The following is a 72,089-nucleotide window of genomic DNA, read 5'->3' as shown; positions in this document are numbered from 1 at the left end:
TAATATGTTTATAAATTGTTCTAAATACATTATAGGGTCATTGATGTATTGAAGTTGACCTATGCATGCTTTGGAGGCTAATTGTTGAAATAGTAAATACTTTCTTCAATGATATGGATTATCGTTTGGATTTTTAATTGCTAGAACATCAAATATCTTCCTGCAATTATTTGGATATAGTTTTGGAATGTAATTCACTAAATTATGATTTCTATATTGTAATTGGCATTGATATGGAGGATTATATGCATCGGTATGGGACGGTGGCATACTAGGGATGGTTTAGCTTCAAAACGCTAAGACCTAACTTAATAGATTAATGGAATGGATTGTAAGATATCGAATCCTAATTGTGACTAAGTTAGATCAGCTGTAACCAAGTTGGATGACTTCCTGGATTAACGGATGGTAGTTAAGTCATATCCACTGAATAAGTTGAGTGACTAACTAGTTGGTTTATTGTAGGTCAGTTTAATAAATAGTTAAACTGCTTACCCTGGATTTGGACGGACTTTATATATATATTTATGGTACCACGAGTTGAGCTTGAGTCTCAGACTCGTTGGTTAGGGTGCGTATATGCAGTGGATGCATAGCTGGTTATAATAGGTTGAGGTGTACCCTGTTAGGTTTAGGTACTCATGCCCACCTTTGGGTGCGTATTCGCATGTTGCCTTCTATTCAGGTTGAGACCCCTATTATAGACTAGTGAATGTCCCTTAGTGTGGATATATTTATACGTGTGGACTAGATAGATATTGTGAGGTGTCTACGGTGTATCTGCGTATCGGGTCACTGTATGGATTGCAGTTAGATTAGAACTTGCTCGTGGGTCTGACCCACTCTTTTATTATTCTTTTCAGGTACAGGACGATTCCAGCCTTAGAGCTTGATCGTGCTTGTCGAGGGCAGTCTCACTTTCATCGGATTACGTAGGACTTCCCCCGATGTTTCTAGTATTATCTATTTTCAGTTTCAGTTTCAGTTGAATTTTTAGTTAGGGGTCCATCAGTGGATTCCCAAGTTGTAACTTTGAAGTTTTGGAGGATTGGAGTTTTAAATTTTCAGTTACTTGGAGAATTTTACTATTATTATTTCTTTCAGTTTTATTCTATCTTTATTGGTTTTGTCATCTGTGTTCGTATTAAAATACTTTAATTGTTTGATATTCCCTCGGGTTTGGGCCTGGGCCTGATCAACCCGTGTCTCGGATCCGAGGGGTATCATAGTTGGTATCAGAGCACTCCAGGTTCAAGTGTCTCTAGGACGTTTCGTATTAAGACTTCTGCGTAGCATTTTTTATATAGAGCTTATGTTTAGGATTCGTTGAATTCTTTTACGGTTCGTTTAAACTTGTACTGATGTCTGTCTTTCTATGTTAATAGCATGGTTAACACTGGAAGAGGATAGAACATGAACAGTCGATAGAGGAGAGTGGCACGTAGACAGCAGGAACGTCTACAACGTCGGCAAATGGAAGAAGAGTAGCAAATGCCTGGGTTTCAGGAGGAGCAGGAGGAAGTTCAACAGACTTAGGGTCGGGATAGAGATCCAGAGATTCCTCCACACCTCAATGACCTTGTTGCTCGGGCTATAGAGGCTGGGGTAATAGCTGCACTCCGGAACCAACCACAGGTTCAGCAGGCACCTGTACCAGCACCAGTAGTTCAGACGGATTCTTGGGGAAAGGCTAGGAGCTCTTTCACAAAGGGGAGTCCACCTGTGTTCTCAGGCTCCATCGATGCGAGAGCAGCTCACCAATGGAAGCAGGACATTGAGCGTCATCTTCGTTTAGTTCAGTGCACGGAGGTTCAGAAGCAGATGCTTGCTACTTTCAAGTTAGTTGGGGATGCACTACAATGGTGGGAGTCAGTTACCACCCCAGAGGAGAGGATGACATTGACTTATGATGAGTTCAGTGCTCGCTTTGAGGATAAATATTTTCCCTATGCAGTCAGGGCAGCTATGAAGACCGAGTTTCTAAATCTGCAGCAGGGAAACATGACAGTGGCGGAGTATGAGTAGTAGTTCACACGCTTGCCTCTCTTTGCACCGGAGGAGGTGGATACAGGGGAGAAGAAGCGCAACAGTTTTGTCAAAGGACTGATGTGGTCTATCAAGAGAGCTATTACAGGTAGTCCAGCCTATACTACCTATGCTCAGGTGGTAGACGCCGCTCTACAACAGTATCAGTTGACTGTGGACATCAGACAGGCTCGTGGTGAGAAGCGAGGAGATAAAGACTCTACTAATCAGTCAGCTGAAAAGGGGAATGACAATGGTCACCGGCGGAATGACAAAGGCAAGTTCCAAGGGCAACAGCCTTGGAAGAAGCACAAGGGTGGTTCAGATGCTCATCGGAATGGGGCACCTATTCAGAGGCAACAGAATGGGGGACCACAGGCAGGACAGAGTCAGCCACAGACTAACCGACAGAGGAGGCCATTTGGTACTTTCCAGGGTAGTTGTTACACTTGTGAAGAGTATGGTCATACCACCAGGCAGTGTCCTAAAGCAGGACAGGGACAGGGACAGGGACAGTATGTGCAGCAGGGACAAAGGGCGCCAGTGCCTCTACCAGCTCCACAGGTTCCACGGATTCAGGGACAGACACATCTGGCTTTACCGGCACAGCCGTAAACTCAGGGACAGGCACCACAGCAGTTGTATTATGGTAAGGTGTATAACCCCAAGCCATAGGATGTTCAGGAACCTCAGACTATTGAGGGTAAGTTTCCTATTCATGGTTTACATGGACGTGTTTTATTTGATACGGGTGCTACACACTCATTTGTAGCTAGGACTTTTGTTGCTTTATCTGGGATGAGGACGAGGGTATGCACTAGACCTCAGGGTATTTCTACACCATTAGGTGATACAGCTATTATGCATGAGAGTGATGGGCTTGTGGCACTAGATATTGGCAGACTCAGATTTCTAGCCAATCTATTGGTCCTGGACATGCACACTTATGATGTGATACTTGGGATGGATTGGTTGTCTTACTACCATGCCCAAGTTGATTGTTTTGATAGATCTATTATTTTTACCATACCTGGTCAGGATATATATGTAGTAGCTATGCCAGATGCGGTAGCACCTATTTGTTCCATGTGGACGAGGAAAAGGATGAGGGGATTACTGTGTCATTGGATAACATACCAATTGTACAGGATTTCCCGGATGTATTTCAGGAGATTCCAGGGTTGCCACCTAGTCGCGAGATTGACTTTGTGATAGACTTAGCTCCAGGCACTGCACCTATTGCTAGGGCACCCTATAGGATGGCACCGGTAGAGATGAAAGAGCTGAGGGATCAGATTCAGCAGTTACTCAGCCAGGGTTTTATTCGTAGGAGTACATTACCTTGGGGAGCACCGGTTCTGTTTGTGAAGAAGAAGGATGGTTCACTTCGTTTATGTATAGATTACAGGGAGTTGAACAAGGTTACAATTCGTAACAAGTATCCTTTGCCCAGGATTGATGACTTGTTTGATCAGTTAAGGGGAGCCACATACTTCTCCAAGATTTATCTGCGTTCTGGGTATCATCAGCAGAGGATTAGGGAGCAGGATGTTCCTAAGACAGCGTTTCTCACGAGATATGGTTCTTATGAGTTTCGTGTTATGCCGTTTGGGACGACTAATGCACCTGCAGTGTTCATGGACTTAATGAATAGAGTCTTCCGGGCTTATTTGGATCAGTTTGTTATTGTCTTTATTGATGACATCTTGATCTATTCTCGGTCGGAGGACGATCATGCTAGACATCTTTGCATAGTCTTGCAGATGCTTCGTGAACACCAGTTATGTGCCAAGTTCAAGAAGTGTGAATTTTGGCAGCGGGAGGTGAAATTTCTGGGTTACGTGGTGTCAGAAAAGGGGATCGCAGTGGATCCGGCCAAGGTTTCAGCGGTGGTTGAGTGAGGACAGCCTACATCACCTACAGAGATTCGGAGTTTTCTCGGTCTGGCAGGATATTACAGGAGATTCATCCAGGGGTTCTCCAAGATAGCAGGACCACTCACTCATCTGACCAAGAAGGGTGTATAGTTCATGTGGGATGAACACTGTCAGCGAGCTTTTGATGAGCTGAAAAGGAAGCTGACTTCTGCACCAGTTCTGGCTACTCCGTAGAGCAGGATAGAGTATCTTGTTTACACGGATGCATCGTTGCAGGGTCTTGGATGTGTATTGATGCAGGATGAGCGACCGATTTCTTATAGATCTCGGAAACTTAAGCCTCATGAGCTTAATTATCCAACACATGATTTGGAATTGGCAGCAGTGGTCTTTGCCTTGCGTATTTGGAGGCATTATCTGTTGGGTGAGTCCTTCAGATTATTCAGTGATCACAAGAGTTTGCAGTACTTGTTCACTCAGCGGGAGCTGAATATGAGACAGTGCAGATGGTTGGAGTTTGTAAAAGACTATCATTTTTCTATACAGTACCATCCAGGGAAAGCGAATGTGGTGGCGGATGCACTCAGTCGCCGACCTGTTGGTAGTCTTTCTGCTCTATTCACTACTGAGTGGAATGCTTTGAAGAATATAGATGAGTTGTCAGACGCTTTTATGGCTTGCATGGTGGTTACACCTTCCATCATTCGCAAGGTTTTACAAGCACAACTCACTGATCAACAATGTGTCGACAAGGTCACAGAGATAGCTTCCGGAGAGGTTCCATTCTACTATGTTGGGGCTGATGGAGGTTTAAGGTACAAGGGACGATTAGTGGTACCTTTTGCTGATAATTTAAGGAAGGATGTGATGACTGAGACTCACCACTCTGAGTTCTCTGTTCATCCAGGAGGCGATAAGATGTATCAGGATATGAAACGGCAGTTTTGGTGGGCAGGTATGAAGAGGGACATTGCTCTTTTTGTTTCTCAGTGTAGTACTTGTCAGATGGTTAAGATTGATCATCAGAGGCCGCCAGGAGCTCTACAGTCACTACCAATTCCGGAGTGGAAATGGGAGAGCATATCTATGGATTTTGTGGAAGGGTTGCCAAATTCTTTTAAGGGGCATAATTCCATATGGGTCATTGTGGATAGGTTGACCAAGTCAGCTCATTTCTTGCCTATTTGCACTGACTACACTTCGGAGCAGTTGGCGAGGCTTTACATTTCAGAGATTGTGAAGCTACATGGCATTCCATTGTCTATTATATCGGACAGGGATTCGAGCTTTGTATCTGGAATTTGGAAGAGTTTTCAGCAGGCTTTAGGTACGGAGTTACACCTTAGTACTGCTTATCATCCTTAGACTGACGGACAGACTGAGAGGGTGAATCAGATTATGGAAGATATGCTTCGGTCGTGTGTTCTGGATTTCAAGGGCCACTGGGAGGACTATTTGCCACTTGTGGAGTTTGCTTATAACAATAATTTCCAGAAGACTATTGGGATGGCACCTTTTGAGGCGTTATACGGTCGACCGTGTCGATCACCTGTTTGTTGGATGGAGGTTGGGGAGAATCGATTCTTAGGTCCTGAGTTCATCAAGCATACCTCTGAAAAGATTGCTCTTATTCGAGATCGCATGCGTACTGGCCAAAGTAGGCAGAAGAGCTATGCTGATCGTCGCACTCGTGCTTTGGAGTTTCAGGTTGGGGATCAGGTTCTTCTCAAAGTATCTCCTATGAAGGGTGTTATGCGCTTTGGGAAGAAAGGGAAGTTGTCTCCGTGGTTTGTGGGTCCATTCATGATTATGGATCGAGTTGGAGCTGTTGCTTATCGGTTGGCACTGCCAGATAATTTGGACCGAGTACACAACGTATTCTATGTGTCTATGTTACAGAAATTTATGCGTGATGAGGATCGGTATCAGCATATTGATGTTGGGGAGATTGAGTTGCAGCCGGATTCAACTTATTTGGAGCCACCGTGTCGTATTGTCGACCGTCGGGATCAAATCCTTCGTAATAAGGTTATCCCATTAGTTCGTGTGCAGTGGAGTCATCACAATAAGGCTGAGTCTACTTGGGAACGGGAGGATGTCATTCGCTCGCAGTTTCCTGAAATACTGGAAGAAGGTAAGAGCGAATTCCGAGGACGGAATTCCTTTTGTTAGGGGGGAAGAATATAATACCCCTAATTTTAAAAAGGATATCCCGGGGATTTTAATTTAGTAGTTAATTGCATTTTATTTGATTATGTGTGATTAGTTAAATTAATTTGATTATTTACTTGTTTAAGTGTTTTAATTCGTAATTTGATTATTTAATTGTTTAAGTGTTTTAATTCGTAAATTGATTATTTAATTGTTTAAGTGTTTTAATTAGTAAATGGATTTAATTGTTTTAATTTACTTTAACTGCATTTTATTTGATTATGAGTGATTAGTTGAATTAATTTGATTGTTTAAGTGTTTAAGTGTTTTAATTAGTAAATTGATTTAATTGTTTTAATTTATTTGAGTTAATTGTTTTGATTTAATTTATTTAATTATAGTTAATTATTTAAGTGGTAAATTTATTTGTTTTGTTTACTTTGGTTTTCACGGGACTATATGGGACACATATAGTTATATTAGGGTTTCAGTTTATAGCCGGCAATGTATATATCATAGGTCGGTTTATGGGCCAAGGAGGGCCCTGTCTCTATTAAACATGGATTAGGGTTTGGGATTTGTACGCCTATATATATACATGCTTCTTGGTATGAAGGATTGGAAATAAAAAAGACTCTGCTCGCGTAACATACAAACAGAGAGATACAGAGTGAGGTTTTGAGAGAACAGATTTTGTTTGGTGTGGGATTCGACGGGGATTTCAGGGTTGGACCTAGGAGAAGGGAAGGGCAGAGGTATTAGGAGGCTAGACAGTGTTGCAGTGGTTACCGGAAGTTGGGAAGACGGCGACAAGTTTGGAGTCCAAAACTTCAGGCAAGTTCTTTTCTTCCTCCTTCTCGTTGGCCTGTGTTCTGTGCACCTAGATATACTCTAGGGTTCTAATGGATCAATAATTGAATTAAGCATGTTTTTATATGTCAATTTAACCTTATCTTTGCCTTGAATAAATTCGGTGATGGTTTTTTTAAAGTTCATTACAGTAGTTGTTTCCTAAGCAAGATTTGTCTGTGGAACTTGTAGTTTTTGTTTTTGATTTCAACTGTTGTAAACACTCCATGGGGAGTATACTGGACATAGTTAGGACCCTTGGGAATAGTCTAAAACTAAATAGAATGGGTGGGAAGCGGCCGACATTGAAGACGAAGGTCGCAGAAGTCACAGACGGACAGACGGCTCTCAGAGAGGGAGAGAGCCGACTCCATAGAGGAGGGAGCCGGCTCCCCCCTAGTGTAGAGCTGGCTCTAGGAGGTGTAGAGCCAGCTCTACCCAAGTAGAGCAGGCTCCAATAAAAATTGGAGCCGGCTCCATCTTTGTTCATAACCTGTTCTCGCTCAGTTTGCTTCCGGAAGGTGTTTAATGCACTGTTTGAAGCTGTTGTGTGTTGGAACTGTTTTAAAAAAAATATTGGGACTTGCCATAGTGATTAAGAAGTTAAATTTAGGTATTAATAGGTCTTTTAATTGATTAAAGTTTACCTCTAAATTAACGGAACAAACTGTATAAAATTTATGCACATTGTACACAATTAAGGGATGGAAGAAGACTTAATTGCTCAAGCTTATTTTTGAGCATTCCTGTGGGATCTAATATGTTTATAAATTGTTCTAAATACATTATAGGGTCATTGATGTATTGAAGTTGACCTATGCATGCTTTGGAGGCTAATTGTTGAAATAGTAAATACTTTCTGCAATGATATGGATTATCGTTTGGATTTTTAATTGCTAGAACGTCAAATATCTTCCTGCAATTATTTGGATAATGTTTTGGAATGTAATTCACTAAATTTTGATTTATATATTGTAATTGGCATTGATATGGAGGATTATATGCACCGGTATGGGACGGTGGCATACTAGGGATGGTTTAGCTTCAAAATGCTAAGACCTAACCTAATGGATTAATGGAATGGATTGTAAGATATCGAATCCTAATTGTGACTAAGTCAGATCAGCTGTAACCAAGTTGGATGACTTCTTGGATTAACGGATGGTAGTTAAGTCATATCCACTGAATAAGTTGAGTGACTAACTAGTTGGTTTATTGTAAGTCAGTTTAATAAATAGTTAAACTGCTTACCCTAGATTTTGATGGACTTTATATATATGTTTATGGTACCACGAGTTGAGCTTGAGTCTCAGACTCATTGGTTAGGGTGCGTATATGCAGTGGATGCGTAACTGGTTATAATAGGTTGAGGTGTACCCTGTTAGGTCTAGGTACTCATGCCCACCTTTGGGTGCGTATTCGTATGTTGCCTTCTATTCAGGTTAAGACCCCTATTATAGACTAGTGAATGTCCCTTAGTGTGGATATATTTATACGTGTGGACTAGATAGATATTGTGAGGTGTCTACGGTGTATCTGCGTATCGGGTCACTGTATGGATTACAGTTAGATTAGAACTTGCTCGTGGGTCTGACCCACTCCTTTATTATTCTTTTCAGGTACAGGACGGTTCTAGCCTTAGAGCTTGATCGTGCTTGTCGAGGACAGTCTCACTTTCATCGGATTACGTAGGACTTCCCCCGATGTTTCTAGTATTATCTATTTTCAGTTTCAGTTTCAGTTGAATTTTTAGTTAGGGGTCCATCAGTGGATTCCCAAGTTGTAACTTTGAAGTTTTGGAGGATTGGAGTTTTAAATTTTCAGTTACTTGGAGAATTTTACTATTATTATTTCTTTCAGTTTTATTCTATCTTTATTGGTTTTGTCATCTGTGTTCGTTTTAAAATACTTTAATTGTTTGATATTCCCTCGGGTTTGGGCCTGGGCCTGATCAACCCGTGTCTCGGATCCGAGGGGTATCACAAACAAGGAGTCCACAAGTCTTTCCCAAGACTGGCTAAAACACAAGTGGAATCCTAACGCCACAGAAAACAAACAACAATGTAATGGATAGTTCCAAATCTAACCATTAAGAGACACCAACAATAGAACTCAACTTGAGACACCGATGAGTTCGATAAGAACTCTACAGGATCCTATTGGAACCCTAAACATAACCCTAAGACTCCAATGATGAGGGAGAGTAATTAATTACACCAATACAATTAATTACACAAAAGCACTCACACCCCAACCTAAGCTCGTAAAAGATATCCAAGGCAAGACAAGAAGAATTCCAGGTCAACATACTTATCAAATCCCTAACCATCACCCTAAGAAGAAAAGACACGAGAACCCTGCCGTTGAGGCTCAAGAAAACAAACCTCCAAATCCCCAAGGAAGCACTCGAGTCAATCCGACTCATCGTCCAGAGATGCTAGAAACAAGACCCCAATGACGTCACCACGAAACCCTAAGAGATGATGCCCTAACATCAATCTCAACCAACCAAGTTGGGACAACCCGCAATGCCTAAACAAGACATAAAAATAATCAGCTACTAAGCAACATACCAACAAGTTATATACTTAAACAAGTAGTAAATAATCATCCTAAGGTTTTCAAGCCAATGCGTCATGTGATGAACCGAAGATTGACCCGATAACGGATCCAGATGTGGAAGCAAGAAAATAAGACAACGGTCTCCCAAGGCACAACACACCTCTAAGACACTTTGATGACCTTCCATGAGGTGGTGGAACTCAATGAGAACTGACGCGGAAGCAAAAGATCAAAAATATGACATATAAGTCCCCAGGGGCGAAATAGTCATTTTACATGGAAATGACGTCCCTAGAATGTATATTATTCCCGAGACACATCCATAACTTCCTGTGAAGTCACAGAACTCAAAAGAAAGTAACAAAAGCGAATTACAAGAAAACTGGACAAAAATAGTCCCAAGGGCAAAATGGTCATTTCTGAAAATATAAAATTGGGTGTTACCGAGCACACCACTGGGAAGACAGCGAAAAATTAATCAAGTTAGACTCAAGAATCACTTGATTTGGAGTCCGGATGGAAAAGAAAAGTCAAAACAAAGTTTTGATGTCGCCGCGGCCGTGAATAGTGTTTTGACAGCAATGAATAGTAACCTGGGCAAAATGCTGAAATTCATGTGCTGTTTTGAGGCACTAAAAAACGTTTTCTGAAAAAACACAAAGAAGAAACCCTCCTCAAAATAATTTTACCAACAGACCATGTCAAAAGAAAATTTTATTTTTGGCATGAAATCCCCAAAATGCCCTTACAACAGACTTTTTCAAATAATGTAAGTGCACACATGAAATCAGATTTGACACGGGGTTTTCGAGCCCGAGACGACATTTTCTGGAAACTTTTTGTGAAGAAACCCCCCCTAAAATCATGTTTTTTATGTGACCATGTCAAGACCGGAAATTATTTTTCAAAAAAAAATCCTGAAATGCCCCTAAATCAGTTTAGGCCAAGAGGTTAAAAACAAAAAGCTGCTACATGCTTTATTTTTTTTTTTGAAATTTGCCAGAACTAAGCAAAAACGAGGCCCTTAACGACATTTTCTGGAAAAACACGAAACAGAAACCCCTCCCGAAATCAAATTTTCTACTTGGCAAGGCGGGAGGAAATAAAAAAAACACTGTGAAATGGCCAAAATGCCCCTAGATCAGTCGAGGCTTAAAAATTCAAAGGTAAATCCATAGAGTACTCATTTTGTGAAATATGACTCTAGACTTGAAAATGATCATACACGCAAATGTAACTTACCTAATAGGATGTGTTACAATGGTCCACTGCTTAAAAATACCGCCAATGCAAAATTTGACCCCGCCCCCCCCCCCCCCCCCCCCCACGGCAAAAAAGGCAAAAATGAACTAAAAATGGGAAATTTTAAAACTAAAATCAACAAATGATTTCAAATTACCGTTTGGCCTTTGGTGACATTTCATACATGATTTATGAGACCCTATGAAAGAATAAAAATTGAATTCCCACACCCGATGCAACCATGGTGAGACAATGACTTAGCATTTTTTAATATTTTCATAATATTTCATGAAGTTAAAAGCCACCAAAATGAAACCGCTCTGAATCCGACAATACTTCGGGGTTTTGTCAAGGACAACACCGTGAGCATTAAACTCCGAGGAGGACCTACCAAAATCCTAACTTGACCTCAAATCCGAACTCAAAATTTGGCCAAAAATAGGTTCTAATAAGAGGGAAAGATGCATGTTGTCAAGACAAATACAAAACGCAAAGGCCCTATGACTTTATAACAAAGGGAAGGAGGTTTAATTAAGAGAAGAAGGGTGGCAGCCCCCTTTGGGCTGCCATGGATGCTTTTGGTCATGCATGAAGAGTGGGGAAGATAGCTTTTCAATTTTATAACCCCCTATTTATAGTAAAACCCTAAAAGGGCCCCGCCGAGTTCGGAAAAGTGAAATTTGAGCAGACACGCTCAAATGGAAAAACTTTGTGAATGAAAAAGATTCAAAATGAGAAAATATAAGCAAAGGAAGAAATGACGTCAAAAATTGAGTCCCGATCAGAGATATATGCCCCAAACAAGCTCGGCGGCAACCGAGGCCAGAAACCCTGAAACCGGAGAAAAACAACCAAAAGAGAATTCTATGAGTACACGACTTGAAGAAAAGTGAAAATGAACCCCGTACGAGAATCCAGGCTCAAAACGAGGCATTTTTGTAATAACTTTCATTAATTGCACAATGGCCCCTCTAAAAAGTGAAAACTACACTAATAACACAGAATGAAAATATCTTTCAAAAATATTTTCTTAAAAACCCCTGAAATAAAATATCTTCAAAAGATATTTATGAAAAACACTCCAAGAAAAGAAAAAGTTTCCAAAGAACTTTGCATCCATGCCCCTATAGACACCGGGAGCAACCAGAGTACTTTTCTACAAAAGTAAAGATACGTATTTCATGAAAACCACTCAATATAAAGGTACGTGAAGTCAAAAACCAACTCCAAGCATGAAAAGTGAGGTTGTGCCAAAAAGTGACAAACGGAGAAAAGACAAAATAGGGAAAAGGATGAAAAGTGAATAGTGTCCAAAAAGTGAAAATGCGGAAATGACTCGGTCTTTAAAGGAAGTTGTCCATCCATGGAAAAGATTCTCAAAAACCATTCCCGAGAACTCGAGACGACACTAAGTGACAAGAAACCGAACTCAGAAAAGAAATTTCAACGAAAAAAATTCATCCACAAAATTTTGAGGTAAAAGGAAAGGAAGGAAATAACCGGGTCATTACAGATCACCCTTCGACAAACCAATCTCTAAAACAGACTCTTACAACCCACGAACTGAATCACATTAGACAATCGATTACCCGGCATGGGCATGACTCCAGTCAATACTTACGCCACCCTAGACTTACAGAGTCCAACAAGTCCCCTTGACAATCATAACCAACTCGCTTCCTCGGACCGTACTAGAATACCCGAAATACACTTCTACAACCGATAGACTACACTCGTGACTCGAGTAGCCTCTATCACACCACCATTCATGTTGCAACAAGTACTCTAATATACCGGCAACCATCCTAAACTCAACCGCATACTCCTATACACGCATACACATATATATAATAACCGTACCTCATAATTGTCATCATATCATAATTAACATGGTTTTAATCATTTATACATTTTATCATCATGGCTATGTAACATACATTTTAGCAGTTAAACACGTAAGCATGTAAACACTTAACAAATAAGCATGCCTTTTAAAATCGTAAACACATAAGCAATTAAGCAAGTAAGCATGCTTCTCAGATAACAAACACTTTGACACATAAGCACATAAACAATGCAATCCACCTTCCACACAACCCTAGGTAGGCCTCTACCCATCGTCTTACTAGTTTTTGAACCATTGCACTGATATCAAATTTGTAACGACCCGAACCTGGTCCTAATCGTTTACTGGGTCCTTACCCGAACCTGAGGTCGTCCAAGGGCATTATGGTCAATTCCAAGGTCAATACATAATATACATGTCATCCCAAGGCTATACAAAAAAAAATGAGATTACTAATATAAAAAATGTTAAAACAGTTCACTAACCCATTCAAACTTGTGGAGGAGCGTTGTCCACCATTTCCTTCTTGTGACTTGAAAAATGCAATAATAAGGGGTGAACACAACGGCTCACTGGAAGTCACTTAAGGCGTCAGCTTTAGACTCCCTTTAGCAACGTACCATATAATGGGATATAAGATATTTAGGTCATATATTGGGAGTCCATGTAACATTTACACAACAACAAGCATTATTTTCAGTCACACATTATAATTCTATAAAATGTCGTGCATGATATGAAATGTATTGCACTCTATCCCATACTTGGTCTCTACCGACCCACTTTCCACTTTTTGAAAACCGCTAACTAACTTTACCAAGGCGAGATTGATAGTTATCCCCGGTTCCAATTCTGGCAAAGCCTGGCAAACATTTCGAACCTAGTATTAACTTTTTCACGCCCTACACCTGGCCGCACTCCCTCTAGGTCAAGCTAGCCCCGGACTCGCAAAATCCGATTCATTTAAAAAAAAAAAAATCCTTCCCATTTTAAATAAAAAACTTTTCTTTTGTAAAACTTCCTTTCTCAAAACCCTTTTCAAAATTTCCTTTCTTTCACCATGTTATGTCATCTAAACATCAATCTCATCACAACAATAATGATATCAGCACAATAATCACAACTCAATGGACATAAACAAGTCATTCCATAATAAACAATTATGATCATAGCATGCTTTAAAATATTATACGACAATAGCATATTTCACTACACCATTTTGAGTAAAGCACCTTTCTCAAGAATCAACTATAAGCATGTTTCATATAAAATCATAATAATTCACATCATTCTTTTAATACATAAGAAAACAAATCATGCTTTAAACATTTAATCACGTTACTAATATACAAATACAACAATTTTAGTTCATAGTCCTTAAATTTACACTACTTAATGAAGAGGAAAGTAGAATTTGCTTAAATAAAAAGCAAAGCTTGAGGTATTAGAAAAACCCCTACCTCAAAAGTAGCCAAAATGCATCCCCGGCCTAAAAAGTCAACATCGGTCAATGGCAGCAAAGCAAAAACCTGTTCAGTGGAAACGTAGCCGACGACGAGGAGATTCAACTGTTCCAAAGGCGTGTCTCCAGAATCCGACTCGAAGTGGTCCAAAACCCCCTCCGAAATCTTAGAACTAAAAACTTAAAAAATTCGTAAATAATCACCGCTCCTCCAAAAATTAAATCCTTTGACTATGTGCTAGTGAACTACGAGAGGAACATTTTCCGTCTGGGAATCAAGACCGGAAACCCGACTAATTGGCCGAAAAATTAAGGAGAAATATGAAGCTTAAAAGAAATGAAAAAAAAAAAGAAAACAAAAGAAAAAAGAAAACATGAGAGAGATATATTGCGTGAGAGAGAGATGAAACTGATACCTAAAATGGTTATAAGGCCATTATAATGGCTTAGTAAAAGAGCGGGTCCCACTAGCTTTAATAAAAATCTCACCTTTAATATAAATATATATTTATATATATATAAATACACTTTAAAACATTTTCAACTACATACAAAACATGTATCCATATAAAATGCGTTAAACAGACATGCATAAAATGCAATGGACCCAAAACACAATTCTTATACACAACGACCCCGGAAGCAGGTCCCACCTGAAACCTTTTGGCCCAAAAAATGAAAAAATGCCGAAATGACAGCCTTTGCATTTTCAAGAGTCCTGAATTAAAGAAAATGTCCCAACAACTCTCGGGACTCACCTGGCACACCCCACGGTGTCTAGCACGCAAGACGAAAAAATCTAGAAAAAAAAAAAAAAAACATCCAGAAAATGGAATAAGATAAAAATCAAGATCATTACATATACAAAATATCATCTTGGTTTTAAACTATAGAATTTTCCAATTATACCCTTATCAAATAGAAGTAGAATTTTGGAATAGAAAATTAAATATGTAATCTTTCTTTCTTTTTTTCTAAGTACTTTTAAAGTTTAGTTAATTAATGAATATTATATTATGAAGTTAAATTAAGTTTAATTCCAAAAATCTTTGAAGATTTAACTACTATAATTTATAATATACAAAAATTAAAAATTTTATTAAAAATTTAAATAAATTATTATTATTTTTTAAAAATTTACCCTTTATAAAAAATTTATTATAAATTTGGACATGTTTAAATAGTTAAATAAATGAATTTAATTACATATAATTTTTTTCGTAAGTATTATAATTCCAATTTTTTTAATTCGATATAAGTAATTGTGTAACCAAACGATTGTGTTGTTTATAATTTAAATGACTCATTAATCCTATAACATTTTTTTTTAATTTTTTTAATTTTTATTTTTTTTGCCTTTTATACTAAGAAAAAGTAAGACTTGATTTTCCTAATCATTTTTTACAATATAATCAAAAACATATAAAAAAAACGCAAAACTAAAGCTCTGTTTGTTTCGAGGTAAAATATTCTTGTTGGAAATATTTTCTTTTTTTAAGTGAAATATTTTTATTTTTTTACTTTTTGGTGTTTGGCAAATGTCTAGATTTATGTTGAGATCGAGTCCATCAGATGAGCGTGTAAAATAACTTATCAAACACCATAAATTTTTTTTTTTAAAAAAATAAAAATTTACATCCAAATAAATTAGTCTAAATGAATATTGTACGATATATATATATATATATTAAAAAAAAACATAAAAAAGAAAATCAAAAAAACAAACAAATATCTAAAGGTAATCTCTCTTCGCCTTCATGCCTAGTTTTCAACGCTAAACCTCATATTCAGCGCTAGCGAAGGTGAGAAACCACATATCTCTTGTTTCTTTTTGTTACCTTTTTAATCTATCTTTTGTAATATTTCCCATTTTTCTATTTTCCATTTTTTGAGAATTTTTTAATTTTTTGGATTATTTTAATCCTTGTCTGGGGCATTTCTTTGAGTTCAGGACTCTTAGAAATGTATTATTTGCCATCTCGACATTTTTCATTTTTTCGGGCCAGGAGATCCCATGTGGGACCTGCAACCAGTATTTTAGTGCACGAGGATTACTTTTTTTGGGTTTGTTGTATTTCATGCATGATTATTTTTGGCTTAATTACATGGCTATATGTTTAAATGATGGTTGTAATGTGTTTAATATATATATATATATATATATATATATATATATATATATATATATATATATAAGGCATATGGAGATATTATCTTAGTGCTTGGCCCCACTAATCTCGTTTAGCCACTTATAGTGAACAAATGGACATTACATGATCATCTCTTCCTCACGCAGTGCTCTCCCTCACATTTTCTATTTTTTTCTTTTTCCTTTGCCACAGTTGTAAGCTTAGATCTGTACTAAGCTATTGGGAATTTGACCTTGCCACTGAAGGCAAAGTCAACAAGGCCTTCGATTTGATCGGAGCAAAGTTCAGTTTAAAGCACTTTGGATTTTCGGGATTTAAGGGTTTTAGTGGAATTGTTCTTCTATTTGAAGTAGGGGTGTTCTAATGCACTTTTCTTTGAGCTTTGTGCATTATTTCTTGACTATGATGTATAAGCATGCTTGATTATGTTGGAATTTTATTTAATATGAAGTTTTTGTGATATATATATAATTTTTAATGTATCATTTATGTTGAGAATGCCTATGTGCTAATTGTTAAAATGTGAAGAAGCATGCTATGTGAGTTATTTCTTAACTTATGTGTTTAAAATGCTGGTTTGTAATTAGGTGAAAGTATAATGTGCCCTCTAGAGATTTTGTACAAGCATGCTATATTGTTGAATTCGAATGCAATGTGAAAAAATTTATTATTGGCATGATATTGAAAGCATGAAGCATTCATGCATTGCATTGGGCAAGAAAAAGGAAATTTTGTTTTGAAATGAAATAAAAAAAAAAATTGCTTTGGGAAAATGTTTTGATGTTTCACCATAGACGTGGGTAGGATTTTAAAAAATCATTTTGTCATCTTTTTGTACTTAAGTCTCATTTTTGTATAAGCCTATCAAGACATGTACAGCTTGTATATTTTGTGGCCTGTAATTGTAATCATGAATCTTGATAGTGTTTTGATGTAATATATTCAGAGAATAGCTTTTTGATGTATGTAATAGTTATGTTTATATATTTGGAAATGAATAGGGAAATGGTGGATTATTTTTGAGAAGTTTATTGACGTTTATGACTGGGGAATGTTGTACCTTATTGTTGTGAATTTGGGGCAGGTTGTATATCAGGTTTGGCTCACAAACAAGCTCGGTTCATTGAGATTCCAGTTTGCAAATAATAGTATTTCTGGGCTGTCAACCGATCGACGGTGCATTTTCGAGCAGGTCAGAGAGTTGGGATTGTGGTTTGTGTTGTTTCGTCCGGCCGACAACCTCAGTCAGCCGACCGTATCCCTTTTTCCAGCTGACCAACACTGAACCATCAATCAGTTGATAGACCATTTTCTGGAGATCCCGAGAGTATGCATTTTGATGCATTGTTTCGGCTGGCTGACCATTTCAGTTAATCAACCGACCCTTTTGTTTCAGTCGACCGCCATATGGCTGTCAACCAGCCGACACTGTCCCTTCCACTTGCATTTGTATTTCTCCTGTGAAGTTGAAGTTCGGGAACTTGTGGACCTTGGGATAAGGTACGGGTTATGCGTTGACATAGAAAAGGACGGTAATACCCTTAGACGACCTTGAGTTCGATTAAGGACTCGATTAACGATTCGACCCTGTAGGTTCAGGTCGTTACAAATTTGGTATCAGAACAATGAATCGAAAACCATTAGGCCTACCTAGATTTGCATGGGAGGTTGACTTGCATTGTTTATGTGTTAAAGTGCGTAATTGTTTAAGAAGCATGTTTGATTGTTATCTGTTTAAATGTTTAATGTTTTGAAAGACATGCCTATTTTCTTAGTGCTTACATGTTTAAATGTAAGTATATGTAAATGAAATGTGTATGTGAATTGAAAGCATGCTAATTGTGATAAGATGACAAGTCCGAGGTGCATGGTAATGGCAAGTGGTAGGCACGTTTTATGCAGTTTTATTTTAAATGATAATGTGTTAAGTAGCGAGCACGGTTTGTGCAAGCATGTTTTGTATGGTATTGTGATTGGTCAACAGTCGGCTTTTGAATAGAAAAACTACAGAAATTTCGTTCATACCCACATATAACTCACAATTTGCACCTAAATACACACACCTACCTCCACTAGGACAAAGACTTGAGGATCATGATAGACTCCCAAATTCTTTAGAGACTCTTAACATGGTGAAATACAGAAAACATCAGCATCCTACACAAATAACTTTTTAGCAGAGATATCACCTTGCCATGGGACTCACTCCACTCTCCGAATTCATTGGTATCATTCGAATTGAATCATTGGATTGATCTGACTCATGGCGAGCTACCTCCGTTGCCAAACACTCCTTCAATTCCATAACCACATTATCTATGGTTGGCCTTCTGGTGGACGTGCGAGATACACAAGCCATTGCTAATTCTACAACTTTCCAAGCAGAATTAACATCATAATCTTCCTCTAACTTGGGATCAACAATACTTTTAACATCCCCGTTTGCAAGCATGGAACTAACCCATTGAATTATGTGTGTTTTGCCATAACTTTTGGGTGTTGCTGGTTGGCCTGTAATTATCTCCAAGATAACAATTCCAAAGCTATAGACATCACTTTTTTCTGTCAACCTATTTGATGAGAAATACCTGCAAACCAAAATGTATATAACATTTACCTTTCAAAAAATAAAATAAAATAAACATTTATCCCTATCACAACAAAATCATGAAATTATGTTCTCTAGATTCAACGATTGTCTAGTCATCGATTTCGTGTAACAATGTAATTAATTCTTGAAACAAATGATTTCGAAAGATAAACCTTTAAGTACTAGGAAATTAAGGGGTAAAAATACTTACTCAGGGTCAAGGTAACCAGGAGTACCAGCAACAATTGTTGATACATGAGTACCACTTTCAGTTGGGAAAACTCTGGACAGTCCAAAATCAGCAAGTTTGGCTTGGAATTTTTCATTTAATAGGATATTGCTAGACTTCACATCTCTGTGGATTATTGGTGGCTTACAACCATGGTGTAGATATTCCAATCCTTCAATTCCAGTCCACATTTTAGTAGGTAAATTTTAAAAGGAAAATAAGAAGTAAAAGGGGTTTTACTTACTAACCTTGTGCTGCATCTGTCGCTATTTGAAGTCTCTCTTCCCAACTCAAAACATTTTGATTTTTATCTGTGAATATATATAAGCAATTCAAGTCTTTTTGTTAATGACAAGAACTTACAATCATGCATTCTTTTCTAGTCAGAAACATTCTAGTGTGACATTTATACCTGACAGATGCTTTTCCAAGTCTCCATTAGCCATGTACTCATAGATGATTCCCATGTGGGTGCCTTCATTGCAGTACCCAACAAGCGAAGTTAGGCTTTTATGATGAACACTCATAAGAAGTTTGGCCTGCAATAGAAAACCACATTTAGTTTAATTTACTGCATACATTGATGTACTCAAGTTTTCTATAAAGCTATGTTTGCGAGCACCGAATCAGCACTTTGGAATTGGAATTGGAATTGGAATTGGAATTGGAGGATACTTAATTCAAAGCACTAATTCTGTGTTCTCAAAAGCTCATAAATATTCATTTGATATGGAATACTACTGGAAAAACAACATTTTATTGGATTCCATCCTCTAAAAGCAATGGCTAATCAAGCTGTTATTGGAGTTACGCAAATTACCTCCGCTTGGAATTCCTTATACCCTTGAATTGATGATGAAGAAAGCATCTTTACAGCAACTTGAGAATCACCTACATAGCCATGGTATACTGTTCCAAATCCTCCTTTCCCAATAATTCTTTCAAAGTTATTGGTAATACTCATTACCTCCAAGTATGTAAACTCTCGATTCCTTACATCGAAGGAGCCTTCTTTCTGTCTCCTGGCTACTAGGATCATATTAAATTCGATAAAGATAGATTAAATATGGATATTTTTTATTATTGAGAGCTCAATGTTAAGATTTTAACATTTTGATCTTTAAACTGAGAGTAATGGTCCTCATACCTCGTTTTCTCTTTTCAATGATCCATAAGACAGATCCTATTGCAATACAGAGTCCGAACAGTGCAGTGACAGATGCTACTACTGGAATAACGACCTTGTTTTGTGGCTTTTTGCAAGGACTAGACTGACAAGGATTTGTGCTTTCAGTAGCTTGAGTTGAATCGATGCTGTTGTTGATGATAAACATCAAACTAAGAATCAATGAATGCTTATTGTATATGCTATATGTATCAACAGTAGGTACTAAGAAGTCACGATGTAGCAACTTTGAAGTATGGAAATGTTTAATGTTTGACAAGTTCACAAAAATTAAAAGCGACAATGAGGTGCAGTGTATTATTTTTAAAAGGTTTCTGGCATATATGGGGGAGGTGGGATGAAATATTAAATCGTAGATCATTATGAAAAAGTTTTGGTAATTTTGGTTGTGGTTTTGCAAAAAGAGCAAACCTCAATAAGAGCGATCCATTTTCTGACTTTGCAAGGAGTGGTTCTGGAACTGAACCTGTGAAATTGTTTCCTCTCAACTTTCTGCAAAAGGAGAGCAAACGTGATGGCCTGTTTTGTATTCTGTTAAGCTTACAATTCATGTCACAGAGAAAAGTAACTTACAGGACTGTCAAAGAAGCCAATTGAGATAGGAAACTAGGCACCTGCCCTGTTAGTTTATTGTTTGACAAATCCCTGAATTAAACAAAAGGATAAATTTGTTTACTATTTGTCATATAGAAGATTAAATTGGATTTGCATCTTATTAGCAAGTTGGCATCTTATTGGTTCTTGTGAAATTGAAATACTTACAAAGATTGTATCACCATGAGACGGGATATGTTAGGAGAAATCTCCCCTGTCAGCTCACTTGAGGACAAGTTCCTACATTGCAAGTTGAATAATCTTGTGAATATATGGAATTGGATGGAAAATTATTAAGCATGGTTATTTAAAGGCATAGACGTACAAAGATATGATCCTGGGAGGATTGAAACCGTCATTGCTGCAAGTGAGGCCGACCCACAAAAAGGCTACAGGAGCACATGGATCTCCTTGCCAGTTCCTTGTCACTCTATACGTTGACTTGATGCCCAGGATAGCAGAAACTAATAATCAGAGAGATTTAGTACATGAAGAAGAAAAAGCATTATATGCAATACCATTGAAATTTAAGCAGATGTAGGTAAGAACTTACCATCTGTATCATCTGTTTGTAAATGTATAATTGGTCTAGCAATATAAATCTCCATGGCATTGATGATGGGCGGAAGAGTTGAATTTTTTGTTTTGTTGATTGTAATATTGAACTCTGGGAAAGACAGAGGTTTTCCGTTGGAGTTGGACACTGTGCGTGCTGATAAATAATCGGGAACAATAGGTTTGTCCAACACTGATGTCCCATTTACAAAGATGTCGAACTCTCTGGATTGATTAAGCTGAAACACCTCAACTTCAGCAAAGTGCATGTAGACATAAAATTGGTCAGAAGAATTGATAGGATTCCACTGCAAGTTCAATGAGTCGCTGCCATTTTCTGACGTAGTAGCCGTGCTCATGACAGCAAGTGGTAGTTTGAATTGGTTTGAAGCTAGGGAATTCATGGTAGACAAATTTCTTATCATCCTGGGGTTACTCATCAAGGAATTGGGAGTAGGGTTCCATATACGATCATAAGCATCATCTTTGAACCTATATGAGGTACTGGTACCATAATGAGATTTTTATTCAGTAATATAAAGATATCAGATTAATCTTCCAAAAACAATTTGATGTGAAAGATGGCATACCTGGCTAATTCACTTGCTGTTGAACCATAATCAAAACGATCAAAAAAGACTGGTGATCCATCTGCAGTTTCATATACAGAGTCATACAAAGGCCTTAGTTCTAATGCTGATATGAAAGGTGTTCCAAGGCCTTTGTCTAAGAGACAAAGGTATATATAATCACTGGAAAGGATATGTATGATCTCAGTCCACCAAATAGTAGTTGTATCAAGCGATGATATTGTGTCCCAGAAATCAACTCCAAAGTGCAAATCAAATGTTGGTGGGTTATTTTGGTTATCATAGTTTCCATACATGAACCAGGCCCTTATCAAATATTTGCTACCTGTCCCGTTTGCAGGTCTTAGGGTGTAGCAATTTCTGGATCCTTCAGGAAAGCTTCGAACATTCAAGAATTGTTGTTTGAAAGCCTTGAATTCAGGAGATATAGTCTTGCTTACACCAGTGTCTATAAAAGCTGCATCTGAAATATAATGTATTCCGGTTGTCTCATCTGTGTAGCTGGAATCTTCAGATATCCCACAATCCATGCTTATGAAGCCTGAGAAAGAAATGGACAAAAAGGAGAGACCTTATAATTAGCTAAATGTTTAGAGCAACAACAATATATATATATATCATATTGATAGTTACAAAAATGTGTTTACAAACCTGAAGGGTCCTGGGCATCAACCACAACTGCAAGGGCAAAAGCACCAAGAATTAATGCAAAGAGGAAGCATTTTGGCATCCCCGTTCTTCTGCTCAGAGTCTTCATGCTGAAGAGGCAAAGCGTAGAGGATGGTTGATCTTATATTTATATTCCAACTTCATATATATAACAATAGGCTGCTCATGTTGCCAAATAGTATAATAACGTAAAATATTTGTTCTATTCCATCAATCCTACTGAAACCTAAGCTATGATGGTGACATAGATAAACTTTTGGCAATGTGTATACAAGTCAAATTGCGAATCATAATGTTTATTTTAAATGTTCAAATCGTGTGTAGTCTTGTTCATCATGTTACTTAACCTGTAGCAAATATAAGAAAATACATCTGAAAAACATTTTATTTTATTTTATTTTATTTTTTTTTTTTTTTTGGGGGGGTAAGAAATACAAATGAAGTAACGCCCAAGCAAAATTTGAAGTTATTATTATCATTTTTTATTCAAAATTTTTGAAGATGCACATATTAACAAGAATTTAAGTGACTGCCATAGTGTTCAAAATGCAATCGGATTGTTAAGTGACTTGAAGCTCGACAAAATATCAATGTAGAAAAAGGATACTGAAGTTGATAAGGCAAATGCAATTTGAAAGAACAAATATAAGTAAAGGTTGAATCCAAATTTTCTCATAATTACTCGTACCCGTAGCTCAGACTGACTGAGGAACTAAAGGGATTGTGTTCGTTCACATATTAACACTTCAAAACACTACAAGAAATGTGGGCTTTTACGACATAGTATTTACAGAGCTTCTTTATTTTGCCTCGTGATTACCACCATTTACGGAGTTTTTAAAAAGAATCCTCGTAATTGTTACATATTTTCACGAGGATTTAGTAGAATCTTCGTAGAAAATGTTTTTTACGGTGTATTAAAGAGGTCGTGAATATTTAGATATATTTACGGCATATTTGTACACTTTTCACGGGATAAATGTTGCTCGTTGATAAATATTACATTTAAGTCCTTTTTTTTCCCGTAAATAAGCAATAGTACTTACTTTTAAAATATATATAGAAAACAATAAAAAAAACGAACTTAAGTTTTTTTACGGTGTATTATAGACGCCGTGAATAGATTTCACATCTAAGGCGTATTTTTTGCTCCGTAGATAAGCAATACTATTTTTAGCCTTCCCCTCGCGAGAAACTTAGCGCCAGATAAATTATTTTTTTAATTAAAAAATATTATTAAACATAATTAAGTTCTTTTAGGGTGTAGTAAAGACGCCGTGAATAAATTTCACATTTAAGGTGCCTTTTTTGTCTCGTAGATAAGCAATATTTTCCAAATAAAATTTTCCCCGCTGGCGGGAAACTTAGCGCCAAATAGCAAAATAAATGAATTTTTTTTAATAGAAAACATAATTAAAAATTTGACAAAAACGACGTAGTTTTTGTCAATACCTTATATATCATGTCTAAGCCCTTTCTCTCTCTGCTCCCCTTCTTTCACGTTGAAGCTAGCCCTAACTTTCCCTCTATGCTCTCTCTCTTTAGATGAAAAAGATGCAGATGATGTTGTAGATTCCCTATTTGAGTTATCTCTCTGGTTCACCTCTCTATTGGAGCAGTGAAAATCTAATCGAAGCAAAGAAAGACAAATCGAAGACCCCTAGAAAACCCAAGGAAAGCGTTCTTAAATAGAGTTAGTGTGGCGACCTTGTGGGCGGGTGTGTGTAAGCGTGTGCAGGGGGCACCAGTAGGCTACTACACTGGGCGAGCTACAGGGGCACAATCCCACATCGTCTGGGTGTGGATGGGGCAAGTGCTATATGTAGATTCAACACCCTTCTATGACACAACGCGTTTTAAAGCCGTGATGGCCGTGAACCCATCAGAACTCTATAGTTAAGCGTGTTTAACTTGGAATAGTACCAGGATAGGTGATCCCCTGGAAAGTCTCTGGTTTGGGTGAGCCAAAAGCGGATAATATTGTGTCTGGCTAGGGTGAGGGTCGTTACAAATGGTATCAGAGCCTGACCCAGCCAGAAGTGTGGCCAACGAGGACGTTGGGCCCCAAAGGGAGGGTGATTGTGGCGACCTTGTGGGCGGGTGTGTGTGAGCGTGTGCAGGGGGCACCAGTAGGCTACCACACTAGGCGAGTTATAGATGCACAATCCCACATCGTCTGGGTGTGGATGGGGCAAGTGCTATATATAGATTCAACACCCTTCTATGACACAACGCGTTTTAAAGCCATGATGATCGTGAACCCATCAGAACTCTGTAGTTAAGCATGCTTAACTTGGAGTAGTATCAGGATGGGTGACCCCTTGCGAAGTCTCTGGTCTGGGTGAGCTAAAAGCGGATAATATTGTGTCTGGCCAGGGTGAGGGTCGTTACAGTTAGTCTGTCTCTCTTTCACTCACTCACTCTCTCTCTACATATAAATAATTATTTACATCTACATTTTTGCATTATTTATTTATTTGTATATATATTGCTTGAGATTTCTGTGTGCAAATTTGGGTTCGGGTGATTCATTTATTTTTCTGCAGAATCACCAGCTGAGTTTTTTACTGAGAGCAAGAACATTGCTGGGTTTGATAATGTGAGTTTCTTAGCCTCCTGTATAATTTCTGTGGGTTAGAATTTTAATGGTTTTGAGGCTTTTTTTTGGAATTTTTTGTGAAGGGTAATTTTTTTTTTTTTTTTTTTTTTTTTTTCCAGTACTTGTATTAGTTTGTAGCTGAATAATTTTGATATGTACTATCTGTTGCATTAAATATATAATCTCTCATCTGTGATGATGGAAGCATGGTGTTAGTATTAGGAGAGTAATTGGTGAATTTATATCTAGTCTAGTGCCTCGATTGAATTAATTTGATTGGAAAAACTTTTTTGTTGTAAATTTCTGAAATTCTTTTTTTTTTTTTTTTTTTTTGGGGGGGGGGGGGGGATGTGGGGAAGTTAGAAATTTTCCATTTATTTCTCTACGTGGGTGAAAACTAGATAAATATTCGCCTACTAAGAGAATTTGCAAATTTAAATTGTCTGAAGTTGGTTGGTAGATTCAGTGAATCAGGGGTAAAGTCAAATTCCGGATATCTATATAGAAATCTGTTAGTACAAGTTCGTAGCTGTTCTGTTTTCCTTCAATCGTCAATTCTGCAGTTTATTTTGCTTTCAACCAGGGAAATCTCTCTACACTACTGTGAGAGAACTTGTTAAAAATGCTCTTGATTCAGCAGAATCCATATCTGAGCTTCCTGTAGTAGAAGTAACAATGTAAGTGCTTTTCATTTGTGCATATTCCTGCTATGGATATCTGCATGACTTAGGTAGGCAAGCTTTAACATATGAGATAATCAAGCATGTCATTTAATACTTTAGTTTTACTATTTTCAATTCTTTGATGCTTTAGTGAAGAAATTGGAATAAGCAAGTTTAATTCTATGATTGGTCTTGTTGATCGTGAACACGTTGATGAGGAACTTTATGATGATTTCGAGACAGCCAAGGCTCATGAGGTGTGGGCCTTATACCTAAAATAGCCGAACAAGTATACCCACAGCTTCCCATTTTTAGGTGTTATCAAATCCACAATTTTTGTCTTAAAAGTTTTAAAAAATGTGGCAAATTAGTTTTAAAAAATCATCAACAAATGGCTTGAATAGATAAAAATATTTTTATCAGTTGGTCACAGGATTTGTTAGGTTGAAGAAAAAATTTACTGCCATGATAGATTTTGTGATGTATCCATTTATTGTACTCTGTACGTTGCTACACCCCAACCTTGACTGTACAATATATAGTATTGTGGCATTTAATTCGATGGATAGGATTTTCATTGATTGAGCTTTTATTGGTCCACATGATTGATATTAATTACATTTCACCATGGCTAAAGGAAGCAGAAGGGGTGTGTACATATTTAATCACTTATGGATACTTGTATAAACTTTTACTTATTTCTGGAAGCTGTGTGAATATATCTATCATATATAGCACACATATTTCTCATAAACCATGGATAATTTTGATCGACAAGAGTGATTCTGCAAGGACATTCATGGTAATCATCCAATTTATTAGCACCCTTTAGACTAGAGCCAATCACACCTTTACATAATTCTTTGAATTTTAACATTGATTTAATAATTCACATTTGTGAATTATGGCTAGTAGCAGGTTACCTCTTTACTATGTAATCGTTTCACCATTCATCAACTGGCTGCTTGCCCTATTATATTGTCATCAAATATTTGTCCACAATATAGACATGTCACATGGATGAGACCAATAAGCTGAAGGCCCAACAAATTTTAAGAAGAGAGAAAAAATAAATAAAAATCAAACAGGTAGGATCGTATGATCCTCTGATTCAAATCGTAACTTTGACAACCATGTATGTTACTGACTCTTACTAATGTAAAACGTGTTTCAATTTAATGCCCTACTTGTTGAGGATCTCTTAAATCAAATCTTGTATATTTTCAGGTGCAATCACTGGAGCTATAACAACTCCTCTTGATGTCATAAAAACTAGATTAATGGTTCAGGTACAGATAATGGATCTTTTTTCTTACTTTTCTTTCTATCTTAATCTTTTTCATAGAAGGGGAGTAATGCAAATTCTTTCTTCATTTCATCTTTTCAACCTTTGCAGGGGTCAGTAAACCAGTACAAAGGTATATTTGACTGTGTTTGGACTATCATTAGAGAAGAAGGGACTCCTGCTCTTCTAAAGGTATGCTCTTCCATGCTACGCCTTTTATCCCATAAAATGCAATTCAAAGTACAGTAATCATTCTTTGTGTTCTTTTCTCTCGTTGCTCTTTTCAATTTACATGATAGCATGGGAAACTATTAAGAAAAATGTTCTAATTTTGTTAAGATAGATAGCATTTCTAACTTACGGACATTGAGGGTCATATTTGAATAGGAATTGACTTAAATTAAAATTATATAAAACACTCTTAATCAAAAAATCAAAACTAATAGATACATATACAGAAAGAGATTGACGAACCTTAATTTTTTGCTTCAAATTGACGTGTATAGCGGTTTGAAATTCGAAGAAATTATGGATTCAAAATAGGAACCCTAGTTTCTTCATAAAACGAACAAATACAAGCAATCTTTGATGCCTCCCTCAATGAATTGTCAAACTTTGCTTCAAATTAGAGCAAGGATTAGGGTTCTTTTATGGAGATCTTCGTTTCAAAAACTCATGTCTGACAGCTTCAACAACTTGAATAAGTTAGCTTCAAATCAAATCTCATACATCTACACCATATCAAAATAATTTATGAAAATAACACCTAGAACAACCCACACATCTGCACTTTCATACACACATATATGCGTACACGAAAAATAATATCTAAAAAGAAGGCAAAATACCCAAACTCTGCCACACATCTACAACATAAGATCTCATCCACCAACACCATACCAAAGTAAAATAAAACAAGATAATTAAGGACCAAAATCAATAAACTAAAATACGCTCAGAGTGTAGTGAGAGTTATTTCATTACCAACTTACTGTCACACCCCAAAACCATAGGGCGTGATAATAAGGTTAAAACAAAAAAAAATGGAACAACAGTTTCCAGCTTAAGAAAATTCTGCACAGCGGTTCCTCAAAAAAACATAGAAAATTCAATTATTATCGAAATGAAGCAAACTAATTTTTTTAAAAAACTAGACTCAGATGAAAATGTGACCGAGTCACTCCCGGATGCTAGAAAAACACCAAGGAAAACAGTTTTTGGAAGGAAGAAAGCTCTCACAGCTTGTGCTGAAATGGAACCAAGTGCAAAACTTTGGCCTGCTTAGTCTTTTAGAGAGCCAATAAAATTTTGGGGACTTAACCTTTAGAAACTAGACACTTGAAATAATAAAACTAGAAACTTTCATAATTTATTGATTTCGGGAAGGCCGTCAAATTCTTTTCTCAAATTCAGTTTCCAAACTGTGACCAGAAACCAAACAGCAAATGATATAAGATTTTTTAAAAAATATCCACCAATCGAAAAAATATAAAAATTTTGTAAGAGACTTTATACACAAAGGCAAACATATGGTAAAAATTTCATAGCGTTTGAAGTACTAAAACCTCTGATTAAAATTTGTTTCCAAGAAAGTACTAGAGGAAATTTAAAACAGATTTTTTTTTTTTTTTCTTTAAATAAAACCCTCTAACAGAAAATTCAGAGCCTACCCCCATGAACAACTTATATAATACATAGGCATAACAAAGATCTAAAGAGGCTAAGAATATATATATTGCATAAAGTCATCCATAGAAAGATAATTTCAGTCCAAATTTGTACACCCAAAAATAAAGAGTCACAACTCTGATGCCCAGTCACTAAGTACATATGCTACCATTAGCAGGCTATACACAAAACATCTAGATACAGTACCTAGTCCTAAAGAACACATAGCAGAGAGCATGTTGTCATTTTCACTCTAGCACAGCAACCACGACCTTAACATGGTTTCATAAGGCATCAAACATGAACAAAATAGTACTTCAGGCTAATATTTTACACAAAAACACCAAGCACAAGATGCTCCACAAAAGGATCCCATCTATGGGAACTCAAGCTCGGGTCTAGCATTGCCGTCCTGAGCACCAAGACCTGAAAAATAACAAGGGTGAGACAATGCCCAGTAGGAAAGCCTTTAACAAATGCCTCCATGAGGTTTTAACTTTTAGGTACATGATCTGATTAAGCAGAATTATTTTGGCGTAAAATTGATAATATACATCAGTCTACCAACATGCTAAGTTCTGATTGGAAAACAATTTACCTATGTAGAGTTCTAAAATAAAATCATAAGCAATACTTGTATGTAACCAAAACTCAGATCATGACCAAGCATATGTATAATATCTTAGCTAAAATCAAGCATTTGACTACAAGAAAATCATGTACTTGTAACAAGAAAAAATATAATTTTATGGAACATTAAACTGGGAAACGGAACTTTAAAAAAATAACTTTCAAGGCTGCAAGAGTTAAAGAGAATCCCTACCCAATTGAAGGTAACAACTAGAGGTGGTGAGATTAGATGGTGTGTGGGTAAAATGCCTACATTTTTAGCCTTAGTCCAAACCCTTCTTCTTCTTCTTCACTTTCTGTTCTTCTTTCTCTCTGTCAGACAACCCACGGCTAGAAGTTTTCTTTTAGGTTTGGCATGCAACAACTATGAGGGAACTAGTTACAAGTGTAGTGCTAAATAATTAAATGTGTCTCCAAGTTTTGCATATGAATAACACCTACTTCTTGATCCCCTACATGCTGCCACATGCAAACCCACTAAACCACATTCTATTAATATCTCAATACTCCCTCATTTCCAAAAGTAATCACTCAATGGCTCTACCCATTTTATTTATTTCTTTATTTTTATTATTATTTGTTAACAACTAAATTCATCCCATGAGTAAAATAGAAAATTAAATGAAACTCATGACTATAAATTAAATACTAGATCAAAAAATTATATACTAAACAATTAAGGAATTATAAATTGCCAACGAACCGTGCACAACCGATGCATTTAAATAAATTCCAAGCAATTAGGCATGTACTAATATTGAAATGCAACACATGAAATAGGTAGAAAGAAATTTAATCAAAAATCATGTAATTCTGGTCCTAAAATAGGGAAGACTTAATTAACTTTAAGGTTGTCACACTTACTCTTTGAAAAGACCATTTTCTGCCTTTATTCACATTATCATGAATATAGTTAGATATTCTTCTTGCTAGAATTTTGACAATTTTTTTTTATCTTTTGTGATAGGTTAGTAGACAAAATAATTAAGCTATTAGTGATGGATAAAGAAAGGATGCACATGACTTACAGGTTATTATTTGTAGTGGAGTGTGCTTATAAAAGTTAATATTGTCTACATTAATTTAAGTTTAATTAAATGTTAAAGCTTTAATTTTATAGAGTTGATCCAAAGTATTTAGAAGGAGCACGGAGGTTTGCTGATTAGGTGCAAGCGAATGCGGGCCATCCAGAAAAGATTTTATGCCCTTGTAATTGTTGTCTAAATGCAAAGCACCAACACTTCGACATAGTGTTTAGGCATTTATTGGAAAATGGAATGGATCAATCATACACGATCTGGTACTTTCACGTGGAAAATCTGAGTGAATCTCCCTAACATGGAAGTGATGTAAATGATGTTGAAATACCAGCGACGTATCAGATGTATAGAGATATTTTCTTTGATGGTGGTGATGATGTTTCGGATCCAAACTATGAAATAAGAGAGGATGAGTTTAAAAAGAAGTTAGAATATGCTGAGACCCCTTTATTTCCAGAATGCACAAAATATACGGTTATGTCTGCAATTGTTGCCTTATACAAGCACAAAGCAACAACTAATTTATCTGACACTGGTTTTGATGGACTTTTTCAAATGTTTGGGGATATGCTTCCAGAAAATAACAAACTTCCTAAGAGCTTTTATGAAACGAAATTTTTTTTGAAGACATTTGATTTAGGATATGAGAAAATAGATGCTTGTAAGAATGACTGTTGTCTATTTAGAAAAGAGAATAAGCACATGACTAAATGCCCAAAATGTGGTGCTTGGCGGTGGAAAGAGAATGAGCGTACTAAGAAGGTTAAAAATGGTGTCCCAGCTAAGGTGTTGCGGTACTTTCAATAGTACCAAGGTTTAGAAGAATGTTTCGATCCCCTGAAATAGCAAAACAACTAACGTGGCATTCAACTCATAGAAGTGGGGATAGAATGATGCGACATCCGGTTGACACACCTGCATGGCATACGATAGATAAAAAATGGCCTTCTTTTGCATCAGATTCAAGAAATTTAAGATTGGCCTTTCAACTGATGGGTTTAATCCATTTGGTGACCTTAGTTTGGCATATAGTTGTTGGCCAGTAACATTGGTGGTATATAATCTTTCACCACTTGAACTCATGTCTAAAGAAAATATGATGTTGACATTACTAATCCCAGGGCCGAGACAACCGGGGAATGATATAGATGTGTATTTGGAGCCACTTATAGATGATTTGAAAGAGCTATGGGAGAAAGGCGTGGAAATTTATGATGCATTTGCAAAGTCCACTAATTTGAAGGTAATCTTGATGTGGGCAATTAGTGACTTTCCGGCTTTTAGTAACCTCTCTGGTCATGTTACAAAGGGTAAAAAAGCTTGTCCAACATGTAGTGATGACACATGTTCAAGGTGGTTGAATTGTAGCACCAAGATTGTTTACTTGGGTCACCGTCGATGGCTATCTCCTACTCACCCATTTCGAAAAAAGAAGAGTTGGTTTGATGGGAGTGAAGAACATAGGTAGAAGCCTAAAATATTGTCTGGGACTGAAATTCTTCATGCTGTGAAAAATATTAAAAATGATTGGGGTAAAAAAGCGAAGGGAAAATTACATATCAAACCAAAAATTGGAAAGAGGAAACAAAAGACAAAAAAGGATGAAAATGTGGCGTGGAAGAAAAAATCCATATTTTTTGAATTACCATACTGGGAGGTAAGTATTTGTAATAGAAAGTCGTTTATTTTTTATTTTTTTAAATAAAATATTATTTATTTAAGTTTATAATATGTTTTAAAAAAACTATTATTCCATTATTTGTGTTTTAGGTATTACTCGTTCGCCATAACTTAGATGTCATGCATATTGAGAAAAATGTTTGTGAGAGTATTATTGGCACCCGATTGAACATAAAAGGAAAATCAAATGATGGACTCAAGTCTCGTAGGGATTTGGAGGAAATGGGCATCAGGGGGGATTTGCGCCCACAAGATTCAAAATGGAAACATTTCTTGCCACCAGCACATCATACACTTAAGAAGGAAGAAAAACAGCTTTTTTGTAAGCGATTACAACAATTAAAGCTACCAGACGGCTACAGTTCTAACATTGGGACACATATATCATTGGATGAATGCAAGGTTGTAGGTTTGAAATCTCATGATTATCATGTCCTAATGCAAGAATTACTACCGGTAGCGTTACGGGGAATTCTACCAAAGGGTGTAAGGAATGCCATATTTCGCCTATGTGCATATTTGAATGAAGTATGCCAAAGGGTGATTGATAGGAACTCAATGGAAAGATAGGAAAATGAAATTGCTGAGACATTGTGTATGTTAGAAAGATTTTTTCCTCCATCTTTTTTCGACATTATGATTCACTTGACTATTCACATCGCACGCGAAGCTCGTATTTGTGGATCAGTACAATTTCGTTGGATGTACCCATTTGAGAGGTACTAATATCAACTTTTCCTTCTTTTATGTAGTTAGATATTTAATATTATAACATATATATAATTTATTTTGTTTTTATGTGTTTTAGGATGATGAAGGTTTATAAAGGATATGTTAGAAATAGGGCGAGACCTGAAGGATGCATAGCTGAAGGCTATTTGGCTGATGAGTGTGTGAAATTTTATAGTGAGCACATCAAACAAGCTTTTAAAATAGGGTGAGACATTCTCGAAATGAGGATTTTGAAGGTGAGACAATAATAGATGGCAGTCCAATTTCGAAGGGAATTTTGAAAGTCATGTCGAATGACATGTTACAGATTGCTCATCGTTATGTCTTGTTCAATAATGCAGAGGTGGAACCGTACACAGGGTTAGTATGATATCTTCAGGACTTATTAATTTGTTATAAAAATAACAATGAAAACTTACCTATAGTGTTTGCCTCACAAAAAACATTTGGAGGAGCTTAAACAGATGGACAGGTATCTCATAAGGAATGCAAGCACATTACAAAAAAAACATATGGAGACCTTTTGTTTGTGGTTTGCAAATGAAATTAGTGCAGCTGGTAGTGATGTGTCTGATATACTTATGTCTCTTGCAAATGGGCCTAGAAGAGAAGTCATTTCACATTCGGGATATATTGTTAATGGACAACGATTTCACACCAAGGATGTGGAGAGAAGCACACAAGATAGTGGTGTTTCGCTTGAAGCGGAAACTATATGTCAATCTAGTGCAAGAGATACAAATCAAGTTCTAGGAAAAGTATCTTACTATGGTGTTTTAAAAGATATACTTTTGTTACATTACCACACATTTAAAGTGCCAATCTTTGATGGTGAGTGGGCAAACATTAGAAATGGCATCAAAGTTGAAGATGGATTTGTATTAGTTAACCTTCATGAAGGTCAAAGTCAGTTTCAAAGTGATCCCTTTATTCTTGCTTCACAGGCTAAGCAAGTTTTTTATTCAAGGGAAGATGAAACATCTAATTGGTATGTTGTACTTAAAGCGCCGCCAAGAGGTTTTAATGACTTGGAGTCTTTCGAAGAAAATAGTTGTGTCTTCTGTGCCATTAGATGTATCAAGATTGGACTCAAATGATGATGATGATGGCAATGAAGAGTATGTGCGGTTGGATTGTGAGGGCATGACCGTGTAGATGTATTAAGATTTTACTGGAAGTCATTTTATTTTATTTTATTTTGGGACTTTGTTTATGTAATAGCCTTTTACTGTCTTATGTTACATAAATCAGGTTTTTTGCATTCTATTGTAGTGCTTTATGACATGTCTTCTTGTAACTTCACACCTCACTCACTCTTTTTATCTTTTAAATACTACTCCATATAGGCTTTACTTTTGTTTAAATAACTTGTACACATGTTTTGTGGGTCTATCTGAAGTGTAGAACACCCTCAATATCATCTATATTTGCAAGAACATATATGTATTTTTTATATTTAAACATTCTTATGCATCTTGTATTGTCTGGACCCTGAGTTCTATCACCAATACACTGATATGCAGGGGAAAAATGATATGTAATGTTATGCTTGAAATATCTATGGCTTGAAATACTTTGTTTATTTTTTTTCCTGGAACTTTTTGATTTTAAAAATAGGTCATTCTCATTATAAGAGCAAAGGAGTACGAATTAAAGAGGGAAAAAGATAGATAAATTTCAGCATGCGTGGTCCCGCAGAAGTAAGTAATTAATATATCGATTTTAAATTATAATTTTGTTGCCTCGTATTAAATTTTAATGGTTTTTCTTATTTTCTTATCTTGCATATGTTCTCATATAAAGTCCTCTAAAGTAGGTGCAAAAAGAGGACTAAGAGAGAGGAATTGTATTGTGGCTGCATTAAGGACTTCGAGAAATGAGGGAATTACTATATCAGATGGAGATTCAAACTCTCCCCATACACAGTTAGGTGGACAATCTAGAGGTTCTAGCGGGGTTCCAATCGATTATGATAGTGGAAGCACCTCGGCAAATGATGCTTCAATAACTCCCTCTACTCACAAGGGTCCTCATAAGGGTAGAGGTCCATCAATATTAGCAAATGCAGTAGTAAATGATAACGAGTCACCACTTCCGATTGAATTTAATGAAAGAGGGCAACCAATTGGTGAGAATAGTCTAAAAAATTCTACTAGCATTGGAATAATAGCACGACAGAATGTTCTAATTAGCTCAAAAAAGTGGAAAGAGGCTTCAGCTGAGAAAGAAAGACTCATATGGACATCTATAAAGGTATGTTCTTTTCTTTCATTTTATGTGATATATTTGTTTCATTATAGGTATTTGACCTAAGATTCAATTTTAGAATTATAATTGAAATAAAAGTGATGACCAATTTTAATAGCACACACCACCATTCATAATTGGACCTAAGCCATTAATGATAGGAAATTTTCCCAAAAACTACTGATTGTTTGATTTTTACACTAAATGTAGCAAAAATTTGAAGTCCCTGATTTTCATAAAAAGGATGCTTTTAGAAGAATGGGAAAGAGTTGGGGTGATTATAGAACACGCCTTACAACCAACATATATAAGTCAAATGAAGATACAGAGGATATTGATTCATTAAAGCCTGACAGTATACAATCAATCGATGAGTGGCAACAGTTTGTGAGTAATCGACTTTCTGATGACCACAAAGTAAGTAAAATATTGATCAAATTATTTTCTCTAATAACTTTCTTCTTTAGAAATTAGTAATTATATTATTTGTTTATAGCGAAAGAGAGAAAAATCTCAAGAATTGCGAAAGAAGCAAAAGATGCCTCACACAACAAGTCGTAACGGGTATGCTCGTCTAGAGGACGAAATGGTAAGTAGAACTAATTATTCCATCTTTCTTTTCTTCTTTCATTCCATGAATGGATCTTGTTGTTTGATTTTGTACATGTATCAGACATATTTTGTATCGATATTTTGTATTTAATCATGTGCTTTGGAAGCTAAATTGTGCATTATTAGTGGAAATTTCAGCTCAAAGTATACAACACAGGAAATCTTAGCTTCAATTCTCTACACCAATAGGGATACAACTTTCAAACCACAATGCAGCTTCTCTTGATGCTCAAAATAGATTCCCATAGTCTTGTCTTAGCCTTTTCTGTTTTAGGGGCACTTCACTAATTCTGTGGCTGGTCCTTCTTGAAACTAGCTTCCACAGCTTACAATCATCATATAACACATGCTTCAATTACCACAACTCTGTTTTTAACAAGTTAGTAATAAGTCACAACCCAAACCAAGCTTCACAATTATTTTCTGCAGCAGTGATGTTCTTAGGGACAGAATTGTAAATTTGCTGTGGTACATCTCAGTTCTGGATTCTCCCATTCATATAATATCAAACTAGAGGTGCTCAGATGAAAATTATGTCAACTACACTCAGGTATGACAGTCACACCACTCACAGCAGGCCATTAAATTTAAATAAAACCTGATTTGTTAAGTCTATTAGGCCTGAAACTATAAAAGGTTATTTTTCTGATATGTAGTTTAGATTGTACAACTCTGTATCATCATTATAAGCATGATCAAGCAACAATAATGCATGTAACATAAAGATGTATCACTTTTAAGTTCACATACAGCTGCAATGCATCAGAAATTAAATATAGAGCAGGTTTGAGATCTGAGAATTGATACCAGCTCTAGAGTTGTTGTTTTTGTGGCTTCCTGCAGATGTAAATCACCAACTTATACTTGCTCAGCCCTTGTCTCAGCTCCAAAAAAGACCCTCAGCACTCTTTGATTATCTTCGAGACCCTCATTTTATACTCTCAGCCCTCTTTGATTATCTTTGAGACCCTCATTTTATACTGAATTTAGGGTTGAATTTCAGCTTAAATGATCATTTAAAATCTCTGTAAACCTCTCTTATTCTTTGGTCTTGAGTCCTCTTTAGCACAGCCTCTCAAATGTAGCTCAAATAGAGCTGAGAACACACATTTTTGTCCTCTTTAGCACAGCCTCTCTTGTAATCGCTGCAGCACTTATCTATGTGTGTAAGTATTTGAAAAAAAATTTATTAGCAAATTTTACACAAATATTATACTAACTTGTATAATATTAACATGTTCTATTATCTATACACAAATATTGTTCCTGTGTAGAGAAAAAAAACTGATGCACCTGACTCTATAACAAGGGTTGATGTATGGATCGAAGGTCACATGAGGAAGGGTGGGAAACCTTTGAACGATGTGACAAAAGAAGCAGTGGTAATATATCTTTCCTACCTATCTTATATTTTTTAAAATTCCATTTATAAACATGCTTAAAAGCATAACAACAAACATGTTTAAAATATGGAATTTCAGAAACAAATGAAAGAGTACACCAAAACCCAACCTAAAGGCACAAGCTCTCTTCGAGATGATGGAGTCACTCATGTACTTGGTCCAGAACGTAAAGGCCGAGTTAGAGGCCTTGGTTTTGGAGCAACTATCTCTAAAATTGAGGCAAATGGTTTCCAAAGGGTGTAAACAAAAAGGGTAGAAGAAATAGTTGAACAAAGAGTCGAACAAATCAAACATGAAATGAGAAATGAGATTATGAATGAGATGAAAGCCTTGTTGGTAAGTGTTACAACAATTTATATACGTATTATTTTCTGCCTATATAGCATTTGAATTTAATGTACTAGTTTTTTTAATCCAAGTTTTTATTAATTGTAGTCCCAAAATGCTAGCGCTGGTTCTCAGCCTAATGCTATGCCAAGTCCTATTATAGAAGATCTACAAGGTTTAAAATGTGAGTTGTTACACTGGAATGGGTCAGGTGTAGTTATTGCAAAGGCTGAGATAGCAGCAATGGATCCCAATGCGTTAGAAGATCATTTTCTAATTGGTCCAGATTGTTGGAAAGTATGGATTGATGATATCTTGGTCGACGACTGTCCTTTGTATCGAGCAAGCCTAAATGGAAATTTTTATCTTCGTGCTGCTAACACAAGCTCGGTTGTATGGCTTAAGAAATATGTGAAAATTATTCAGGTCAATTAGTTATTCATTAACTTATTATTATATTTCTTAAATTAGTCATACGATCTGATTTTTTATGTATTTGTTTGCATTACATTTTTAAAATATTTTTTTATAGACAGGATTGATTATCACCAGTTCATTAGGAGCAGAAGAATCAGAATTTCTATGATTCCAGTCTACAACAAAGGTCAAATACTAAGCTTCTTTTATGATTGCACAATTTTAATGCATTTTATACTCATACTTAGGGGGTCACGTGCCTTTAAGTGACCAATATTGCGGTGTATCTTGAACTTTATTGCCTTATTGGTACATCGGCCCGTGTGGAGGCCATTAAATTTTATTTCTTGTTTTAAAATGTTGAAAGCATAGGATTATGGGATCATCGTATGTGGAGGTTTTGATTGATTATTGTGGAGGAGAAGTTGTTGATGTCATGAGATTTTTCTTGGATCGATTACGTGTTCAATTTTATTAATTGATGATTTAAAAATATGATAAGAACTTCATTTATACCATCTTTCCACTCCATCCGAATTTGACAAAGCCAAATGCAAACACAAAGCCGCCAACAAACAACCACCACTGAGAATAGTATGAGAATAGTAAGTTGTGAGTCATCATATTTAAGAGTCAAAAAAGTCGTGTGTTGAATGAAGAAATCACAAAGGATAAAAATTATTGATGGGAAGGAGATTTCTTCAAAACTTTGGGCCCCCACAAAACAAACACAAATGCACCTTTCCTTTTCTATATAGAATGACAGCAATATGTATATATCAAAAGAGTTAAAACTAGGTCATGAAACATTTGATTTATTATTCTATGTGAAGATATCCGTTATCATTTAATTCAGAAAAAAAAATTATATATTGACATTTGATGAAAATAGGATGTACTTGTGATGAAAATGTTAAAAGATCACTAACCATTGGTTTTTATATGTTGAACTGTACCCAATGTTAAACCGGTAACTTCACAATGTAGCTTCAAAATAGACCTTTACTTGTTTCCCCCAACCTAGGTATCTTCAAAAACACTTGCTCAAAAGAATAGCACAATGATAGGAGCAAGATAAAACAGTTTCTCTTCACAAAGGCTTAAATCCCAAAATTGAGGTTAGACAAGTCTTTTCACAATGCAGCTCCTGTTCAGGTCTTTAATTAACTCCCACAGCCTTGTATCATCAAATTATACTTGCTTGATTGTTTAGAACACTTTACATAGCAAGTTACAGCAATAGGCACACATAAGCAGGCTTAATCCCACAAAAACCTAGCTTTTAAGCTTTCAAGGGCAACTTTGTGATTTAAGCTTAGGAACACCTCACAGTCCACTCCCCTAGTCTTTAATAGGCTAGATACACTTAAGCTTAGGAACACCTCACAGTTCACTTCCCTAGTCTTTAATAGGCTAGATACACTTGCTTAGGTATTAATAACCAATTAACAAGCAAGGTATATTCCAATGCAAGGTACAACAGCATCTTCAGTGTTAAAACACTGAATTTCAGTTTTAAAAAGAAAACATATATAAATTAAACTACCAACAAACTGAGATGTAGTGTTCATGAATTTCAGATTTGCTCATAGTCATGAGATAAAAAGACTACATATTATGATATTGTAGTGTTCATGAATATAAATGTCAATACCCCTTTCAAAGCCAAGTTAATCATTTTTCTGCTTAGATATTATTTATTGCCCATGCAAGATAAAATGCATGCTAAGAGTTCTAAAGCAACAATATATACATGATTGCTGATACCAGAAATGCAGTAATCTTGAGATTTCAGGATCTCTCTAGGAAAGCAATTAGATTGATTTACACATGAGGGAAAGAGATAAATTAACGATGCAAATTCGACAATTTTACAGTTATTCTTAATTCTAGATCAGTCCTAGTCTATAGTTTGCATCTAAGCAGGGAATACCGTTAACAAGAATATAAACATCCGGCACTCCTTTCAAACCCCTCAAAAGGGAAGGAGAGAGAGAGAGAGAGATTAACGGCATGAATCTGACCATTACACCATACCACTTCCCTTCCTCCACATGCACAAACGTTTCACTATATACCTTTGTATTTGGATAGGGTAAGGGTTATTACAAATGCTCATTATTGTGTCAGGTAGGGTGAGTCCCAAGTAAAGGACATAAAAAGCGGCTAAAATCGCCATAAAGAAGCCGGCAAAAGAGGAATGAATTGGGGTCTAATGGAGAGAAAGCTTAGATCTGTTTCTTCCCTCGAGGTTAGGCCAAATTGCAGGCAATACCTTTAACGTTTTAGAAATTATAGATTCCTCCCTCAAAGTTGGCTCCGTTATAACAGATTTTAGCTTTGTGTTCTATTTTATAAAATTTACAGAGATAAGATAGAAGCCAAAAGAAGAAAGGAAGATAAATAATTTGTGTTCTTTTGTTTGATACTTGAAAGAGAGAAATTGGAGAAATAAATAAATAAAAAGAATAAAGAAGGGAATAAAAAGGGAAGTAAGTGTGGAGGGTGGTTTAAAATTTTGCTTGCATTGTTGAGACTAATTATGGATAGTGTGTATTTTATATAGAAGTTGATAAAATATTCACTGGTTGGAGAAGATCTCTAACCAATCCATTACAATTACACATATCGCCAGTCTCAAACTGGGTTAGGGTCATGGGGCTGGCAATTGTCATAACAACCTCATTAGCTTAGATGCAAGTCATGTGTGGTGTGTCCATAGAAGGTCCACTTTCCTAAACCAAACTTCAACTTGTCAAGATGTTGGTGGGTTGGTTTGGTGGCTAAGAACTAGTCGCTGCATATATGCCATAAAAATGATACGGGTCATTATGGATAGTGTGTATTTTATATAGAAGTTGATAAAATATTCACTGGTAATTGTCATAACAACCTCATTAGCTTAGATGTAAGTCATGTGTGATGTGTCCATAGAAGGTCCACTTTCCTAAACCAAACTCCAACTTGTCAAGATGTTGGTGGGTTGGTTTGGTGGCTAAGAACTAGCTGCTGCATATATGCCATAAAAATGATACGGGTCATCATCTTTCTTTCTCCAAGCAAATAGTGTGTGTGTATGTATATATATATATATGAATATAGTATAGAATAAAAAATAAAATAAGAGGAGAGGTTTTGGAGCAACGAAGCCTTCCGAAGAATAACTGCAACAACCAAAATTGAAAGAGGGGTTCACCCAATCAATGTACCTACTATGTCACTAGACCTTTTTAATGTAAAAAGATTGAATCTTTGAAAGAAAATGAGAGTTCTGAGTTAAACATATTCAAGTTCCCTTTGACGTACAGTAGAGTGTTTTAATGAGAAAAGATTGAATCTTTGATTGAAAAAACCTCAATCAAGGTACCTGTTATATCACTGGACCTTTTCAATTCTAAAAGATTGAATCTTTGAAAGAAATTGAGAGTTTTGAATTAAACTTATTCGAGTTCCCTTTGACGTCCTAAAGAAGTCCACTCCCCTAGTCTTCAATAGGCTAGATACACTTGCTTAGGTATTAATAACCAATTAACAAGCAAGGTATATTCCAATGCAAGGTTACAACAACATCTTCAGTGTTAGAACACTGAATTTCAGTTTTAAAAAGAAAACATATATAAATTAAACTACCAACAAACTGAGATAATATATATATATATATATATATATATATATATATATTTGTATTCAAAGTTTCAGATTTGCTCATAATCGTTGCACCAAAAACCTACAATGTTTCCGATTTGTTTCAGAATGTTTCAGATTTGTTCATAATCATGAGATAAAGCGACTACATATTATGATATTGTAGTGTTCATGAATATAAAGAGATTATGATATTGTCTGTTCTCATACATCCTTGTAAAAATCTAGTATTCAATTAAGGAAAATTATCTGCTTCAAATATAAAAGCAGATCTAAGGAAAAAATTCTTAGCAAAATGTTTGTGTTTGATTCATAAAATGATAATCTTGTTATTTCCTTTTTTATTAGCATTCTGAATTTAAGACTTGTGTGATACAGTTACTTTCTTGGATTTTGCAGCTACTTCCTTGGATTTTGTAGCTACTTCCTTGGATTTTGTACAATGAGCTGGTTTTTTGACAAGTGCAGACTGAAACTCAAGTGCTAGAAGGTTTATCAATTTTTCAACAGAAGTGTTAAGAAATTGATGATTTTCTTGACAAATGGATGTACTTTCTATTTTGGAACATTGATAAATGATGAATTGTAAAAATGTTTTAACTCTTTTGATATATTTAATGGGATATGTATGTTTTTTGAATTGAAATGAATTATAGCTGAAAGTGATGTAAATTATAGGTAGTGGATGATTAACAGGAATTAATTAAGGGTGTATTATTTATATAAAAATATAAAAATATATATATATATATATTTTATTTACGGGGAGCTTGAAATACCGTAAATAAGTGAAAATCTTCCTTAAATAACTTTTCTACGGCATATATGGCAAGTCGTGAGAATGGTTTATATTATTTACGGGTACCTAAAATTTGCCGTAGAAAAGTTTTCTACGGCTTGATTTAATGCCTCGTGAGATTATTTACGGGTAGTTAAAATTTGCCTTAGAAAATTTTTCTGCGGCATGATTTTGTACCTCATCAAATTATTTACGGATAGTTGCAACTTGCCGTAGAAAACTTTTTTATGGCAGCCGTGGGTACCTCGTGAGATTATTTACGGGTAGTTACAACTTGTCGTAGAAAACTTTTCTACGGCAGCCGTGGGTACCTTGTGAGATTATTTACGGGTAGTTATACTTCGCCGTAAAAAAATTTTCTACGGCAGGCGATGGTGTCTCGTGAGTTTTCTACGGGTAGTTACAATTTGCCGTAGAAACCTTTCTACGGCATGCCTCGGCACCTCGTAGGTTAATTAAATAAAATTTAATATATATAAACGAAATTATTTTCTACGGCGACTCTATTGTTTTTCTACGAGGTAGATTTTTTCTCGTAAAAAAAATTGAGTATTTATGGAACCCTCATACACGAGTGCCTAGGATGCGCCGTGAATAGGTTTCCACAGCGTTTTTGGCCCCTCGTGGAAGCCCTTTTTTCTTGTAGTGAAACAACAAGGTAGACTAAAAAAGACACAAATTAAATAGAAATATAGCTAAAAGAAATTATAAGGACGCCCAATGCGAACCTTTGGTGGACCTCCCAATGCGAACCATCAGCTCTGATTAAGGTTGAACTTCCCAAAATGAACTACTTGGCTCTACTTCCAGTGGTTTGAAAATTATTGTGAGAGATATATATTTTGGAAAGATTGTGAAAAATATATATTTTAGTTTTTTGGATTCAAAACATAAGGGTTTTTTAAGAAGTTTATTTTTTAAAAAAAATTACTTAGGAATGGAATGGCCATTCCATAGGTTTAGTTGTGGAATGGATTTTCATTCCAATGGAATGGAAATGCTGCATTTGGTATGCAGGAATGCAATGTCCATTCCAACCATTCCTTTGTTTGGTATGCAATTTAAAGTGGGAATGGCCATTCCATTGGAATGAAAATCCATTCCTGAGAATGAAAATTTATTTCACAACTAAACCTATGGAATGGCCATTCCATTCCCAAGTAATTTTTTTAAAAAAATAAACTTCCCAAAAAACCCTCGTGGTCCGAGTCCAAAAAACTACCTTCCACTACAACCACCTCCACATTTCACCACCTGCCTTCCACCACCACCACCACCGCCACTGACTTTTACCATCGCCCACCGCTTTCCACCACCACCACGTACTGCCACCACCTTTCAACACCGCTACTGCCACCACCTTCCACCACTACCATTGTCTTTCACTATCACCACCACTTTCCACCACCACCGCTACCGCCTTGCACCGCCACCACCTTTTACCACCTCTACTGTAACGACCCGAACCCAGGGTCCGAACCGTTAGTCGGGTCCTTACTCGAACCCGAGGTCACCTACATCAAACTCGACATTTCTAGAGTCAAAATGTCACCATTTCACTTGAACTGCGTCTTTAGGAAGTCTCAAAACACATTCCAATGATCAACATGATAAATACCAGAAGAATAGGTGAAGAATGGCCAAACAGCATCATTTCGGTCGACCGAAGTGGAGCTTCTGTAAAGACCCAAATCCTCATGGATCCGGATTATTAAATGGGTCCTTACCCGACCCAGAATCGTCCAAGGGTAATACGGTCCTTTCACGTTAAATTCAATTATCAAGGTCCAAAAAGGGTAAGATGGTAATTTGCTATAATTCAATAATTTGAGACTCAAGGGCATAATAGTCATTTACTTACATCACGCAATAAATAAAATAAGGTTCGGGACAATATACTCTTTTCGGTAGTCAAAATATATTTATTGCACTTTGATTGGGCCATAAGGTAAATACTCATATATCAATTGGGTGCCAAAGTGTAATTAAGAAAGTTAAAAAAATAATGTTTATGGGACAAGAACCGGTCGATGTATATGCATTATGCATCAGCTAGTTTAGGTTATAAACAGTGGAAAATCCCAATGCCGAGATATCGGTCGATATGTGGGAAGCTACACGTCGACTGGTTTGGAACGTATACAGTGAAAAGCTTACTGTCAGGATACCGGTCGACGTGTGGGAAGCTACACGTCAACTGGTTCACGCAACTCGATCGACGTATGGGATTTTACGTCGACTGGTTTGAGTCATCCTCACTCACTGTCGAGATACACCAACTTTGAAAGTCAATCACCCACACCACTACACTCACGTACATACGTAAATACATTTCAACATCCACAATAACAACAACTACAACGTTAACATAATTTACCACACATTATCAAAATACACTAAACGATTAAGGTAAAACTTAATTACATTACCCCACTGGCCATGTACATGCTAAAATCCAAATATTTTACATGTTGCAAAAGTAATACATCCTAAGTCAACATCTTTACAAAATAAGTTCAAGCTCTACAAAAATACATCCAAAATGCTTCCTAAGTGCTCTGAAGCATGAGGCGGATTATCATCTGCCAACTCTTTGCCGTGACCTGAAAAGAAATTTAAATATGGTGGGGTGAGCAATTTGCTCAGTAAGTGGCGCCTAAGAGGCACCTCTTGAGTCCCCGTGAATCCAAAACAAAGAATAGAACCATGGAAATCGGGGTCATACAATGTCGGGAAATTACAACATGGTTTCCAATCTCAACATAAATAATATGATGCAATGGGGATGCAATGCATGCCGATGTCGCTCCCCATTTTTCACATTTAAAATCATCACTTTCAAACTGTTAATATAACCCGCCCTTTGGTGACCTCGCAGCGACACGAGAGAAGGATTGGCTACTGTCCCTGACCCTTGGTACCCCTGCGACGTCATTATGGCCCAGCTAGCTCAATCACACTAGGGCGACTCCCTAGTTCCCTCTAGGCTATATTAACACTCCGGCCCTTTGGTAACCCCGCGGCGACCGGTTTTTCTCCAAACTGATTCAAAACAATTTTCTCCCGAAAATCCCCTTTTTACTTTATTCAAAACATTACCCATCATGAAACCCAATGACTTACATGCATGTCTCATACTTTTAATGCTTTAACAATAAGGGATTTTCACATAACACAACGAACCATGCCTTCATCCATCATTCATAGCATATAAACAACATAATAAGCATAGAAATTCATCATATAAGCATGCTTTCCACATAATACATTTAATACATGTCCTCACATAACCACATATCCATAATTAAATCATTTTAAACTATAATTAGCACAAATAAGCATGTTAAGTCACAATTCAAGTAATTTGACTCACAAAAGTACAAGAGTATGCGGATTAGGAAGCCTCTACCTCAAGTTTGTGCAAAACCCTCAAAATAGTTTCTAAATTTCAAAAATTCTATGGAGGACCAAAGCTGAAATTGTTGGTACTCACGCGTAGAGCTTGTTGTGCTTTCCGTTTTGCCTCAAACAGCACTTAAAAATTCCAAGTATTGAAGTTGGAATCAACGCTTGAAGTTTGCTTGTGAGAAAGGAAGAAAAATTGCAAAGGAAAGAGATGAGAGAGAGACTTACGGGAAAGGGGAAAAGAATAAGAGACCAAAGTGGTCTCTATGCCACTTAAAAGTGGTTGTGGGCCCCACCATGAATTTTAATTTATTTTCTCTTATTTTCTTTTCTTTTCATTTACACCACATAATACATGAATCACATCATCATACAAATACTATATAAAACACATAAAATAAAATGTATGAAATGCATGTGGACTCAACCAAAATCCCGTACGAAAAACGTGAAAAGACAGAAATACCCTCGTGGCGATGAAATTCAGGAAAAATAAAAAATGTGAAAAATTGGAAACATCATAATCTCCCCAACTTAAAAAGATTTCATCCCCAAAATTAGGCCATACCTAGGGAAGAAAAGAACTCTGGGTACTTGGAGCGAACCTGCTATTCAAGCTCCCAAGTAGCCTCCTCGACTCCATGGTGTCTCCAAAGAACTTTCAGTAACTGGATTGTTTTGCCCCTTAACACCTTTTGCCATGTGTCAAGGATCTACACTGGTCCCTCTTCATAGGAGACATCTTCATCGACATCTACATCAACCCAATCCAAAATGTGAGATGGATCCGGCTCATACTTCCTTATCATCGATACATGAAAAACATTATAGGCTCTATCCATCTGTGGTGGTAATACAAGTCTGTAGGCCACCTCTCCCACGTGGTCCAAAATCTCAAACGGTCCAATGAACCATGGCGACAACTTGACACTTTTTCCAAAGCTTATCCCTTCCGTGGAGAAACCCGTAAGAAAACATGGTCTCCCACCTCAAAAGACAGTAGTCGTCTCTGCCTATCTACATAGCTCTTTTGTCGGCTTTGATCTGTGAGCAATCTCTGTCGGATTAATTTAATCTTCTCGGTGGTCTCGAGTACAATGTCGGGTCCCAAGGCGGCTGTCTCGCCCACCTATGTCCAATAAACTGGAGACCTACAAGGTCTGCCGTACAACGCCTCAAATGGAGCTATCTCGATGCTCGCCTGATAACTGTTGTTGTAGGCAAACTCAATAAGTGGTAAATGATCTTCCCAACTACCACCCAAGTCAAGCACACATGCCCGAAGCATATCCTCCAAGATTTGGATAGTACGCTCCGATTGGCAGTCTGTCTGTGGATAGAATGCCGTACTAAGATGCAATGCTGAACCAAACGCTGCTTGAAATCCCTCCCAGAACTTCGAAATGAACTTGGCATCCCTATCTAAGACAATGGTTACTGGAACTCCATGTAACCTTACAATCTCCTTCACGTAAAGATTACCAAGTGCCTCTGCATTATCTGTTGCCTTAATAGCCAAAAAGTGAGCCGTCTTGGTTAGTCTATCAATGATGACCCGTACGGCCTCGTTGCCCTTCCATGAACTTGGAAGACCTGTCACAAAATCCATAACAATCTGCTCCCATTTCCATTGCACTACAGGCAATGGTTGCAACAACCCAGTCGGTTTCTGATGCTCGGCCTTCACCTGTTGACAGGTAAGGCATTTAACTACAAACTGTGCAACATCCTTCTTCATCCCATTCCACCAATACTGACGCCTCAAATTGTGATACATCTTAGTACCACCTGGATGAATTACAAAGCGGGAAGTGTGAAACCCCCGTAAGACGTCCTCCCGACAAACTGTGGGAACCACCAACAAACCCCTACACCGTAGACCCCCATCTGCATGCAAGTTCCAATCTTTCACTGTCTCACCACTGGAGATTAAAGTGTGAATGGCATCCAAATCAGAATCTTGTCTCTGTGACTCAATCACTCGCACAACAAGAGTAGGCTGAGCCACAAGACTAAACAAGAATGCCGATTCACCGCAACCATCGTCGTCAACACAATACAATCGCATCTCCGCCAGATCATTAAGTATCTTCCATTTCCAAATAGCTAATCCAGCCAAAGTTCCATGAGATTTCTGGCTCAAGGCATCTGCTACCATATTTGCCTTACCCGGATGATACTGCAAATTAAAATTGTAATCTTCGAAGAACTCAACCCATCTTCTCTGTCTGTTGTTCAAGTCTTTTTGGGAGAAAAGGTACTTGAGACTTTTATGATCCGAGTACACCTCGAATCTCTCACCATACAAGTAGTGTCTCCAACACTTCAGTGCAAACATGACTGCCGCTAACTCCAGATCATGAGTAGGGTAGTTGTACTCATGAGTCTTTAACTGTCGAGACCCATAAGCGACTACTCTACCATCCTGCATCAATACACATCCCAACCCATCACGTGAAGCATCACAATCGATCACATAACCCAAGCTACGCTCCTATATCACCAACACTGGAGCTGTAGTCAATCTTATCTTCAGCTCTTGAAAAGATGACTCACAGGCTTTATTCCACACAAACTTAATTTCTTTTCAATTTAATCGGGTCATAAAAGCTGCCAAACGGGAGAAATCTTTCACGAATCTCCGATAGTAACCCGCTAGACTAAGGAAACTCTGGATCTCAAAAACATTCTTGGGTTGCTCCTAATTTAAAAGAGCTTCAATCTTTGATGGATCTACTAACACTCCACCTTCTGAAACAACATGCCCTAAAAATTTCACCTCCTGTAGCCAAAACTCACACTTCTCATATTTGGCATACAGTCGGTGCTCCTGCAAAATCTGTAAAACAATACTCAAATGGACCTCGTGCTCCTCCTGAGATCGTGAATACACAAGAATGTCATCGATGAAAACTACCACAAACTGGTCCAGGTAATCGTGAAAGATGCGGTTCATCAAGTCCATGAATGCCACTGGCACATTAGTCAAGCCAAAAGGCACAACAAGGAACTCATAGTGTCCATACCGTGTATGAGCCTAGACCATTGGGTGTGACAATTGAGCTACCTATATAAGGAATATGAGCCACTTTTACACATATAGAGTTTTTTAGAGATAGTTTTTGATAGTCTTAGATACAATTCTTAGAGGGGAAGAAAAAAGAAAATGAGGCTAAAGAGACACTCTTGGGAGATTTTCCATCTTCCTCAAGAAGAAGAGCATTTCTACCATGGAGATAGCCCTTGAGGGTTGGAGGACACCATTCATGAGTGGCTAAACATCCTCTTGGGGCTAGAGTTGGCCCTAAGCATGCTTTCCTTACCTTGATTTATGTATTTTTTAGGGGATTTGTGTTGTAATACATGTTTTAACATATTTATATACATAAATCTTGTTTATTCAACGATTTGTGTGGTTTAATTCTTCCAAGTGATCATTTCATTCTATCCATATGTCTATGTATGCTAGAATAGATGTCCATATGTTTATCTCTATATCTTGTATTATTGATGCATGTCTATGTATGTTGATACTATAGATCTAGAGATTGTCAAGGTATAGTGCTTAATAGAATGCTCTTGTGGTTTATTTGATGGTTCATGCTTATTTCTTGATGGATTGTGCCTCTCCCTTAGTTTAATTAGTTTAATTTTCATGTCATTAGCTTAAATGTAGTGTAGTTACCTTAGTTGTTAAATGGGAGGACAATCCGTGCTTGTTGTTTGATGTTCCATACTTATGAATGCAAGTAGTGTATTTTTCTAATTTTGTGATGCGTTTGGATTGTGAACTTAAATGAAGGATTAATGGCTTAGTTTGATATATTGTGCTATTCATTGTGTTGTTTAGACAATATACACTTAATTGGTCATCCATGCTTGTTGAAACAACCACACACATTCAATATTGTTGCAACATATGCCTTCCCCTCATTAATTATGAATTGAGTGTATAGAAAAGTGATGCTTAGTGGTGATCTCTAAGTCCCAAGATCTATCTCTCTTATTTTCTCTATCCTTTAATTACTTGTTTTATATTGATCTTATTTAATCTTAATTGTAGTTTAATCAACCAAACAACCTACCTTTGATCACTCGACCTACTAACCCTAAGCATTGTTTCCATTCCTAGTAGCCCTCCATTCCCTTGGGACGATCCCTACTCACCCTTGCTATATTTTTAGTTAATGATAGTAATTGGCATTTATAAATGTAAAACTTAGCTACATTGCACATTCACTATCTTTTGCACATCTTTAAGCGTTGGTGCGGCGACACACCAAGTTTTTGGCGCCATTACCAGGGATTTAATTGGCAACGCCGTGTTTTGGAAACAATTAGGGATTAGTACTCTTTTGATCGTGTCTTTTCTTTATTTTATTTTTGGTTACTTATGCTATTTGTTCTTATTTGGCTAGGTGAAATTGAGCAATGAGGTTAAGCAAAGGAGAATTCAAAGCAAAGAGCTAAGCTAAGCATAAAAAGGGCTAAAAAAATCTAAAAAATGCAGAGCATAGCAAAGCTTGGAAGTTGAAAATGAATTGAAGTTGCTTAAGGACCCTTTGTGAGATCTTTCTAACTCAAGCTCTAGTTATATCGTCGGCCCGCGTGGAGGCTAGTTTTTCATTTCTTAGTTAAATCGTGAGCCCGTATGGAGGCAATTTACTTTTCTTTGCATGTTGTTTAAGCATGGGAGTATAGGATCATTGTATGTGGAGATTTGTTGATTGATTTGTTGCGGGGCAAAGTGATTGTTACTTGCTTGTTATTTGCTTTGCTAGTGTATGCATGGTCGTAGGTCATTGAATCCTACTCTTGTCCCTCCTAATTTGTATCTTGAATCAGTTGTTCGTAATCCTAGGGGTAGAGGTAGTTCTTATCACTCTATTTCACCAATGGAGGATTTGAATGACGACCATGTGGAGGACCTTGGTCACATAGACCAACAAGGCAACCTCCACCCTAATGTGCATCATGAAAATGTTCAACTACCATTAGGCATGCCTAGATCATTCATTCACCTACAATAACAAGGACAAATTCCATTGGGAATGCCTAGGCTAATAGTTGCTCCACAACCTCCCATAGTTCAAGCTAATCAAGGTGTTCGTTTAGCACCACCAATTGTGAATCCTCCCATTGCATTAAGAGACCATTATGTGCCAAATGAATACAATGTACCCACTTGCATTTAATTGCCCCCATTTAGAGCACATCACTATGAAATTAAACCCCAAACTATTCAAATGCTTCCAAACTATCATGGACTTCCTAGTGAAGAACCTTATAAGCATTTGGATGAGTTTCGTGAAGTGTGTTCCACCGTGAAATACACGAACATGCTGGAAGAAGTGTTAAGGCTTAAAATTTTTCCTTTTATCCTTAAAGATAAGGCAAAATATTGGTTCAACAATCTTAGGCCTTTTTCGATAACTTCTTGGGCGGAAATGCAACAAGAGTTCTTGAAAAAGTACTATCCGGTTTTGAAGACCAATGCCATAAGAACTTCAATTAGAGAATTTTCTCAAGGAGAGGGGGAAATGTTTCATAAGGCATGGGAAGGGTTTAATGATTTGCTTAGAAAGTGCCCTCATCATGACATACCTAAGTGGTAACTAGTTCAATATTTTTTTGAAAGTTTACCGGATAATCACAAGGGTATGGTTAATGCATCCATGGGTGGTTTTTATCTTGACAAGTATGAAAATAATGTATGGAAATTGTATGAAAGCATGAGTGAGAATTCAATGCATAGGTCCTTATCTTCTAAAAATGGTAAAAACCTAGGTGGAAGGAAGAATGTCGGCTTATATCAAGTTGACAACTCCAATGACATAGCTACAGAGATGAAATCCTTATCTCAAAGGTTTGATCAATTGTTTATCAACCAAAATTTGGCAAATCTAGTATCTTCCTCCCCTACTCATATTCATCATCGTGCATCTAATGAATCTTGCATGACTTATTCAAGTGTCTTGCATTCTACTTCCAATTGTCCCCATGGACATGTACAAAGTGAGCCCCACCAGCAAGTCAATGCTACATTTGTTACTCAAGGGAATAATCCCTATGACACTCATTACAATTCAAGTTGGAGGAACCATCCAAACTTTTTTTAAAAAAGCCAAGGGGAAGGCTCAAACCTTCCCCAAGGTGGTTTTCAAGGGAAGTATGTTCTGCCACCAATGCAAGGCCAAGGTTCCCAAGGTTTTAAATCATCATCATTTCAATCACATGGCAATCAATTTTCTAATTCTCATTTTCCTAATCAACCATCATATTCCCAAGGAAACTCTAGGAGTCCCGCCTTTGAAGAGAAAGTTTTGACCGCTCTAGGCACTCTAGAGGCGAACACTCAATTGCTTCATTCTCATTCTCAATCCATTGCTAAGCTAGAAACCCAATTAGGGCAAATAGCTAATACCTTAAATGCTAGAGAGAATGGGAAGATGCCTTTGAATGCCCCACCAAAGCAATAATTTGTTGTGAAGACTCATTCCTCATCGGAAGGGCACACAATTGAGCATGTCAATGCGGTGACAACTTTAAGAAGTGGGAAGATTGTGGACAACAAAGTAGGTATGTCCAATGAAGAGAGTGAACCGGTGAAACCAAAAGTTGACACCCGTCCCGTTTCTTATCATATTCTTCCTTCATTGCATATGCATGATCATTCAAATGAGAAAGTGTTAGAAAGTAATTTGAAAAGTGAGTTCAAAATTGATTTGAAGGAAGAATTGAACAAAGCTTTGAAAAAAGATTTTAAAAATTCTTGTGTTGAAGACTCTTCAAGAAAAATTTTTGAAAAAGCTTTTGAGCCAAGAGCTCCATTTCCGGTTTCCTTAAAAGGATCCATTTATCTTGATAAACAAAAGACCAAGACCAATGAAATGTTTAGGTAAGTGAAGATTAATCATCCATTTTTGGATGCAATTAAGCAAATTCTGGCTAATGCCAAGTTCTTAAAAGAGCTTTGCACCCAAAAGAGTAAGAACAAGAGCCAAGCACCTAAGAAATTGGTCTTGACCGAGCAAGTAAGCTCAATCTTACAACATAACACTCTCCCAAAGTTTAAGAACCCCGATTCACCTACTGCTTCTTGCATCATTAGTGATCATGTCATTAATCGGGCTCTTCTAGACTTAGGAGCAAGTGTTAATCTTCTTCCATACTCGGTATATGTCAAATTGGGCTTAGAAGACTTGAAACCGACGTCGGTAGTTTTACAACTTGCCGACCGAACCATCAAAAAACATAGGGGTATTATTGAGGATGTCTTAATTAAAATTGATAAATTCTTCTTCCCGGTTGATTTCGTTGTCATTGACACAGAACCAGTTCCAAATCCCAAGAGCCAAATTTCCATTATCCTTGGCTGTCTTTTCTTGGCAACCTCAAATGCGAGCATCAATTGTAGGACAGAGGTAATGAAAATTTCATTTGGGCATATAAAAGTGAAGTTGAATATCTTTAATCCGACCCCAAATTCATTTGACAAGCATAAAGAAGTAAATGTTGTAGAAAAATGTCTAGACAATGAATGTGAAAGAATGGAGTCTTTGCTTAAAACCAAAACTTTAAAAAGTTCATCTTCAACTTTGAATTCAAAAAATGATGTTTCAAAATCTTGCTTTAAAAGGGCATGGAAGCCCAAAGATCATATTAATAAAGGACCAACAAATTCCTTTGAACCTAATCCAATAAGTTCTTTAGGGAACCGTTTGTTGGATGGAATTCAAAGTACTTATCACCTCGACAAGGAGGGGATGCATTACAAGATGTTTGATCTGGGCTAAAAGAGCCCAACGTCTTGCTAGAGACGTCAAAGACTAGGAAATGCTTCGTAGGGTTTACAACCCTATTCCTCCTTCATTTTTATTTTATCTTTCATTTCTTACGTCGTCTAGATACGTTTTGGAATTTATACACATGGCTAGGATTTTGATTGAGTATGTATGCACTTTCATTTTGAAAATAGGCATTTTGTCCCTGTTCGATCGATCTCAAAAGAAGTTCGATCGATTGAACACTCATCCCTGCATCCAATCATTGCTCTGTTTCATCGATCTGAAAATTCTTGCATAAATCAGCCCTCTATGTATCGTTCAAAAATTTCTTTCGATTAATCTGAGTACTCTAAGATCGATCGAAATTGCCCTTGGATCGATCTTCACTCCACACTTAGAAATTTTTTGAGATCCATGAAAAAAAACGCCTCTCTGTGCATCGTTCGAACTTCTCTGCAGGTTTCCACTTATTCGATCAATCAGAGTACCTTTTTGATTAATCTTAGCTTGATCGATTTGTACCTCTTGTTGACCTTGATTTTGACTTTGATTGCATATTTGTTTTTATTTTGATTTTGATTTTGATTTTATTTTATCTTATCTTAAAAAAATAAATAAATAAATTTGTATTTTATGTTATTTTTCCAAAAATCCAAAAAAATGTTTTTAATTTGAATTCCTACTTTTTGATTTGTAAATATTCAATATAAAAAAAAAAAAATTTCAAAAATCAAAACAATTTGTCGTTTAATGAACCGAGATGGATCTCAACATTTTCAAAATCGATCTACGTTCGATCGATCGAAAATTTTCCCTGATCGATTGAACTGGTCGGGAAATGTTTTTAAAAACAAAACCCTAGGGTTATTGGATCGATTCACAGATCGATCTAAAAACCCTCTCATCCCTCGCCGCTACAAACAACACCTCTTCCATCTCCGACAAGCCCTTCGGCGACCTTCTCGTGGCTCGAATCTCTCTCCCTCATCTCAGATCTAATCTCTCTCCTTCGCACCACTTCTCTCTCTCGAATTTGGTAAGTTTCACATCGTCTTTTAAGTTTCAACCTTCAATCCTCATGAATCTAAGCTTTACATGTTAGATCTAGGGTTGCCATGCTTGCCATATTTGAAGTTTCCATGATTGTGTATATACGTGTGTATATATATATGTATATAGTTTTGTATATATTTCATTTTTAAATCAATTTTTGAGGATTACGGGCCAAACACGTGACCCATATTGTGTTGTTGATGTGTGAGAGGGCCCCACAAGCTTGCTTGGGTGCCCTCGTGTCATAAACGTCACAGATCTGTGACTGTTCGAATCGCCCCTAGCAGTTCGATCGATCGAAGTTTTCTTCAATCGATCACACAAGATCGATCGAACTTATCTTAGATCGATCTCACATTTTTTGTGATCGATCGAACTTCACAGACTTGCATCCCACACTTCACACACTGTCTTATGTGATTCTATGCTATCTCATACATGCCCAATGCCTGTGTTTTCCACATTGGATGTATTCCATACTTATATTGTTTAGCATGCTTCACTAAATGTCACTGTTTATTTAGACCCATTATCACTTGCGTAGATTCATGATTTTATGTTGTCTATCTTATTTGACATACATGTTTCTATATACTATGCTTCAATTCTTAATGCCAATACTAACTTATATTGCAAGTGTTTTTCTTTCTATTTTGCAGGCCATGGCTAGGGTCAAGACTATTGCCCATGGACATTATCATCACTGAGTCAGGCCGAAATTAGAGGAGCCAGGTGAGCCCTCTCATGTTCGGGAGCAGCCCGAGCAACAGGCAGGACCATCTCAGGTCCCAGATCCTGAGCAGCCTGAGCAGTTAGAGGATTATACAGAGGCCGATCCAGCTCAGTCCTCATCAGACAGCAGATTATAGTCTTCTGCTTCTGCATCTGCATCATCTCATAATGAGGCTGAGCATACACTATCACCTTCTTCATCTCTGCCTCATGCACAGCCAGACCAGGCCTTAGACAAACATCTGCCGAGATACTCACACCTTACAGTGGCGCATGAGTCGATTTTTGACATCTATTTCTTCTCCCGGTATATCCTGACCCAGGCAGCCTACGAGGACATTGACCGCAGGGGCATTTCAGCCATTCTAGCCCCGGTCACTTACCCAGTTTACCCGAGGCTTGTTCGGATGTTCTTCCAGAACCTCTGACCTACCCCGAGTAATCTGGCGGAGCTGGGCACTACAGTGGATAGCCATCCTATCCGCATCACAGTGGAAACTCTGGCCCGATCCTGCCGATGCTCGCATGCCTACCCTCCTAAGCTTGAGCTCGATTATCCTATTTTGGAGAAGAGGCCTTCTTATACATTTATGGCCGAGGCACTTACAGGCCATTTGTAATACCCTTAATTTCAAAATGATAGTCCTGGTATTTAATTTATTCTTTTAATTGAATTTTAAATTATTTAATTGTTTATTTGACATACTTGTTACTTGTTTAAATTGGTGTTTAAGTTTCATGGCGTGTTTAAATGTCTTATTACTTGAATTACTCACATTATTTGTAATTAGTAAATTTATTATGACTTGTTTTATTTAATTGTTGTATTCAATTCTTTATTTTTGTTTAAGTGGCTTAATTTAGTTGTTTTATTTGAATTAATTTAATTAAATATAATAGTTTACTTATTTTAATTTAATTGTTAATTGCCTTGATTTAATTTTATTTAATTAGGATTTTATTTTTTAGAAGTCACGTTTGTAACCGACATAGGTTTTTAATTTAGTTTCTTTGGGCTGATTAGGATTCAGCTTGGGGCTTGGAATTAATTTAGGGTTTGGTACAACTCTATAAATATATAGGTTACCTCTGTTTAGGGTTTTAGGAAAACAAAAATAAACCTATACATGTCTGTGGAGGCAGAGGAGGAACAGAGGAATTTTTCAGTAGGAATTGCCGAGAACCTTCGAAGACGGTTGTAATGACCCGGTCATTTGCCTTCATTTCCTTTTTCCTGAAATTTTACGGATAAATTTTTTCCGTTTAATTTTCTTTTCTGAGCTCTATTTCTTGTCACATAGTGTCATCTTCAGTGCTCGAAAATAGTTTCTGAGACTTTTTTCCGTGGATTGACAACTTCCTTTGAGGACCGAGTCATTTCTGCATTTTCACTTTTCAGACACTATGCGCTATTTCGTCTTTTCCCTATTCTGTCTTATCTCCTTTTGTCAGTTTTTGGCATAACCTCACTTTTCATGCTCGGAGTTAGTTTTTGACTTCACGTGTCTTCATCTTCAGTTGTTTCCTCAAAATACGTATCTTCACTTTTGTAAGAAGGTACTCTGGTTGCTACCGGTGTCCATAGGGGCATGGATGTACAGTTCTTCAGAAACTTTTTCTTTTTTGAGGCATTTTTCATAAATATCTTTTGAAGATATTTTATTTTAGGGGTATCTAAGAAAATATCTTTTAGAAGATATTTTCATTCTAGGACAGTTTCGCAGTTAACCCTTTTTGTAGGGGCCATTGTGCAATTAACGAAAGTTATTGCAAAATGTCTCGTCTGGAGCCTGGATCCTCGTACGGGATTCATTTTCACATTTCGTCGAGTCGTGGACTCTTAGAATTTCCTTTTGGTCATTTTTCTCCAGTTTCAGAGTTTCTGGACTCGGTTGCTACCGAACTTGTTCAGGGCATATCGCTCTACTCGAGACTCAGTTTTTGACGCCGCTTCTTCCGTTATTCATATTTTCTTATTTTAAATCATTTTTGTTCATGAAGTTTTGCCATTTGAGCACGTTTGCTCAAAATCCACTTTGCTGGACCCGGCGGGGCCCTTCCGGGGCACTTTTTGAGACTTACTATAAATATGGGACTTAAGAACAAAAAAATCATTTTTTTTCATCTTCTCCACTCTTTTGGCCGGCAGCCATGGGAGCTCCTTGGCTGCCACCCTTTCTCCTTCTCCTCCACTTGATTTCCTTGGTAGAAATCCTTCGGCCTTTACATTTATTATTCCCCTCAACGTGTTCTATCATTCCCCCTTATTAGAAACCATTTTTGACCATTTCTTGAGTTTAGAGTTGAGGTCAAGTTGTGATTTTCATGGGGCTTCCTTCGGATTCATGTAGATCGTGTTGTCCCCAACATAACCCTTCGATTTCGGCGGATACGGGACATTTTTTTTTAAGTGGGGATTTGAGGTCTTCATCTCAAATTGAGGTAGGGGGTGTCTTAGGTTATATTCTTGCTATCTTGCATGCTATTGATGTTTATACAACTCATATACTCACTTTTGGTTCAAGATTTAGAAATTGATTTAAATGTGATTTAAATTCTACTTAATTGTACCACGCTTGTTTTCCAATTTTGACTTGATATATGGCATGGACATGACTTAGTCCTTGTTATATATTAATTTTGGATCATTTGGACAACCTTTGAAATCTAGAGATTTAATTAATTTTAAATTAATTAAATTCCACATGTTTATATCTTGCTCACTTTGTGAAATTGATGTGATATTTGCAATCACCATGAAATGGACATTCACATATATTATTTTGAGAATTTTTGGACAACTTTGGTTTCTAGAGAAATTAGTTAATTAGCTTAATTAATTTCTACTTAAGTATTCTAATGAATTAGATTTGTATTTCATAGGGCTTTTGCCTAATTATCATATATCATGACTTGTTGCAACTTAGCTCCATTAATGTGGTTAATGAACTTGCACCCTTACATTGGAATGATTTAATTGTTCAAGAGTTGTTAAACCAATAATTAAATCATTAATCTTATACTTAAGGTATATTCACATCAATAGATTCCTTGTGTTTTAAATCCTAGTTTATAGTTTATATAGATGCACTTGATGATTTCTTGACATTTCACATGCCATCATAGTTAAGATTCTAGGGCATGACTTGTATGTTCCAAAATCTTGGTTGTGCATGGACTGTGGCTTAATGCATTTCTTGTATCTTCATACTATCTTGACTTGCACAACTTGTTGATTTTGGAATTTGGGATATCAATCAAGAATTTTTTTTTTCCTAAATGAAGGATTTTATAAAATATTAACAATATAGTACATGGAGAAACAAAACAAGGGCATACCCTTGCTTTACAAGGAAGAACCTGTTAAACACAGGTCAATTAACACAAAGCAAACAAAAAAGGTTACAAAACATCCTGAAGGGTAACCCCCGTAACGTCAAGAATCTCCCAAAGAATACTCTTTACTAATTCCAAAGCATCTCTACGTAAATCATTATGCATTCTCTGATTCCTTTCTTTCCAAATAAAATAAAGAACAGCTGTGAAAATAATACGACTCAATTTATACTTCTTTCCATTAAAGCTTTGAGTAAACACATCAACTAGCTCCTGCACTTCATACTTTTTCTGTAAATCCCAAGCAAGAATTCCAAAAAGAATGGACCACACCTCCTAAGAATAACTACAACTACAAAACAAATGATCCAAATTTTCAATATTTTGGTAACACATATAGCATCTAGAAGCAAGAGAGAAACCTTTGTAGTTTAAATAGCAGTGAGTAAGTATAACCTTTTGTAAAACAAGCACTGAGTGTGAAGACCATCTCGGCCTCCCTCCACTCCAACACAAATCTGCCCAAACAACAACTTGACCTGGTGTTCAACAAGCTTCCCAAGCATCTTTGAAATTAAATGGAGTCTTCCACCGAAACTGGTCCTCTCCACCAAAAATTCTATGATTATAGAAAACCTGTCTAAGCTCTTGAGTAGCATTTAACAATCTGTCATCATCCCAGTAACCATCAATCACCAATTCCTGCAACAGACATTATTTGTCTCTACTAAGAAACCTCAATAATCTGTGGCTAAAAAGATCACCTAAGCATTTACCATCACACCATGGGTCCAAAAAAGTTTTAATATTCTGACCAGTCCCTATAATGTATCTGCAATTCCCTTTGACATAGCTAGGACTTGGTTCTAGTATGGGGGAATGTCCCTCTACACTATAGTGCGCACCAGGGGAAAAGTACCCATGGGTTAGTAGCCCTAAAGTGATCTCAAGAGTACGATTTTAATCCGGGTGATATCCAAGTTTTCACATTGGTTGATTTCACTCTTTAAATTTCAAGTTGCTATTCTTTGAAGATTTAAACTTGTCGTGTATGTGAAATGCACCAATCTTGTCTCATTGCATAGATTTTATCCTTCATTCATGATTTAACTCCTTAAATTTCAAGTGTTGTATTCCTTGAAGATTTAAGACTCTTTTCGTGTTATGTGGTAGGTTCTACCCATGTTTAAATGCATAGATATTATGCTTTGTTATTAAATCCATGTATAACTCTTATCGTGTCAATCGGAATGCTCCAATCTTATTCATTTGCATAAATATTATGCCTTGTTCTTGATTCCATATATGACTCTTTTCGTGTTTCATATAATGTCCCATTCTTGTTTAGTTGTATAGATATTATGCCTTATTCTGGATTTTGTGTATGACTCTTTTCGTTTTAATGGAATATTCCATCCTTGTTAATTGCATAGACATTATGCCTTGTTCTTGAATCCGTATTTAACTTGCATAGATATTATGCCTTGTACTTGAATCCGTGTTTAACTTGCATAGATATTATGCCTTGCTCTTGAATCCGTGTTTAACTTGCATAGACATTATGTCTTGCTCTTGAATCCTTGTATAACTCTTATCGTGTTAATTAGAATGTACTAATCTTGTTAATTGCATAGATATTGTGCCATGTTCTTGATTTCGTGTATTATCCCTATCGTGTTAATTGGTATATTCCAATCCTATAAATTGCATTGTTTTATGTGATCCATGTATTCTAGTATCTTCTTGTCATGTTCTTTGGATTATCCCAACCATAATTCATTTCATATATGCATGTATATCATGATTCTTATTGCTTAGACTCTAAGGTAGCTTAGGATGCTCCCTGAGTCTCACTTTGACATAGACGTTAGGTAGCATGAGCCCCTTTAATATGTTTCACCTTAAGGTGATAAATTTGTAAAATGCTAGGTCGATACATGCTAATTTCCTACGAGTAGCTTTATGTTGCTCACCCCAAAGTTACTGGGGCATATTTCAGGTACGAAGACTTGGTTCGTGATGCTTAGTATTCCTTGGATGTCGTGTAGCTTTCAAGTTTCCATTTCATGCAAATGTTAGCATGAAGTGTCATTTTTTAGCCTTACATGTAAAACTTGTATTCTTTGATTCCATATATGTAATGTGTACTTAAGTACACTCTTTACAATATATTTGACATGTATAAGATAAGGCCAGAGGCCAATGACCATTATATTGTATTCTATGTACTTTTTAACTTCATGAAATATTATAAAAATCTTAAAAAATCACAAGTCATTGCTTCACCATAGTTGCATCGAGTGTGCGAATTCCATTTTCATTCTTTTATAGGGTCTTATTAATCTTGTATGAAGTGTGGCCAAGGGCCAAAAGGTCATTTGACTCCATTTTATATTTTTGGATTCCATGTTTTCCATTCCAAGTCCATTTTTGCCTTTTCGGGCGTTGGGGGGTTGGATTTTGCATCGGTGGTATTTTTAAGCCATGGACCATTGTAACATGTCTAAATAGGTAAGTTACATTTGTGTGCATGGTCGTTTCCCGGCAAAACCTCATCGTTTGTGTTTTGAGCAATTTACGGAATCATTTGCACTTTTGTTGCATATTCTAATCTAGGGGCATTCTAGACTTTTCAATGTAGTTTTATTTTCTTCTTTCAACATGGTTGAAGTGAAACATTATTTTAGGGGGGCTTTCTTTTCCGTGTTTTTCCAGAAAATGTCGTCTTGGTATCGGAAATCGCTTACGAAGCTTAGCTCTCAGTTTTTCAATTTAGCAGCTTTTTGGACCTCCATGACCAGATTTCATGGAGGGGCATTTTGGGCATTTTACATTGCGTTATTTTTTAATTCTCTCAAGATTCACGTAGAAAACTCAATTTTGAGGGGGTTTCTTCTTTGTGTTTTACCAGAAAATGTCATCTAAGGCCTCAAAACCCCTGCTGCTAGGGTTTCTTGCTGCCCATTCTGCCTCCTTTACATCTAAACGGTTAGATGGGGTTTCGTAACAGGTTAGATGAGTGCGGGCAGTGTTTTGGTCAATTTTTTTTGGCCCCTTAACTGGTTAGATAGGTCATCTAACCGGTTAGATGTTCATGGGTTGTCTCTTTTTGACCTTTATGCCCCCGTTTCTTCTGTGAGCCATATCTTCTTCATCCGGACTCCGAATCAAGTAATTTTTGAGTCTAAGTTTATTAATTTTTCATTGTCTTTCCAATGGTGTGGTCAGTAGAACCCACTTTCAGGTTGAAAATTACCATTTTGCCCCTAGGTTCATTATTGTCTCTTTTCGTAATGTTACTTCTGCATCTATTTTCTTTGGGTTCCGTGACCTCATTGAGGGTCACATTGGTGTCTTAGGGATGTGTTGTGTCTCTTGAGACCATTGTTTCATCTTTTGCTTCCGCATTCTAGATCCAGTTCGGGTCATCACAAGAGACGCTGGGTTAAAAAATCCAGGGTCATTACAAGTGGTATCAGAGCGTCCGTGTTTGAATACCTTGGACGACGGGTTTTAGGTGCATATGATGCTTGTGTTGCCATGCTTTATGTGTTTAAATGCTTCTTGATAACATGCCTTGTTTGATAACTTGTTTTGTTTGATAACATGTCTAGTTGATAATATGTCTTGTATGATAATATGTTCACATGCTTAGGTGTGTGAGATGCCTATTATTATTTGTTAAGCATGCTTTATATGTATATATACTTCTTGATAACATGGTCTATATAGCTATCATGTCTATGTTTCTATCATGTCCATGTACTTGCGTTAGCATGACCGTATGCGACGCATACCTTATGCTTTCCATTCACATATATTGTTATACCATGTACTTACGTGCTTTTTGATAATATGTTTTGAGTTGATAACATGTATGTTTGCTTATGTGGTAACTCATTTAGAAGCTTAGTTTGACTGTCTTAGCATATGATATATGCTTGTTTACCTTAACACATGGTACCTGCTTATTATTCTAGCATGTGGTATATGTTTGTCTATTGTATACGCTTGTTCATCTTGACATGATTATATGCAGTATATCATCATGCTTTTCATCCTTCTCCTGTATATTTTGACATATTTTACGTGATCTTACTACTTGCGTGAGTAGATAGTCTGTTGCTATGTTGTATGCTAGCTGTTCCCTTTTATGTTAGGTTTTGACAATGTCTCTTAGGATCTGTCGTATCCCTTGGATGCCTTCTTATTTCATGAGTTTCTTCCTTGGATAGGAGAAATTCATTCCGTAAAGACCCATGTAGGGAACCTTCTTGTCTGTTCTGCCGATTGATGCGAGTAAGGCTCATATGAGCGTAGAGGACTGCAATTCGTTTCATTTCCTTGTCTGCAGGAGTGAGACATGGACCAGGGAGGCACCATTTCATTTCTTTTTCCTTCGTGGCTTCTAGATCTAAGGCCTTAAGCATAATGGTGCCAATGTCATTGTTGTCAGAGTTTTGGGATTAGCTACCCCAACTCTCACAGATGTCGGGTGATAAGTGCCGAATATTACATATTCAAGTGCCCTTTCTTGCATTAGTTAAGTCCATTATTAGAGGATAATGTACAATTTTAATTTAGTTGTGTATTTCTTTCTCATTTCAGGTATTTTTCCCCAGAATGATCAAAGAAGCAGTTTTGACAACTTTCAGTTAAAATACGTGCGCCGTGTCGGGCAGTCATTTTCGGGACCTAACCTCTTCAGTCGCCGTTTTTGTGAAGTTCGTGGCTTAGTGTTCATAGTGGAAGCCACGTCAGTGCTTCGGCTCGGAAAGGCTTACGAGAAGCCTTGGTTTAAAGCTACAAATGGCAAGCTCCCGCGGGCGCCCGCCAATCCCCCTACTCTCTGTCAACTTTCGCGGGCCCTTGATCAGTGCCCGCGGGAGCCCCCGCCGATCGCGGGCGCCAGCCAAACACGCCAGTGCCCTCTTCGAATTTGCAAGCTCCCACAGGCGCCCACCAGAGCCTCGCGGGTGCCCGCCGATCTGCAGTAGGCAGTTCAACTGCCCCTGAATTTCAGCATTTTAGTCCATTTATCCTTCTTTTGTGTGGTCTAGCTTCATGCAGAGGAGGGAGCTCGGGATTTTGGGTATGGGGAGTAGGTTTTGAGTGTATATAGAGGGGAAGCTCATTCTTTTGGAGATATCTCATATTTTTTTGGTTAAGTTCTAGAGAGAGAAAGTAGTATTCTTGTGGGGTTTGGAGTTCTAGCTTGTTGGAGGGCAAAAATAGAGTTCTTCTTCATCTCTTCCTCTCCCTTCATTGCTCCTATGGGTAATTAATCCCTATCTAGGGAGGTGATGAAGCCCCATTTTGTAAGCATTGCTATGTTTTGATTTATATTTGGGGTATAATGTATATATGTAGCTTTTCCATGAACTAGAATACTTCATATGATGTAATGAATCTCATTATCTATAAATGATCATTTTAAGTCAAATATCTTGTCTTAGATTGTTTTTCTCTTATGATTATATTGCTACATTTTCATACTGACAATGGAGATGAGTTCATGGAAGTGTTTTTATTGGCATGATATTTAGGAATTTTGATAATCTATTGCTTAGGGCATTCCTTTGATAGATTCTTCTTTATTTCTATTTCATGTGCTCTTATTATGAGATGAAGGGCTTGATAATCTATGGCTTAGTGATCATGTCTATGGTTGCATCCTAGTTTAGGTAACCAAAACATGTAAGCCTTGATAGGTTATTCTTGTATCTTGATTTTATATATTTCTTAAAGGTAATGTATCAATGTTGTGTTGTTGCATTCCACGATTATATATATGTATTTTCCCAAGTAAATCATTTCCTAGCATACTTATTGATGGGTAGTGGATTCACTTCCTTAGTCCCTTTTTAATTGTCTTTGCCTCTTTACTTCTTAGCATTAATGTTTTATGCATTTTTCAATTCATAATCTTAGTGACAATCCAACAAATCCTCTATAACTCCCTTTATCATTCTAAAAATGACTCTAGACACCTAAGTTGCCATAAACTAGCAGTCCCAGTGGTTCTACTTACCCGACCAATAGCCCTATTTTACAATGATTTGTGTTATTGCAAAGGTTGATGTATAATTGATAACCGATCAATTTTTAGCGCAGAGATTACAAACGGTTTAGCAACCGAAGTTCTAGGGTTAATTTTGGTTTGATTGTTAATATTATGATTTGTGAATATTTCTTGTGCAGTTTTGACCATCTTGGTGTTGAAAGTTGTTTGTGAGATTCTAGGGACTTGATGCTTGCTGAGGGAACGCTAGCAAATTTGTAAGTCTAGAGGACTCTAGGTAAGTCTCTTGGCCTTTTAGTTTCGAAATTGTTATTATTGTGTATGTGCAAATTTGGTGATAGTTAAGTTGTGAAGCCCTTGTTGAGGCTATTTTCTTGTTTATTTTCAATTGCAAAGCATCAGTCCTTGTTGTGGCCATTTAATTTTTGTCTTGATAATTGAGGAGAAAGGGAACATTATATGTGGAGTTGATGGTGATGATTTATTGTATTGATTATGGGGTGTGTTGTTGATGTTTGGCCGTAGATCACTCTCCTTACCAACTCTATAATCGCCAGTTGATATAAATTCTCTTGAAAGAATTCTTAGACGAACCCTTAGGGAATTTTTTCGTATAAGAGAACTTGAAACTGAATTTAACACAATGGATGAAAATGTAGGAAATGTCAGAAATAAGGAGATTAATAATGATAGGGTCGAAATTCCAAATGTGGTTCCCATGACTCTTAGGGACCACTTCATCCCTTCCACTTATGCTTCTCCCTCTTGCATAGTGATGCCAAATATTGAGGCCGCTCAATATGAAATCAAATCTAGCACCATCCAAATTCTTCCATCTTTTCATGGCTTTGAAAATGAGGACCCTTATAAGCACCTTGATGAATTCTGTGAAATATGTTCTACCATCAAGTTGAGGGGCTTTCCTGATAATGCTCTCCAATTGCATCTTTTCCCATTGTCATTAAAAGAATGGGCAAAATATTGGTTGAACTCCCTTGCTGCAAATTATATCACCACATGGGCTCAACTGCAGCAAGAATTCTTAAAGAAATATTATCTAGTGAGTAAAACCAATTTAATGAGGCGTTCCATTCTTAGCTTTTCACAAAGCAAGGGAAACAACTCTATGAGACTTGGGAGCGATTTCAAGACCTCTTAAGGAAATGTCCGCACCACTTAATTCCAAAATGGCAATTGGTGCAAGCTTTCTATGCTAGGTTAACCAACCCACATAGATTCATGGTTGACTCATCTTGTGGAGGGATGTTCATGTCTAAAAGTTCGGATGAGGCATGGACCTTACTTGAAAATTTGAGTGAAAACTCATTGCAGCATAACTCTCGTAGTGGTCCAACCTCAACCAATACAAAGAACACCAACCCTTGTCAACTAAAAACACTGAGGGAGGAATCCTCCCAGGTGGATGCCATAGCTTATAAATTATATCAATTGATGGCACCACATCTCTCCCCCTCTTTGTCTCAAAATTCGGCAAGTGCGGTTTGTGCATCATGTACTAATCCATTCCATCTCGCGGAAGATTGTCCCACTCCGGAACAATTTCCTAATTCCAATCAAGAGCAAGCAAATGCAATGTTCTCAAGGCCTGAAAATAATCCATATTCTAATACTTACAATCCCGGATGGAGATATCATCCGAATTTCTCATGGAGGCAACAAGCCCCATAAAATTCAAATTTTTAAAATCAAGGGCAACAAAATCAGCCCTCTTCTCAATTTCAAAATAGGAAATTTTAGGCCTCCTCAAGCTACCGTCCTCCATACAATCCAAATGTCTCCAATCAACCCCATGTGTTCCAACTGATGAGATCGTGGCTGCAAACAAGCAAATGATGGAATCATTGAATAAGCAAATTATGGATTCCAACAAGAAACTCTTGACATCTTTGTAACCCACTCTCGAAATGGTTCATTCTCATACTTAGTCCATAGCTAAGCTTGAGAATCAAGTGGGCCAAATAGCTAACTCCATGAATCAATTGCTCCAAAAAGACAAGGGTAAGCTTCCCGCTCAACCATTTAAAAATCCTAGAGAGATGCATGTGATTGACAAAACCCCTCCTCCGAGTGGGCCAATTCATGAACAAGTCCAAGCAATCACCACCCTTAGGAGTGGTCATGTTGTTGACAACAAGGTTGATGGAAACAAGGATGAGAAAAATTCTCCTTCGAAAAATCCAAATCTAAGTCCCAGTTCTTCTAATCCAAATCTTACTCATGAAAATCCCAAGTTTGTCACCCAAAATGTGGAAACTTCTTATGAGCCTAAAGCTCCGTTTCCTCAACGTCTCCAAGAGTTGACACATATTGGGAACAAGAATTGCAAAATTCAAGACATGTGGGAAGTTTTCAAGCAAGTAAAAATCAACTTGCCTCTCTTGGATGCTATAAAGCAAATCACTCCCTATGCAAAATTTCTCAAGGATTTATGCACTCAAAAGCGCACTTCCAAAAATCATTTGTCAAAGAAGGTGAGATTAACAGAAAATGTGAGTGCAATCATTCAACACAGTGCTCCTCCAAAGTATAAGGATCCGGGCGCTCCAACTATCTCGTGTGTCATTGGCGACAACAGGATAGAAAGGGCCCTCCTTGACGTATGAGCTAATGTAAATTTGATTCCATATTCAGTTTACTTACAGCTTGGGTTGGATCTAAAGCCAACCTCCGTGGTCTTGCAGCTTGCCGATAGATCGGTCAAGCACCCACGAGGCATTTTTGAGGATGTCATTATCAAAGTAGACAAATTTTACTTTCGGTAGACTTTGTGGTTCTTGACACGGAATCGGTCCATGACCCAAAGAAGTATATTCCCGTGATCCTCGGTAGGCCATTTTTAGCAATGGCTAACGCTTCAATTAATTGCCAAACCGAGGTGATGGATATCGCCTTTAGAAATATGCAAGTTAAACTCCACATCTTCCATGCAACTTAATATCCTTCCGATGAGGATGATTGTTTCCTTATCGATGTGGTAGATGACGTGTTTGAAGAATCTCTCCCCTTTATTCTAAGCAAAGATCCTTTATAAACTTGCATGTCTTATTTCAACTTCTCAAACTTTGATATTGACTAATCAATCCAAGAAGTAAACTCCTTGCTTGACATTAATGCTGTCATGGATACTCCTCCTTGGAAAATTCCAAAAGAACCGCTTCCTCAACTTTTTTCTACTCCTCCGGTCCCTTCCTTGGAGTTTCCTCCACAACTTGAACTAAAGCCGCTCCCGGCTCACCTCAAGTATGTGTTTCTTGATGCAAATCAAACTCTTCCAATCATCATTGCTTCTGACCTTTTAAAGGATCAAAAAACAAGCCTTTTAGCGGTGCTACAAGAGTACAAAGAAGCTATCGGCTGGCCAGTGGCTGATTTGAAAGGAATCGACCCTTCTATTTACATGCATCGCATCCATATAGAGGAGGACGCTAAACCTTCTAGAGAGGTGCAGCGCCGGTTGAATCCCAACATGAAGGAAGTGGTTATGAAAAAAGTGATCAAGCTATTGGATGCAGGAATCATCTACCCTTTCTCCGATAGCAAATGGGTGAGTCCCACTTAAGTTGTTCCTAAGAAATCCGGCCTCACTGTTGTTGAAAATTCCGCGGAAGAGCTCGTGCCACAACGCACCACCACCGGGTGGCATGTGTTCATTGACTACCGGAAACTTAACTCTACCACTAGGAAGGATCATTTTCCACTCCCATTCATTGATCAAATCCTAGAGAGGTTAGCAAGCCAAAGCTTCTATTGTTTCTTTGATGGTTATTCCGGCTATAACCAAGTGGCAATTGATCCGCAAGATCAAGAGAAGACCACATTCACATGCCCCTTCGGAACCTTTGCTTATAGACGCATGCCTTTTGGGCTATGCAATGCACCAACCACGTTCTAAAGATGAATGATGTCCATATTTTTGGATATGGTTGAAAAATTCTTAGAGGTATTCATGGATGACTTCTCCGTCTTTGGATCCTCCTTTGACTCGTGTCTCTAAAATCTATCTCTTGTATTTCAAAGGTGCAAGGAAACAAATCTCATTCTAAGTTGGGAGAAAAGTCACTTTATGGTCCAAGAAGGCATTGTTTTAGGACATGTCGTTTCAAAAAGGGGAATTGAGTTTGACAAAGCCAAAGTGGAGTTAATCTCTAATCTCCTTCCTCTAAATTTGGTCCGTTAAATCCGTTCCTTCCTTGGACATGCCGGTTTCTATCGTCGCTTCATCCAAGATTTTAGCAAAATCTCTTGGCCCTTATGTAATCTTCTTGCCAAGGACGTTCCATTCAATTTTGATGAAGCCTGTATGGAAGCTTTCGTGAAACTACGCACTCTTCTCTCATCCGCCCCAATCATAGAACCGCCTAATTGGTCTCTTCCATTTGAGATCATGTGTGATGCATCCGATTATGCATTAGGTGCAGTTTTGGGCCAACGTATGGAAAAACTTCCATACGTCATCTATTATGCTAGCAAGACTCTCTCCGATGCTCAGTTAAATTACACCACCACTGAGAAAGAATTGCTAGCTGTAGTGTATGCCTTGGATAAATTCCGTTCCTATCTTCTTGGATCCAAGGTTATTGTCTTCTCGGATCATGCCACTCTTAGGCATTTGCTAGCTAAAAAAGAGACCAAACCCCGCCTAATTCGATGGATACTCTTACTTCAAGAGTTTGACATTGAAATTCGGGACAAAAAAGGGACCGAAAATGTTGTCGCAGACCAACTCTCTCGTTTACTCATTGAAAAATCTTCAGAATTTGCTGCAGTCCCTGATTCCTTTCCGGATGAGCAACTTTTTCAGATTTCCCATTCCAGTCTCCCTTGGTATGCAGATATTGTCAACTATCTAGCGATAGGCAAAATTCCATCCAATTGGTCCAAACAAGAAAAAGATCGGTTCTTCTCCCAAGTTAAGCATTTCTTTTGGGAAGATCCAGAGTTGTTCAAATATTGCCAGGATAAAATCATCCGGAGATGCATTCCCGACAATGAAACCACAAGTGTCCTAAATTTCTGCCACACTCTTGCTTGTGGGGGACACTTCAGTGCCAAAAAGACCACCGACAAAGTCTTTCAAAGCGGATTTTATTGGCCATCCTTGTTTCGGGATGCATACAATTTTTGTAAATCTTGTGAGCGATGTCAACAACTTGGATCCATGTCCCAGAGGGACATGATGCCCCTCACTCCCATCTTAATCATAAAAAATTTTGATGTGTAGGGGATCGACTTCATGGGACCATTTTCATCTTCTTATGGCTATGAGTATATCTTTGTAGTGGTGGATTATGTTTCCAAGTGGGTTGAAGCCGAAGCAACCAAAACCAATGATCATAAGGTAGTGATCAACTTCATTCAGTCCAACATTTTTAGTCATTTTAGTACGCCCTGAGCAATCATTAGTGACGGTGGAACTCATTTCCGAAATCGTTACCTTAAATCCATCCTCTCTAAGTACTCCGTCCTTCACAAGGTTGCCACACCTTACCATCGTCAAACGAGTGGTCAAGTGGAAGTATCTAATCAAGAAATTAAGCACATCTTGGAAAAAACAGTTTGACTGGACCCCAAAGATTGGTCATTAAGACTAAATGATGCACTCTGGGCTTACCGGAAAGCTAATAAGACACCCATTGGCATGTCGCCATATCGACTTGTCTTTGGCAAGGCGTGTCATCTCCCCGTTGAACTAGAGCACCGTGCTTATTGGGCCATAAAAAGGCTCAACTTTGATCTCAAACAAGCCGACTCTACTCTTAAATTGTAACTCAATGAACTTGAGGAACTTCGAAATGATACGTATGAAAGCGTCAAAATCTATAAGGCAAAGACTAAAACATTTCATGACAAGCACATTGTAAAAAAGTCTTTTTCCCCTGGACAAAAAGTTTGGCTTTTCAATTCTAGATTGAGACTTTTTCTCGGTAAACTCCGTTTGCGGTGGGATGGTCCATATGTCATCACTGCCGTTTTTCCTCATGGTGCAGTCGAACTCCAAGATCCTATCAATGGATCTCTTTTCAAGGTTAATGGCCAACGGCTTAAACCTTACATTGATGGCATAGTCCTTTTTCGAAAATTTAAGAAAGTCCTATTGACAGACCCAATCTACTAGGATTAGTACGCCATGCAACGTTTGGTTCGTCTAGCTATCGACAATAAATTTAACATTCATGGAAGAAATTCTTCCATTTTCCGGGCTCTCTTCTTCCAAGTGCCTCGTTCCATAAATATTCCGGGAATTCGCTAAGTTTAGCCAAAATGTGACCTCTTACAGAATTGTCTCAAATTGCATTCCAAAAGTCACATGCGGTTTTCTTAGTCATTTTAAGGTCTCGATGCAATTTTCGGACTTTTGCAAGGTCATTTCAGTAATTTTCTTGACAAATACAAAGATAAAGGGAGATTCAAACCCCAAGTCTAGCGTTTCTGAAAATGCGCTTCAATTCCTGTTCCACATGTTCTACGAGGTGTCACGGAGCCTTAGACACTTAAATTTTCAAATCCGGTATTCTTCGACCCTGGCCTAGCCTTTGTAGGCCAAAGCTTAAGCTGCACAAGGCAGCTACAGGCGCCCACCAAATTAGGCAGTAGCAAGCTAACCTCGGCGGGGCCCTGCCAAGCCGTATGGGCCCACGCCATCCATTCCGCGGGCCCCCGCCGCACGTCCGCGGGCACCCGCCGCCTTCGCTGGTAGGGTTTTAAATGGGCTTTCAAGCCCATTTTTCCCTCTTTTATTCTCCCTTCAACCCTTCTCCCTCTCTACTCTCACCCCTATCCCTCTCAAACCCTCAAACCATCCCACTCTCTTTCCCAATTCCTCCCTAATCCTCTCATTCATTCATCTCACCCATCATCATCTTCCAATCTCCATCCTCATCATCCATCATTCAAGCTTGAGGGGATTGAGTCCTAAACTTTGGGTAAGTGTTTCTACCTTTCTTTTTCTTAAAATTTTTTAACTAATGAGGATGGGATTCTTGTTCTGAGGGATTGTTGATTGTTGGGTTGTGATTGAATGTCCATTACAGGTTAAAATTTTGGGGTTTTTGCATTTCTTACCTTACTTTTGCTCTCTTCCCAATTCTGCTGCATGCCAGGTGTTCGTAGAAATTCCTAAACCAGTTTTCTTCATTTCAATGGCTCCTAGGGTTATTTCCAAGCGTGCTCGTTCATCTGAGGGCCCTTCTAATGCTCCTCCGACCCCAAATTGGGCTGAATGGCCAATTGAAACCGAAGCCAGATTCGACATTACAAATACTTTCGAGAATAATTTGGAGACCGCATGGTCCGTCCGTGAATTAAGGGCCCGTGGCCTTGCCTCTCTTTTCAAACCGCGCACTCATTCTTACTACCCGCGTGTGGTCCGTCTATTCTACGCCAACATGTTCCACTCATGTGAGGAACCGG

The 72,089-nt window shown here is 37.3% G+C and overlaps 1 protein-coding gene, 1 long non-coding RNA gene and 1 pseudogene across 2 annotated transcripts; 1 reads left to right on the top strand and 2 right to left on the bottom strand.

The window, feature by feature from the left end:
- Positions 1-18,349: 18,349 nt before the first annotated feature.
- Positions 18,350-22,665, bottom strand: LOC132281250 (probable LRR receptor-like serine/threonine-protein kinase At1g05700). Its single transcript, XM_059782972.1, has 13 exons — positions 22,560-22,665; positions 21,909-22,449; positions 21,317-21,822; positions 21,089-21,227; positions 20,932-21,003; positions 20,743-20,814; positions 20,581-20,661; positions 20,131-20,297; positions 19,804-20,012; positions 19,396-19,522; positions 19,232-19,294; positions 18,966-19,155; positions 18,350-18,752 (listed from the first exon to the last, which is right to left on the bottom strand). Exons 1-13 carry the CDS (start codon positions 22,663-22,665, stop codon positions 18,350-18,352), a joined length of 2,676 nt encoding a protein of 891 aa, XP_059638955.1.
- Positions 22,666-27,274: 4,609 nt separating this feature from the next.
- LOC132285334 (uncharacterized) lies at positions 27,275-41,944 on the top strand. The gene is made up of 3 exons (XR_009472510.1): positions 27,275-27,315; positions 37,999-38,066; positions 41,924-41,944. It is a non-coding gene; the product is annotated as an uncharacterized LOC132285334 (long non-coding RNA).
- Positions 41,945-51,231: 9,287 nt separating this feature from the next.
- Positions 51,232-51,330, bottom strand: LOC132287331 (small nucleolar RNA R71; annotated as a pseudogene).
- Positions 51,331-72,089: the final 20,759 nt, after the last annotated feature.

Source organism: Cornus florida, unplaced genomic scaffold (assembly GCF_030987335.1).
Source record: "Cornus florida cultivar Cherokee Brave unplaced genomic scaffold, ASM3098733v1 CherokeeBrave_3.0.0_Hap2_Chr11, whole genome shotgun sequence".
Classification (NCBI taxonomy): domain Eukaryota; kingdom Viridiplantae; phylum Streptophyta; class Magnoliopsida; order Cornales; family Cornaceae; genus Cornus; species Cornus florida.
The sequence above is the reverse complement of the archived record's forward strand: the minus strand, read 5'-3'. Positions and strand labels throughout refer to the sequence as shown.

Excerpts from the sequence above, each read along its gene's own strand:
- LOC132281250 (XM_059782972.1), bottom strand. The coding sequence starts at position 22,665 with ATGAAGACTCTGAGCAGAAGAACGGGGATGCCAAAATGCTTCCTCTTT. Across the intron at positions 20,662-20,742 it reads TTGGCTTCTTTGACAGTCCT|AAAGTTGAGAGGAAACAATT; the intron begins GTAAGTTACTTT and ends CTCCTTTTGCAG. Across the intron at positions 18,753-18,965 it reads CCTGGTTACCTTGACCCTGA|GTATTTCTCATCAAATAGGT; the intron begins GTAAGTATTTTT and ends TTTGGTTTGCAG.